We start from the raw sequence: 72,089 nt of genomic DNA, 5'->3' as shown, positions 1-72,089 counted from the left end.
TATTCCTGTCTCTACTAGCAATTGCCTGCCCTTTTGCGGGGTCATAGTCTCAGCTTTTGTGTCAATGTCTTTCTTCAACCTCTTCATCATTTCTGCTTCATTCTCAGGGGTAATTTCTAGCACTGCTTCCCTCAATTTATTACCCTTGAAGTGGTACAGGAATGATTTGAATTCCTTAGACTTAATGAATTGATCATAAGATACAAAAGAAACATGCTCTGCCATTCTTTCCTCTGTTTCTGTATTCAGAGCAACAATAAGTCTATTCTCTACTTTTGAGTCCTTCTCCTTCTCAGGTGTACGGAGCTTGGAAACTACTTCATTTTCCCCTAAATCACTTTGGGCTAGTTCTCCCTCCATTTTTTCTAGTCTCTGCCTTCTTTCCTCTAGCTTCTTCTCTAGGGTCTCCCCATAACTTCTACAATCTCTTCCACCTCCTTATTTTTGCACATGTCTTCAAATTCATCCTCCTAATGTAAGTAATTTCCCAACTCCTATATTTTCTTGGTTGAATGGATGTAACCCTCAGGATCATAGTGTGTTCTAGATGCATGCTGAAACAAGTTGTATTCATCCACCAGCTTCCTTTCAATGGCCTCATATGCCCTGGTTGATACAATTTTAAAATCCTGAAAGTGAAGTGTGCCAGGGAGGAAAGCTTGCTTGTGTGCTCCTTCGAAGTGTTTGGCATTAGACACATTTGACTTCTTTACAATTTCCAAGAAGGCAATCCTGTCTGGTGCAGGATTTGGTAGCACATATGGATAACCCTCAAATCCATAGCATGGAATAAAAGTGAAGTTTTGGAACGAGTACTAATCACCCTAGTTGTGATTGACCTTTGGATTTTGGTGCTTGTGAGGCCTAAGAAACTTCTTGACCTTCTCAGAAAATGATCCTTACCGAGGCTCACCAAAAAGCAAGAAAATCAGTTTGACAAAGAATTCCTCAAATTTGAGGTAATGAGAATTCACAAATATTTAATCCCAAATGGAAACCCATAATTGCACTGGTTGCTCCTTTCCATCCTTCCCAATTGTATTTACATTCAATTCTTCTAGCCATAACCCTGTAAGTTTCCTATAAAATAAAATAATATGCATGAACAGTGGATAGTGCTTGAAATATTTGTTTGGATTATCCTTCAGGTTCAAGAAACCTTCATGCAATCTATCTACAAGGTATGAAGCGAAGTAAAAAATCCTAGGCATGCCTTTGAATTTCTACTGCTAGAACCAGCAGTCCTATGTTTGCCACATCAGGAACTTCAACTCCTCCCACCTAACCACAAGCCATATATGTATATTGCAGATACTTCTTGAAAATAATCATGTCATAAGGAGGACCATCTTCCTCTGTTAGCCTCCCCTTCTCTACTTTGTGGATAGCAAGGTTCCAGCCCTGGTATGTAGTGTCCATCTTCCTGTACTCCTCTTCCAAATCTAAAAAAGATAAAGGCACATCCACCTCCAAATCTACTGAAAAAAATTCCATCGGCACAAACTATCCTCGATGATCTCAATATACCAATCCACATTCTGACTAATACCACCACGTTATCAACATAACTTATCTCGAGGAACTCCTCGCACTTACCATTTTCCTAAATGTCCTATCGAGTTTCAGCATAACATAAAAGTTCTTCTTCTGATGTCCAGATGAATCCTCATTAGATACTTTCTTTATCGGTATAACTCTCGTCGATGCCCCTGCAAGTGCTTCTATCTTCATTGGGGGTCGGAATAGCCTTTTTCTATTCCTCTCAAAGTCTCGATGAGTTCCTGGTGCACTTTTGTGTTTTATGCTCCCGAGTTTGTTTTATCGGTATAGGTAATACCAATTGCTCCACCTTCTGATTCTCCATGTCATCGGGGATCGGTCTAGCTATTTTTACACTACTCCGATATGGTTATTTTTTCCGATGGGCTCGCCTTTGGTTTCCTTTAGTCATTGAGTATAAGGATAAAACTTTCTCATTACTTCTGATCTCCCGATACTATATGATAAACTTTGCCATACCATTAGAAGTTATACCGATGGTTTCATGGGTTATCGATATAACAATTTCTACACTTTGCCGATAAGCCGATACAAGCCGATAGAAAACAACTGCCTACTTCCTCATCGGAACAAGCTATCTCGATAGAATGACCTTTCCAAGAGTGCACACCATGTTGAGTATTTTTTAAGTGCTCCAATGAGTCTGCGCTCTGTTTCATTGGTAAAAGTGATGCCAATAATGCTCCTTTGGCTTGCCAATGCGGTTTTATCGGAACTACTTATGTCGATAAGTGAATATTTGCAATTTAGCACAAATGAGACATCCATCCTGTAAGTTGATGATCCCAACTTTTCCCACAGGATCTGAAACATACTAGAAGACAATCCTTGATCACACCATAATGACTCCTCTGTTGACAAATGCTTCATAATGGATTCCTTGTGCAGTCTATACTCAGTGCATGCCCTCAATGTGCATAAGTGATACCTTGGCATTCTTGAAACAACTGATCCTTAGAGAACTTTACTTGTGCCAATACGGTTCTTGCACATGCAAACCAGTAATAAATGCTCATATGATAAAAGAAAAAGGCCTCTATATAGCATAAAATATTTTGTAAAAATATGTGCTAACAGTGGCTCTTTCTGGGAATGTATGTTCTCTTTAAGGACATAGCAAGATCCTATTTATCTCTGGAAAGTAGACCAACATGAAAATTGAAAACTAGAAAAAAAAAAAAGAAATGTAAACTATTATGATACAAAAATACTCCCTGCTCATCAAGAGAAAAGATACTTAAGATACTGAGCATGAACCAGTAACTCCTGCATTTGACCATTAGTATCCTGCAAGCAATAGGAGTTTTCTCCACCTTTTTCTGAAACGATAAAAGGTCCTATCCAGAGTGCATCGAACTTTCCATGCTTCCCTTTATGCTGATCTTTGGCATTTCATTTTAACACCCATTTCCCATCTTTAAATTATCTGTCACATGCTTTTCTATCATGTAAAGCTTTTACCATTTGTTGTCTTTGTAAGTTTATTTCCTAAGCTTCTCTTCTACATCAATCTATCCCCCATGAAGTTTACTTCTTCCAAATATTCTTCTATAACAAATTTATAAACTGGAAGCAAATTATTCAAGGGAAATCTTGCTTCTTTGCCATATATAAGCTCATATGGGGCAAATCCTGTGGACTTCTTGATTGTCACTCTATCAGCCCATACTGCTAAGACCAATTTTGAGTCCCAAGCCTTTTTATTATCACCCAACATCCTTCTGATAATCTTCAACAAGTTCTTGTTGCTTGATTCTACTTGTCCATTTCCTTGGGGATGGTAAGGTGATGAGTAAGACAGAGTGATACCATAATTTTCACAGAAATCAAAGAACTCCTTGGATCTGAAACACATCCAATTGTCTACTACAATCTTCTGAGGTACTCCAAATCTGGTGAGAATATTTTCTAAGAGAAACTTTGTCACCACTTTTCTTGTAGCATATCTTTTAGGAATAGCCTCAACCCTTTTAGTAAAATAGTTAGTAGCAACCAAAATCCATTTATGCCCACCACTAGATTTATTTGCTATCTCTCCTATGAAGTCAATACCCCACACCTGGAATGGTTCTTCTGTATGCATGGGCCTGAGAGGAATGGCTCCATTATATTTGAGTTTCCCTGAAAACTTTTGACAAGCCTCACATTTTCTGACATAAGTATGACAATCCTTGAAAACTTGAGGTCAGTAATAACCAGAATTAAGAATTTTGTGAGCAGTGGTTTTAGCTGAGAAGTGACCTCCACATACACCTTCATGTAAATCTTTCAAAACAACAGATGCTTGACACTCATCTAGACACAATAGAAGAATACCCTCTCTATTTTTCTAGTATAGATCCCCATTAAGTAATACATGCCTAGATGTTTGAAGCTTTAAATTTCTTCTTTGACTATCATTTAAACTATCCAGACATTTCATGTATTTCAAGAAGTGAACAATATTTGTATACCAAGGGCATCTTTCTATGCTAATTTGTACATCTTTCAGCTCTACCTGGTTTACTTGTGTTGCTTCAAGATTGGATTCTTCCATCAACTTCGCTAAACCTTAAACTCTTACCAATTTTGTGATTTGTAAATCAATATTGAACTCTTGGATCTAGTTTATCCATCTGCATCTTCTCCTAGTAGTCTCTGTTTGTCTAAAAATGTGTTTAACAACAGCATTTGGTACATAGGCAATAACAGTGGCACCAACTAAGTAAGGTCTAAAGGATTTCACAGCTTTCATAAGAGCATAAGCCTGTTTTTCATTCATATCATAATTCAATTCTGATGCTTGTAATGTTTTACTAAAAAAATCCACTTGTTGTTCATGACCCTCATCATTCTTTTGTAACATGACAGCAACAATAGTATGGAATGAGGCAAATGAAAATACTTGAAAATGTTTAGAGAAATCAGGTGATTTTAAAACAAGGGCTTCCTTGATGGCTCTTTTGATATTTACAAAAGCTTCAAGAGCTTCATTAGTCCACTTTATTTCAGCACCCTTTTCTAACATTTTAGCAATAGGCTTTATGATTTCAGAGAAATTTGAAACAAACCTTCTCACAAAGTTAATTTGACCGAAGAAAGATTGGATCGCTTTAACAGTTTTTGGAATTTGGATTTTATCAATAGCAACAATCCTTTCTGGATCAATTCTAACTCCATCTTTTCAGACAATAGGACCTAATAATTTTCCTTCTGTAACCCTAAAGTGACATTTTTTAGGATTCAAAGATATGCCATATTCTAGTGCTCTAATAAAAAAAATTTCCAGATCATTACAATGAGTTTCTACCTTTTTAGAATAAGCAGTCATATCATCCTAATACACTACCAAGATACAATCAATCATGCCCTCAAAAGCCACATCCATAGCTCTCTGGAATGTAGCTCCTGCATTTGTTAGTCCAAAAGGCATCCTAGCATAAATATAAGTACCCCAAGGTGTAGTGAAAGCAATTTTGAACTTCTCTGCTTCCCTAACTTTGACTTGATTATAACCCGAGAAGCCATCCATCATAGATAACAACTCATTCCCTATGACCTTTTGCAACAAAGCTTCCATATTAGGCGAGGCATAATTATCATTCAAAAATGAAACATTTAGATTTCTGAAATCTACACATAACCTAATATCATCATTTTTCTTTCTTACTGGTACTAAATTTGATACCCATGTTGAGTGCCTTATAGGCTCAATAATCCCTGCATTTCGCATTTTCGTTAACTCCTCCTTCATCTTTGGAGCCAAGGTAGGATTTATAGGTCTTTGCTTTTGTTTGAAAGGTTTTGCATTAGGCTTCAAAGGTACCTCATGCTGGAACAAATCTTCCCTGTAAGCTTTAAGGTCATCATATGACCAAGCAAAAACATGCATATACTTCCTCAACAGATTAATCAATTTAGTTCTAATTTTTGGTGTGAGCTTCTTTCCAAGATATACTTCTCTTGGGTTGCTTTCACTTCCCAAGTTTATCTTTTCAACCTCCTCACATCCTCCTGAATTAGGCCTAAAATTCATTACATCTTTATCATCAAACATTCTTTCAAGCTCTATTAATCCTTTTGGGATTTTATTAGTTTTTAGCTGCAATACTTCTTGCCCAAGTATAGTTGCTTTGTCATCTTTTTCCTCCACAAGTCTGTTCCAATCAATCCATTGGTACTCATATTGATCTTCACAAAATAAAAAATTTAGTAAATCCCTGTCATCATCAAAAACTTGCCAGTTTTTTACATTATAAGGCACTGACAGTCTCGTTTTAATCTCCACTTGGGTAATGTCATCCAAAGGGATGTCGTTGTGCTTGATAGCCAAGTTCACCATGAAGTCTGCCCAAATATTGTTGGATCTCTTAGTCCAATTGATGGAGAAAGCATCGAATAATTCAATGTGATCCCAGACTTTGTTCCTGTAGCTTTTTAATTTTTCATTTTTTGTAGCAAATTTGCCCCTAACTTGTGAAATTGCTAATTCTGAATCACCATAAACCATTAGTAACTTGATACCATGCTTATTTGCTAGTTTAAGACCTAACAATAGGGCCTCATATTCAACAATATTATTAGTACATTCAAAAGCCAACAAGAAAGAATATTTAATTTGTAAAGCGGAAAAATCGAACCCTAGCCGTTCTCCCCTCCCCAACTCCAAGGAGAGAGAAGGGAGAGTCACTAGGGTTGATGGTTTTCACTTAGTGGAGACTTTACATTCAAAAGAGGGGTTGAAACCCACAAGATCCAATCCCACGCAATGCAAGATTGGATTCTATATGAGTTTCAAGGGTTAAGACATCAAGGATACCCTCTTTTGTAAAGAAATGTAGATAGAATGATTGAACTAGGAATGCATGTAAAGTGGGAAATATTCGCTTATAAACAGAGATAGGGATATGGGATGAAGCTGCGGACCTGGAATTAGCAGTAAAATGTCGAGACGGTGCTGTTCTGCAAATTTCAGCGAAAGTTGACGGGACGATGGCGCCCGGCGTGCACACGGTCCTCCGAAAAATCCGTGAAACGAAGGGGGATCTGTTCGTCTCTGCACAAGGATTCCAGATCTTCAATTACAGCCGTGTACCTGCAACCTACACATAGAAAAGAGAGGACGATTGGGAGGTTAGGGATGAGGGATTTTCCTTTAGGTCAAACCCCGGTTTTGGAATTAACCAAGAAATGAGAAATGCTGTAAATGTAATGTAAAACAAGTACTAATACCTTGTTGTAAGGATGTTTGTATCCTTATATGCGAAGGTATAGATGTTGTTGTATGTTGTATTTTGTATGTTGTAGTATGTGATCTCCTCTTCAATGGTTGAATCCTTGTCTTGAATGCAACACTTAGCCTTGAATGGAGACTTAGAATGATCAATTGCTTGAAGGAATGCTTGAATGCTTGAATGCTTGAATGTTTGAATATCGTTTCCATGCCTTTTTCCCCCTCTTTCAAAATGGGAGAGGAAATGTAGTTTATATACTTGTCAATTAGGGTTAAAAGACTGATTTTCCCGACCTTAGGCCGACCAGGAAATATTATTTTCCAATTTGCAAACTTAAAGACCCGAAGCCCCATAAGAGACCGGGCCCAAAATAGGGCCAGGGACCAGGGCGCTAGGCGCCATGGTCCTGGGGGACCAGGGCACTGGGCACCCAGTCCTGAAGGACTAGGGCATTGGGCACCCTAGTCCTGAAGGACTAGGGTGCTGGGTGCCATGGTCCCACCTCCAGGGACAACGGGGTGCAAGGAGGATCAGGCTAGGGTGCTGAGAAATGCAGTTTTTGATGTCATGAACAAGTTTCGGGGTCTCCATTCAGGTTCCGTGTTGCATCACCATCGTGAAGACCCAAATGTAGTTGAAATTGCAAGTGTCGCAATTTTAGGATGCTACATAATTTTTTTTTCATTAGGTGCAATAAGTAAAACTTCTGCTCCATTCCCTTCCTTACTACAGGAACCATCAAAGTATAATTTCCAAATTAAGTTTTCATTTTGTTTAACTGTTTGTGTAACTTTACTGATCTCTAAAGGTTTAGAAATACTTACCTGGAAGTTGTCCATATCTGAATGGCAAAAGTAGGTTGCTTCATTGGGATCAACTTCTTCTATTAGATATGAGGATATTGGCTCTCTGTTTATCCTCACTGTTGTCCCTTTGATTGGAATAGTAGCATAAGATAGATCAAGTTGAACATGACCACCCACCAAATTTGATCATTTCCTGGACAACAACATTCCATATTTCACTGGAACTTGTACCACAGTAATGTTTGTTTTATATGTAGTATCCGGGCAAGCTGGAAACCTGAACTCTACATCCTTCATAATACCTACCACGAGTACAGACGTGTTGTCCATGGCATAATACTTACCATAAGGTGTGTCGACATCCATCCCGAGCTCCCTCATGACATCTTCAAGCATGATGTTCACTGTTGCCCCTGAGTCTATCATACAATTCTTGACCATTTTATTGTTAATTAACAATGTCAAATAGAATGGATCAACTTGTGTGAGGCTTTTTGTGACAGATGTTACTAAGTATATTACTGGAGGATCCTCTTTCAACCTAGAAACAACTTTTCTTATATCACCAACATTTGATATAATCTTTAGAGTCTCATCCTTATATTCTAGAAATTTCATCACTTCAAGCAAGGGCATAGAAACTTTTACTTGAGACAACGCTTGGGATATGGAAGTTCCACAGTTTGAAGAAGGTTTAATGATCTGTTTCCTCTGAACTAGTTTGACCAATTTTGGCATTTCAATTTGTTTATTTTTTTCTGGTTTTGGCACTTTCTTGGCACCTGCATCCTTGCCCCTGGCCGTGTTACTATTGGTTCCACCCAATTTTGTGACTTTGGCGAAGATGCCTATTGGTTTGCCCTGCTCATTATTTACATTCCTAGTCCTTAGCTGGTAATTACTTTTTACTTGTTCCACAACTGCAATAGTGAAAGCTTTCTTCTCCTCTTCTATTAGGTTTCTCAAAGAGGGTGCTGCTTCCTCTTGAAACAATTTTCTAAAGGTAGGGATATCTTCATCATCATCAGAAAAAACTTGGTGTATACCATATTGCAAATTTTCTCTTCTTTCATCCACATCAGAATATTCTTCTTCTTCAGATAAATCCTCATTTCTTCCCCAATATGGATCAGATGAGAGGGCATTAACAGTTGGTTCATAATCTTCATTTTTATCATCTTCTTCTATCAAGCCCTAGGCAATCATGCATTGTTATGCAGCATGAGGTAGATTACATACATCACACCATGTATATTCATCTACAAAGTTTTTAGTTTTCTTTAATGGGTCAGGAGTCTCTTTGTTGGTATTTGGTTTTACTGGTTTTCCATCTTTCCAATTTGTGTTATATGGCATGTCATGCAACCTCGGCCTATTGTAACTTATTTTCTTATTGTTCTTGTATGGTGGCCTTTCATTATGACTTTTCTTACCCTTTAAGGGCTTGAGCATGTCCATGATTTGAGTGAGATCATCTTTCCTAGGGACCCTGGAGTTGTACAGCTTTGGATCATCTCTTTTAGCAACTTTCCCAACCATCTTCCTATTATTTTCAATAGTAACAGCTGTTTTGAATGCTTGTTGTAAAGTGCTAGGTCTATGAGACAAAATCTCATAATGAGTTTTGCTGTCAAAAGCACTTAAATAAAAGTTAATAAAAAATGAATCAACTGGTCTGACATCTTTGGGTATTCTATTTAATACCTTATTAAATCTTTTATTTAAATTCATTAACTGATTCATTTTGATTCTTTTTTATGCTTGTTAGTTTATGGGATGCAAATGAAGGATCATTTTGATCTCCAAATTCTTCCAAGAATAGCATCACAAATTCCTGCCTACTGCAAATACATCTGTCAAGAAGGCTTCTATACCATTCCCCTGCATCCTCTATCAAAGACTGAACCAACAACTTCATGAATACATCTTCATGAGGAATCTCAAATTCTTCGATGATATTCTTTACATTAATAACATGCTGCTCTATTGAATCAACTCCATTTCCTGAAAATTTTGGGATTGATAATCTCAAATCATTAGTGATCTGATTTGGATAACCAACAATGCTAGTGAAATCTAATTGTTTGTACCTCTGAATGATTAAGGGTTGTATACCAACATGATGGTTGCTTTGATATTTCATAATCCCATTATTGTTGCCATAGTTTCCATTATTACCATGGTTTCCACCCCCATTATTATTTCCATTATTGTTACCATTGTTCCTACCTCCACCATTGCCACTTCGATAATTGCCATTGTTACCTCTATTTTGTCTATTATTCTAGTTGCTGCCACATCCATTATTTCCTACATGGTTAGCCCTATTTGTGTTAATCTGGTTCCCATAATTTTCCCCATCTCTATTCCTTCTTCTATCCTCTGGCCTTTCTTCATTTTCATCCCTATGCACATCCCTCCATCTTCTATTTTCACTTACCAATGGGTTGTCATAGGTTACAAAAGGCTGGTCATTTCTTCTCATATGAGGAGGACTATATTTTGGAAATAATTGTCTACTTGTTTCACCTCTCTCTTCTCCTACCTTGTCTGTCTTGGGGCTTGAAATGTTATTTCTCTCTATTCCTAATTTCTGTAACACCCAATCTAGTTTCCTTTCAAGTGCTCTCGCATTCTTGGCATCATCAACACTCATATCAGCCATTTTAAGAATAAGAACATCCCACTGTTTTTCTTCATGTTCCTCAGCATTCATGATCTCATCATGGCTATGTCTATTATCCTTTGAACTTATTTTATGAAAAGGATTTTCCTCTCTATTCTCAGATTTGCCAGCAGACAAAGAATATTCCTCCCTACTAGGAAATCTCTTATATCTTTCAAATGCCATATTTGATTTTTTTCCTTTGTTCCTTTTCTTAGGACTCAAATGAACAAGATCTTCCTGTCCTTTGTGCAGAGATCTCCTCCCCTGCATAAATCTTAATGACAAATTTCTAGGAGTTTCTCTTATTTTCTCAACATACCAATCATTACTCATGTATCACATGTAGAGTTGCCACCTCCTAAAAGGAATAATATCTTTTACTAATCTTCTAGGATCTTTCCTCAAACAGAGTGAAATGAAACCACCAAAAATTTTAAGTACTTCCTTTCACAACCTCCACAGCAGAGTCACCAATCTATTGGTGCCCAAAACTACAGATTGGAAAATTTAAGGGTTTGCCAAATCCTCAACTAATCCAACTAGCCTTGGCCAATGAACATGGATGGTCAAAGAGAAAATACCTCTACGCTTAAGGCTCCACTGAACCTAGGTGGGTATACCTCTTCCTCTCAAGCACAAAAGAGACTATTTAAAGTGGATTTAAACTTTTTAGGAAATTACAAAAACTGGCAAACGTTGTTTTGCAATTTATGCTTTATTATGTGCTTTTAAGTAAATGCCTTTGAAAAGAAATGAAAATGATTATAACTGTATATTGGGAATAAGTATGCTTTCAGGACTTAAAAGAAATATGTAAAGATCAGTTCATATAAAATTCAGGGAGAATGTTTCTTTATCAAGGACATTGAATGCATGACCAACCAAAACCTTAAAAGATAAATAGTAGACCAGTGCCTCTATCGAAGGGTATCTATGACACTTTGTGGATAGAAAATACAATCAACTCCTAACACAATATTAAATATCAACTATGAAGGTTTCAATATGTGTTACATAACAATGAAGAACCCAATATCACAATTAATGTAACAACATGTGATGGCACTTCATAGCAAATCATATGACATATTTATCAAGAGGACAAAATACTTATCAACACAAAAGTATGCACAATACTTAGGAAAAGAAACAATGAACCTTCATATATTAATCCTTAAGAAATGGTTGTATACATAAGCTTCACTTGAAAATACTCAATTACAGTCTGTTTGCATAAAATACACCTCTCTGTTCTATAGACTTCCCAATACATATAACTTACAGGCCTGCCAGGTAGTATATATTTCTTGATGCTAGATCCTTCTTAGATACAAAATGACTCATTATAAATATATATGCTAAGAGATACGAATGAAAGGAGACACCCTTTCATTATCCTAAACAACTAACTAAACAGTAGCTAAACAGCCTAACTAAATTATCAATTACATTACAAACACAAAACCAAGAAATGACTTAATGCTTTCGATCCAGCTAGTGTCCACACTTCTGAATGTGTCGTAAATAGCCTAGGTCTTTATAAGTTGTTGCATTGAAGATCACATCCCTGGCTGCATTCTTGTTTCTCGATCATGTAAAGATTCTCAAACTGGTCAGCAGTGTCATTCATATCAAGGATATCTGTTTTGGCAATGGCTTGGGCTGCACTAAGTAAAGACTTACACTCAGAAATCCATATGGTCTTATTTTTAATTACTCCTGCATTATCTATCAAACTGGGAACCCCATGTTGAACAATCTGCTCGCACTCGTCAAATTTTGACTTCAATTCCTTTGCAACTTCCTCATGTGTGACAAGAAGACTCTGAACCTTCCTTTTAACCTTTTCTTTAGTCGACGCATCTTGCAACAACAGGTTGAGTCTATCTCAAATTCTGGTGTGTGAAACCATATTGTCCATGTTCCTCTAATATACACCCGAAAACTCATACAATGCCTTCTCCAAAGTCTCATATCCCTTATTCATCAAAACACAAGCGGTGTCAACCCTGATTCTTTTCATCTCCCTCTTCAACTTAGTATGCTCATAAGCCAATTTTTTGAATTTCTTCTTCCATTGACCTCCTGAATCAGTAATTTGAGGGATATAATGCCCACTCCTCTTAAGGGTTTCTTCATATAAGGCCTTGTATTTATTCTTCTCTGTTATCTCATGCTTCATCTGGGCCTTATTGAGCTTTGAAATATTAATACCTATATCGGTCGTGACCATAGGGTCTACTTCTCCAACTTTCAGGGTCATCATGTGACCAAATGCTTTGTCCACATCTATTATTTTTGGCCTTTTATTGGGAGGGTATAAAGCCCACAACAACATTAATTCCTCATTTGAATCGTACCTTGATCCAATAAAAATGTCTTTTACTCCCTGGATATTCAATTTGATATCCTTATTGTCTGAGTTTAGCAAAGAATCAAAGATAAATGAGGCATTGAGGTCCCAACCCGGAAACACAATTATTCCAGCCTCTACTAGTAGTTTTCTCCCCTTTTCTGAGGTCATTGTCTCAACTTCTGTGTCAATATATTCCTTCAATCTCTTCTTCATTTCTCCCTCATTTTCAGGGGTAATATTTGGCACTACTTCCCTTAACTTCTTACCCTTGAAATGGTATAGGAATGATTTGAACTCTTTAGACTTTATAAATTGATCATCTAACAGAAAAGAAACATGTTCTATCATTCTTTCATCTGTTTCTCCCTTCAGTGCAATAATGAGCCTATCCTGTGCTTCTAGATCCTTTTCTTTCTCAGGTGCCTAGAGCTTAGAAACAACCTCATTCTCTCCTGAATCACTTTGGGTTGGTTCTTCCTCCATGTTTTCTAATCTTTGCCTTCTATCCCCTAATTTTTTCTCCAAGGTTTCCATAACATCCGCCGGCTCTTCCACCTCCTTATTTCTACACATGTCTTCAAATTCATCCTCTTGATGAAGATAGTCTCCCAGCTCTTGCCTCTTCCTTCTTGCATGGTGTTGGCATATGGACACTCCAATGAGACATTGTGTGTGATTGAAGGTTTTGTCATTGATGGCAACCTTGCAATCCTATGGCACCGGCAAAGCATTACTCAGGCAACCTTGCATTCCTATGGCACCGGCAAAGTATTACTCAGGCAACCTTGCAATCCTATGGCACCGACAAAGCATTACTCAGGCAACCTTGCAATCCTATGGCACCAGCAAGACATTATACTAGCAAAGCATTACTCAAACAAAACAGTGCTCCGGCATCAACAAAATCAATCTACACCGGCACCGGCACAAAAGATGTACACTGGCACAGAAGAAAAGATGTATACCGGCACAGAGGCCGACAAGATTTTTGATATGTAATATTTTGTTTATTATTGTAAGCCGACTTGGTAAATTGTAAAATGACTCTTGCATATAAAAGAGATCATTGTAGTCATTTGTAGGATATGGATAGAAAGCAATAGATAAATTATAAGGCAGACCTAATGTGCGAATTGTAGGTCAAGGGTATATGTAAAGAACAGAGCAAGAACCGGTACAGAATATGGCATTGAAGATGCTATTGTAAAGCAGTACAGAATATTGGATTTGTGTAAATCCTCATTGTAAGTCAGTGTGACTTCTTATTGAGCAGTGAGCTCTAGGCAGTTGGCCTTCCTGCATGTGCAGGCCCCTATTGTAAGTAATATTCTCTTATTGGCCAGTAAGTGAATATTGTGGGTCACAAATCCCACCGAGGTTTTTCCCACACTGGGTTTCCTCGTTAAACATCTTGTGTTATGGTGTTCTTTTCATGTGGATGCTTTTGATTCTATTATTTGCATTAATTCTTGCATACCGGTATACTGTTACTTTATATTCTGCATATTCAGTTTTAAGAAAATTTCATTACCGGTCAGATACTGATTCACCCCCCCTCTCAGTATCTATGGGAACCCTAACAATTGGTATCAGAGCCTGGTCCTCTATTTTCAAAAGCCTAGCAGCTTGAGGAAGATCTTGACACCGGTAAAGATGGAAAATCTGATGAAGCAACTTGAAGGAGCTCTTACTGACTATGATGCACAAAAGTTGAAAAATATCAAATTAGAAGATGATTTAGAAGCAGCTTAGGACATTATTCAGGCACTTCAAGAAAATCTTACTGTTACAAGAAACAAGAGAAGAGAACTTTGTGAAAAATTGCAAAATGAAAATGATGAAAAGGAATCACTAAATGATATGATAAGCAAATTTAAACAAGAGATCATGACAACAAAAAATGAAATGCAGGATATGACTATGAGATTCTGCAAAGAGATTGAGGACAGAAAGAAGAATGAAGAAGAATTGACCAGAAGACTAAGTGATGCAGCAAATGAGAACACAAGACTTAGCTATGAAAATAAAATGTTGAAGACAGATCTGATGCATATTCAAAATGACTCGAATGAACTAATGAGACAAAAAGATATCTTGGAAAGGGAATTGGAAACTCCAAATCAACACAAAGAAAAATTCAAGAAAAGCTCAGAAGAACTTGGTACCCTATTGAAGAATCAAAAACCCAAAGGTGACACTTCTGGAGTTGGATTTGAAGTTGGAGAAAGCTCCGGTACTGCAAATACCCAGGATCAAAGCAAACCGATAAGACCCTCTAATACTTACAAATTCAATGGAAAATGCTTTAACTGTAATAAATATGGTCATAGGGCAAATTAATGTAGATCTAGGAATTATCAGAACATCAATCCTCGCACCGGTCAATGCACCAAATGCAACAAAATTGGTCATAACTCTGAAAATTGTAGAATGAATGTAAGATGTTATGTTTGTGGAAGATTTGGTCATTTATCAAATAAATGCAGAACACAAACCGGCATAGGTTATGGGAAAGCTATTCAGAAAAATAATGTAACTTGTTATGCATGTAACAAGATTGGTCATATTGCTAAATTCTGTAGAAGTAAATGCAAGCCTAAAAATGCTAGTTCTGATTTTGGACACACAAACATGAAAGCGTGATTATGAAACTTATCGTACTCCTCAATCATCATTTTGAAGCATCAAAATGTGTGTTTGGAGGTACAAGAAACTTGAAAATGCATGTTCTAATTCTGAAGCCACGAGCATGAAAGCGTAGTTGTGAACCTTATCGTACTCCCAAATCATCATTTTGGAGCTTGTGCTTTCTAAATGCAAGTTTTATAGCATAAAAATGGGTGTTAGGAGGCACAACAAGCCTGAAAATGTAAGTTATGATTCTGAAGCCACGATTATGCGATTATGAAACTTATCATACTCCCAAATCATCATTTTGAAGCTTGTCCTTCTTAAATGCAAGTTTTGAAGCATCGAAATGGGTGTTTGGAGACACAACAAGCTTGCAAATGGAAGTTCTTATTCTAAAGCCATGAACATGAAAGCACGATTATAAATCTTATGCTATTCCCAAATCATCATTTTTAAGTTTGTTCTTCCTAAACGCAAGTTTTGAATCATCAAAAAATGTGTTTGGAAGTAACACAAGCTTGAAAATGCAAGTGTTTATTCAGAAGCCATGAATATGAAATCTTGAATATAAAACTTACTCCCAAATCATCATTTTCAAGCTTGTGCTTCCTAAACGTAAGTTTTTAAGCATCAAAATGTGTGTTTGGAGGTAACACTAGCTTGAAAATGCAAGTTCTGATTCAGAAGCAACAAACATTAAAGAGCACTTGCAGGTAACACAAGCTTGAAAATGAAAGTTTCGATTCCAAAGTCATGAAAATGAAAGCGCAATTATGAAACTTGTTGTACTCCCAAATCATTATTTTCAAGCTTGTGCTTTCTAAACGCAATTTTAAAAACATCAAAATGTGTGTTTGGATGCAAGACAAGCTTGAAAATGCAAGTTTTGATTTCGAAGCCACGAACATGAATGACTGATTATGAAACTTATCGTACTCTCAAATCAACATCCTCAAGCTTCTGTTTCCTAAATGCAAGTTTTGAAGCATCAAAATATGTGTTTGGAGGTATCACAAGATTGAAAATGTAAGTTTTTATTCCAAATCCATGAACATTAAAGCGTTATTATGAAACTTATCACACTCCCAGATCATCAGTTTCAATCTTGTGCTTCTTAAACACAATTTTTGAAGATTCAAAATGTGTGTTTGGAGGTAACACAATCTTGAAAATACAAGTTTTGATCATGAAGCCATGAACATTAAACTATGATTATGAAACATATCATACTCCCAAATTATCATTTTCAAGCTTGCGCTTCCTAAACGCAAGTTTTGAAGCATTAAAATGTGTGTTTAGAAGCACAACAAGCTTGAAAATGAAACATCAGATTCTAAAACCACGGACATGAAATCACTACTATGAAACATATCATACTCCCAAATCATAATTTTAAAGCTTGTGCTTCCTAAATTCAAAGCTATGATCATGAAAGCGCGACTATGAAACTTATCGTACTCCCAAATCATCATTTTCAAGCTTGTGCTTCCTATATTCAAGTTTTGAAGCATCAAAATGTGTTGTTGGAGGTAGCACAAGCTTGATAATGCAACTTTTGATTCAGAAGCAACAAACATTAAAGAGTGATTATGAAACTTATCGTACTCCCACATAATCATTTTCAAGCTTGCGCTTCCTAAACGCAAGTTTTGAAGCATCAAAATGTGTGTTTGGAGGCACAACAAGGTTGAAAATGCAAGTTCTGATTCTGAAGCCACAAACATGAAAATGAGATTATGAAACTTATCATACTCCCAAATCATCATTTTCAAGCTCATGCTTCGTAAATACAAGTTTTCAAGCATGAAAATGTGTGTTTGGAGGTAACACAAGATTGAAAATACAAGTTCTGATTCTGAAGCAACGAACATTGAAGTGTGATTATGAAACTTATCGTACTCCCAGATCATCATTTTGAAGCCTTTTCTTCCTAAACACAAGTTTTGACGCATCAAAATGTGTGTTTGCAGGCATGGCAAGATTGAAAATGCAAGTACTGATTCTGAAGCCAAGAGCATGAAAGCATGATTATGAAATTTATTGTACTTTGAATCATCATTTTCAAGATTGTGCTTTTTAAATGCATGTTTTGAAGCACCAAAATGTGTTTTTGTAGGTAACACAAACTTTAAAATGCAAGTTCTGATTCAGAAGCCACGAACATTAAATGATGATTATAGAACTTCTCGTACTACAAAATAATCATTTTCAAGCTTGTGCTTCCTAAACGCAAGTTTTGAAGCATGAAAATGTGTGTTTGGTTGCACAACAAGTGTGAAAATGCAAGATTTTTTTTAGAAAGACATGAACATTGAGGTGCGATTATGAAACTTATCATACTCCAATATCATCATTTTCAAGCTTGTGCTTCCTAAAAGCAGGTATTGAAGCATCAAAATGTGTGTTTGGAGGAAACAAAAGCTTTAAAATGCAAGCTTTAATTCCAAAGCAATGAACATGAAAGTGCGATTATGAAACTCATCATACTCCTAAATCATTATTTTGAAGGCTGTTTGGAGGCACAACAAGTTTGAAAATGCAAGTTATGATTTTGAAGCCACGAGTATGAAAGCACAATTATGAAACTTATCATATTCCCAAATCATCATTTTGAAGCTTTTCCTTTTTAAATGTGAGTTTTGAAGCATCGAAATGGGTGTTTGGAGACACAACAAGCTTATAAAGGGAATTTCTAAAGTTATGGTATTCCCAAATCATCATTTTTAACCTTGTTCTTCCTAAATGAAAGTTTTGAATCATCAAAAAATATGTTTGGAGGTAACACAAGCTTGAAAATGCAAGTTTTTATTCAGAAGCCATGAACATGAAATCTTGATTATAAAACTTATCGTACTGCCAAATCTTCATTCTGAAGCTTGTGCTTCTTAAACGTAACACAAGCCATAAAATGAAAGTTTCGATTGCAAAGTTTGAACATGAAAGCGCGATTATGAAACTTCTCGTACTCCCAAATCATTATTTTCAAGCTTGTGCTTTCTAAATGAAAGTTTTCAAACATCAAAATGTGTGTTTGGACGTAAGGCAAGCTTGAAAATGCAAGTTTTGATTTCAAAGCGAACATGAATGCCTGATTATGAAACTTATCGTACTCCCAAATAAACATCCTCAAGCTTGTGCTTCCTAAACACAAGTTTTTAAGCATGAAGATATGTGTTTGAAGGTATCACAAGATTGAAAATGCAAGTTTTTATTCCAAATCCATGAACATTAAAGCATGATTATGAAACTTATCATACTCCCAGATCATAATTTTCAATCTTGTGCTTCCTAAACACATGTTTTGAAGCATCAAAATGTGTCTTTGGAGGTAACACGAGCTTGAAAATACAATTTTTGATCACAAAGCCATTGACATTTTCAATCTTGTGCTTCCTAAATTCAAGTTTTCAAGCATCAAAGTGTGTGTTTGGAGGTAACCCAATCTTGAAAATGCAAGTTTTGATTTCAAAGCTATGATCATGAAAGCGTGATTATGAAACTTATCGTACTCCCAAATCATCATTTTCAAGCTTGTGCTTCCTATATACAAGTATTAAAGCATCAAACTATATGCTTTGATGTAACATATTGTACTCGCACATCATCATTTTCAATCTTGTGCTTCCTAAATGCAAGTATTGAAGCATCAAACTGTATGCTTTGATGTAACGCAAGCTTGAAAATGCAAGTTCTGATTTCAGACACACAAACATGAAAGGTCGATTATGAAACTTATCGTACTCCTAAATCATCATTTTGACGCTTGTGCTTCCTAAACACAAGTTTTGAAGCATCAAAATGTGTGTTTTGAGGTACAACAAGCTTGAAAATGCATGTTCTGATTCTGAAACCATGAGCATGAAAGCATGGTTGTGAAACTTATCGTACTCCCAAATCATCATTTTGGAGCTTCTGCTTTCTAAACGCAAGTTTTACAGCATCAAAATGGGTGTTTGGACGCACAACAATCTTGAAAATGCAAGTTATTATTCTGAAGCCACGAGTATGAAAGAGTGATTATGAAACTTATCATACTCCCAAATCATCATTTTGAAGCTTGTCCTTCTTAAATACAAGTTTTTAAGCATCGAAATAGGTGTTTGGAGACACAACAAGCTTGTAAATTGAAGTTCTGATTTCGAAGCCAGGAACATGAAAGCGCGATTATAAATCTTATGGTATTCCCAAATCATTATTTTTAAGCTTGTGCTTCCTAATCGCAAGTTTTGAATCATTAAAAAATGTGTTTGGAGGTAACACAAGCTTGAAAATGCAAGTGTTTATTTAAAAGCCATGAACATGAAATCTGTTGGCATATGTCCAGAGCATGATGACATGATGATATTATATGTTGTCATTGATATCAATATGCTGAAGTATGAACCGGTATGTTGTAGTAAGAAAACTGGCAAGAGACCCAGTATGATGAGGTGAACCGGTATTTGTGATAAAGTGAAGCGGTATGTTTGTTCAAGATGAACCGGTAAATGGAAGTTGTGTATCGGGGTTTCATTTGGCATGACTACCAGTTGGTAGTCTCAGCTTCAGGGTTTCCAGTTGATGCGTTCCAAGATTGTGCGATTGAACCGATGACATCTTGTGATGAGTTAGAATTGTAATGAAGACCAGATAAGTGTTGCCACTTCAGCCTTGTGCCCATGAAGGATTTTCTTGAGGATCTTGCATGGAGATTGATCCTATCTACCTCGGGAATGTGCAAAGTCTTTGTAAACGGTGGAGAGCATGTGATGACTTATCATCTTCCTAAAACGGCAAAGAGTGAACGTTGGAGAACATCTTGAGATCTGTTCAAGACTGTTATATTCAATGTAGTGTGATTAACAGTCAGGATTGAACAGACTGGATTGTAGAAACCTAAATGTTTAGGGTTTAGGGTTTATGCTACCGACCTATCTGTTTCCTATAAGGTCGATGATGTTTTTCATTTTGAAGTTGTTGGCAAATATTATGTGTGTACCCCAGTGAGTGATACTTGATTCTTGCCAGACCGGAGAAGTGTATTGATACCTACAGAGTGTAATTGCAGAAGAAAAGGAGCTAAAGTGGATCTACCTTGGCATTGAGTGTTGTTATCAAATTAGTGTATTACCTGTTGACTTCTAACCATTTCAGCAGTTGGAAAATCCCTTAACTGCGTAGCTTTAACAGGCTTTTATGTAAATCCTTTAACAGGGTGACTCAACTCAATGAGTTCTTCAAATCCTCTTGCGAGGTAACCTTTAACAGGGTTCTAACCTTTAACTGAGTATTTAGCCATCCCTTAACCAGGTGATCCCTAGCAAGATCGGTTCCTAGCATAACCTATTGTAATAGTCTCTAACCGAACTAGGCTCCTAACAGAGCAGACTTCAAGAGAGTTCAAAGAGCAGCTTGTGGGTATTCATCCCCACCGTGGTTTTTCCCAGTTGGGTTTCCATGTGAAAAATCAGTGTGTCATGTGTGATGCCTTTCATGTGATGGTTTAGTGTCTTATGTCAAACTAGTAACATATGTTGATGTAGCAATCATTATATTTTTTGATGATAGATTACCTGTTTATGCATAAGGGTGAAGTGGAAATGAGGTATTAGATTGTATGGAAAGCTATGGGTTACTGATTTATGTCTTTCACATTCTCACTGTGGTTTACCGGTAGTAATCTGGTTTAGACTGGTGTTATTGCTTGCCAATCAAAGTTAAGTGTGTGCAGTCAAACCGGTTCAGGAAAAGTGTTTTTGCCTGTACTGATTCACCCCCCCTCTCAGTACCGGTTTGGTACTAACTTTTCATCATTTATTCATCAAAATCTTGATTATATAACTTATCGTACTCCCAAATCATCATTTTCAAGCTTGTACTTCCTAAATGTAAGTTTTAAAGCATCAAATTATGTGTTTGGAGGTAACACTAGCTTGAAAATGCAAGTTCAGATTCAGAAGCAACAAACATTAAGGAGTGTTTGCAGGTAACACAAGCTTGAAAATGAAAGTTTAGATTCCAAAGTCGTGAACATGAAAGCACGATTCGGAAACTTGTTGTAGTCCCAAATCATTATTTTCAAGCTTGTGCTTTCTAAACGCAAGTTTTCAAACATCAAAATGTGTGTTTGGAGGTAAGGCAAGCTTGAAAATGCAAATTCTGATTTCGAAGCCACGAACATGAATGGCCAATTATGAAACTTACCGTACTCCCAAATCAACATCCTCAAGTTTGTGCTTCCTAAATGCAAGTTTTGAAGCATCAAAATATGTGTTTGGATGTATCACAAGACTAAAAATGCAAGTTTTTATTCCAAAGCCATGAACATTAAAGCTTGATTATGAAACTTATAATGCTCCGAGATCATCATTTTCAATCTTGTTCTTCCTCAAGGCAAGTTTTGAAGCATCAAAATGTGTGTTTGGAGGTAACACAAGCTTGAAAATACAATTTCTGATCACGAAGCCATGAACATGAAAGTGTGATTATGAAACATATCATACTCCCAAATTATCATTTTCAAGCTTGTGCTTCCTAAACGCAAGTTTTGAAGCATCAAAATGTGTGTTTAGAGGCACAACGGGCTTGGATATGCAAGTTCTGATTCCAAAGACATGAACATGAACGAGCTATTATGAAAATGATTGTACTCCAAAATCATCATTTTCAAGCTTGTGTTTCCTAAACACATGTTTTCAAGCATCAAAATGTGTGTTTAGAGGTACAAGCTTGAAAATGAAACATTTCATTCTAAAAGTGCTATTATGAAACATATCATACTCCCAAATCATAATTTTAAAGCTTGTGCTTCCTAAATTCAAGTTCTGATTCTCAAGTGATGAACATTAAAGTGTAATTACAAAACTTATCATACTCCTAGATCATCATTTTCAAGCCTTTTCTTCCTAAATGCAAGTTTTGATGCATCAAAATGCGTGTTTGCAGGCATGGCAAGCTTGAAAATGCAAGTTCTAATTCCGAAGCCAAGAGCATGATTATGAAACTTATTGTACTCGGAATCATCATTTTCAAGATTGTGCTTTTTAAATGATTGTTTTGAAGCATCAAAATGTGTTTTTGTAGGTAACAAAAACTTTAAAATGCAAGTTCTGATTCAGAAGCCATGAACATTAAAGCATGATTATGGAACTTACCGTACTACCAAATACTTGTTTACAAGCTTGTACTTCCTAAATCCAAGGTTTGAAGCACAAAAATGTGTGTTTGGTGGTACAACAAGTATGAAAATGCAAGGTTTTTTGTAGAAAGCCATGAATATTTGAGGTACGATTACAAAACTTATCATACTCGAATATCATCATTTTCAAGCTTGTTCTTCCTAAAAGCAAGTATTGAAGCATCAAAATGTGTTTGGAGGAATAAAAAGCTTGAAAATGTAAGTTCTAATTCCAAAGCCATGAACATGAAAGCGCGATTATGAAACTTATCATACTCCTAAATCATCATTTTCAAGCTTGTGCATCTTGAATGCAAATTTTGAAGCACCAAATTGTGTGTTTGGAGGTAACACGGGCTTGAAAATGCACGTTCTAATTCTGAAAACACGAACATGAAAGCGCGATTATCAAACATATCATACTCCCACATGATCATTTTCAAGCTTATGCTTCCTAAATGCAAGTATTAAAGCATCAAGTTATATGCTTTGATGTAACGCAAGCTTGAAAATGCAAGTTCTGACTTTGGACACACAAACATGAAAGCGCGATTATGAAACTTATCGTACTCCTAAATCATCATTTTGAAGCTTGTGCTTCCTAAACGCAAGTTTTGAAGCATCAAAATGTGTGTTTCAAGGTACAACAAGCTTGAAAATGCATGTTCTGATTCCGAAGCCACGACCATGAAAGCACGATTGTGAAACTTATCATACTCCCAAATCATAATTTTGGAGCTTGTTCTTTCTAAACGCAAGTTTTACAACATCAAAATAAGTGTTTGGAGGCACAACAATCTTGAAAATGCAAGTTATGATTCTGAAGCCACGAGTATGAAAGCGAGATTATGAAACTTATCATACTCCCAAATCATCATTTTGAAGCTTTTCCTTCTTAAATGCACGTTTTGAAGCATCAAAATGGGTTTTTGGAGACACAAGAAGCTTGTAAATGGAAGTTTTGATTACGAAGCCACAAACATGAAAGCGTGATTATTAATCTTATGGTATTTCCAGATCATCATTTTTAAGCTTGTGCTTCCTAAACGCAAGTTTTGAATCATCAAAAAATGAATAGGTAAGGGAAGCTTGAAAATGCAAGTGTTTATTCAAAATCCATGAACATGAAATCTTGAATATAAAACTTATCGTACTCCCAAATCATCATTTTCAAGCTTGTGCTTCCTAAACCTAAGTTTTGAAGCATCAAAATGTGTGTTTGGAGGTAACACTAGCTTGAACATGCAAGTTCTGATTCAGAAGCATTAAACATTAAGGAGCGTTTGCAGGTAACACAAGCTTGAAAATGAAAGTTCTGATCCCAAAGTCTGAACATGAAAGCGCGATTACGAAAATGGTCGTACTCCCAAATCATGATTTTCAAGCTTGTTCTTTCTAAATGCAAGTTTTCAAACATCAAAATGTGTGTTTGGAGGTAAGGCAAGCTTGAAAATGCAAGTTTTGATTTCGAAGCCACGAACATGAATGCCCGATTATGAAACTTATCGTACTCCCAAATCAACACCCTTAAGCTTGTGCTTCCTAAATGCAAGTTTTGAATCATCAAAATATGTGTTTGCAGGTATCACAAGATTGAAAATGCAAGTTTTTATTCCAAATCCACGAATATTAAAGCATGATTATGAAACTTATCATACTCCTAGATCATCATTTTCAATCTTGTGCTTCATAAATGCAAGTTTTGAAGCATCAAAATGTGTGTTTGGAGGTAGCACAAGCTTGAAAATACAAGTTTTGATCATGAAGCCATGAATATTTTCAGTCTTGTCCTTCCTAAATTTAATTTTTCAAGCATCAAAGTGTGTGTTTGGAGGTAACCCAAGCTTGAAAATGCGAGTTTTGATTTCGAACCTATGATAATGAAAGCGTGATTATGAAATTTATCGTACTCCCAAATCATCATTTTCAAGCTTGTGATTCCTAATTGCATGTTTTGAAGCATCAAAATGTGTGTTTCGAGGTAGTACAAGATTGAAAATATAACTTCTGATTCAGAAGAAACAAACATTAAAGAGCAAGTATGAACTTATCATACTCCCAAATAATCATTTTCAAGCTTGCGCTTCCTAAACGCAAGTTTTGAAGCATCAAAATGTGTGTTTCGAGGCACAACAAACTTGAAAATGCAAGTTACGATTCCGAAGCATGAAAATGTGTGTTTGGAGGTAATTAAAGCTTGAAAATGCAAGTTTTGATTCTCAAGTGATGAAAATTGAAGTATGATTATGAAACTTATTGTACTCGTAGATAATCTTTTTCAAGCCTTTTCTTCCTAAACGCAAGTTTTGATGCATCAAAATGTGTGTTTGTAGGCATGCCAAGCTTGAAAATGCAAGTTCTAATTCTGAAGCCAAGAGCTTGAAAGCATGTATGAAACTTATCGTACTCTCAATCATCATTTTCAAGATTGTGCTTTTTAAATACATGTTTCGAAACATCAAAATGTGTTTTTGTAGGTAACACAAACTTTAAAATGCAAGTTTTTATTCAGAAGCCACGAACATTAAAGCACGATTATGGAACTTACCGTACTACCAAATACTCATTTTCAAGCTTGTGCTTCCTAAACACGAGTTTTGAAGCACAAAAATGTGTGTTTGGTGGCACAACAAGTGTGAAAATGGAAGGTTTTTTGGAAACACAAAAATGAAAGCGCGATTATGAAACTTATCATACTCGTAAATCATCATTTTGAAGCTTGTGCTTCCTAAATGCAAGTTTTGAAGCATCGAGATGTGTGTTTCGAGGTACAACAAGCTTGAAAATGCATGTTCTGATTTTGAAGCCACGAGCATGAAAGCATAGTTGTGAAACTTATTGTACTCCCAAATCATCATTTTGGAGCTTGTACTTTCTAAATGCAAGTTTTACAACATCAAAATGGGTGTTTAGAGGTACAACAAGCTTGAAAATGCAAGTTATCATTCTAAAGCCACGAGTATGAAAGCGCGGTTATGAAACTTATCATACTCCCAAATCATCATTTTGAAGCTTGTCCTTCTTAAATGCAAGTTTTGAAGCATCGAAATGGGTGTTTCGAGACACAACAAGCTTGTAAATGTAAGTTATAAAGTTATGGTTTTCACAAATCATAATTTTTAAGTTTTTCCTTCCTAAACGCAAGTTTTGAATCATTAAAAAATGTGTTTGGAGGTAACAAGCTTGAAAATGCAACTGTTTATTTAGAAGCCATGAACATGAAATCTTGATTATAAAACTTATCGTACTCACAAATCATTATTTTCAAGCTTGTGCTTTCTAAACGTAATTTTTATAGCATCAAAATGTGTGTTTGGAGGTAACACTAGCTTCAAAATGCAAGTTTTGATTCAGAAGCATCAAACATTAAGGAGCCTTTGCAGGTAACACATGCTTGAAAATGAAAGTTTTGATTCCAAAGTCTCAACATGAAAGCGCGATTATGAAATTTGTCATACTCCCAAATCATTATTTTCAAGCTTGTGCTTTTTAAACACAAGTTTTCAAACATAAAAATGTGTGTTTGGAGGTAAGGCAAGCTTGAAAATGCAAGTTCTGATTTTGAAGCCACGAACATGAATGCCCGATAATGAAACATACCGTACTCCCAAATCAATATCCTCAACCTTGTGCTTCCTAAAGGCAAGTTTTGAAGCATCAAAATATGTGTTTGGAGGTATCGCAAGATTGAAAATGTAAGTTTTTATTCTGAAGCCACGAACATTAAAGCATGATTATGAAACTTATCATACTCCCAGATCATTATTTTCAATCTTGTGCTTCCCAAATGCAAGTTTTGAAGAATCAAAATGTGTGTTTAGAGGCACGACAGGCTTTGATATGCAAGTTTTGATTTCAAAGACATTAACATGAACGCGCTATTATGAAAATTATTGTACTCCAAAATCATCATTTTCAAGCTTGTGCTTCCTAAACACAAGTTTTCAAGCATCAAACTGTGTGTTTTGAGGCACAAGCTTGAAAATAAAACATCTGATTCTAAAACCATGGACATGAAAGCACTATTATGAAACATATCCTACTCCCAAATTATAATTTTAAAGCTTGTGCTTCCTAAATTCAAGTTTTGAAGCATCAAAGTGTTTGTTTGGAGGTAACCCATGCTTGAAAATGCGAGTTATGATTTCAAAGCTATGATCATGAAAGTGCGATTATGAAACTTATTGTACTCCCAAATCATAATTTTTAAGCTTGTGCTTCCTATATGAAAGTTTCAAAGCATCAAAATGTGTGTTTGGAGGTAGCACAAGCTTGAAAATGCAACTTTTGATTAAAGCAATAAACATTAAAGAGTGATTATGAACTTATCGTACTCCCAAATAATCATTTTCAAGCTTATGCTTCCTAAACGCAAATTTTGAAGCATCAAAATGTGTGTTTGGAGGCACAACAAGCTTGAAAATGCAAGTTCTAATTTCAAAGCCACAAACATGAAAGTGAGAAACTTATTGTACTCCCAAATCATCATTTTCAAGCTCGTGCTTCGTAAATGCAAGTTTCAAAGCATGAAAATATGTGGTTTGAGGTAACACAAGATTGAAAATGCAAGTTTTGATTTTGAAGCGATGAACATTAAAGTGTGAATATGAAACTTATCGTACTCTAATATCATCATTTTCAAGCCTTTTCTTCCTAAACTCAAGTTTTGACGCATCAAAATGTGTGTTTGCAGGCATGGCAAACTTGAAAATCCAAGTTCTGATTCTGAAGCCAAGAGCATGAAAGCATGATTATGAAACTTATTATACTCCAAATCATCATTTTCAAGATTGTGCTTTTTAAATGCATGTTTTGAAGCATCAAAATGTGTTTTTGTAGGTAACACAAACTTTAAAATGCAAGTTCTAATTCAGAAGCCACAAAGATTAAAGCACGATTATGGAACTTATTGTACTACCAAATACTCGTTTTCAAGCTTGTGCTTCCTAAATGCGAGTTTTGAAGCATGAAAATGTGTGTTTGGTGGAACAACAAGTGTGAAAATGCAATTTTTTTTTGAGAAAGCCATGAACATTGAGGTACGATAATGAAACTTATCATACTCTAATATCATCATTCTCAAGCTTGTGCTTTCTAAAAGCAAGTATTGAAGCATCAAAATGTGTGGTTGGAGGTAACACAAGCTTGAAAATACAAGTTCTGATCACGAACGAAAGAACATGAAAGCGTGATTATGAAATGTAACATACTCCCAAATTATCATTTTCAAGCTTGTGCTTCCTAAACGCAAGCATTGATGCATCAAAATGTGTGTTTAGAGGCACAACAGGCTTGGATATGCAAGTTGTGATTCCAAAGACATGAACATGAATGCTCTATTATGAAAATTATTGTACTCCAAAGTCATTATTTTCAAGCTTGTGCTTCCTAAACACAAGTTTTCAATCATCAAAATGTGTGTTTAGAGGCATAAGCTTGAAAATGAAACATCTGATTCTGAAACCACATACATGAAAGCGCTATGATGAAACATATCATACTCCCAAATCATAATTTTAAAGCTTATGCTTCCTAAATTCAAGTTTTGAAGCATCAAAATGTGTGTTTGAAGGTAACCCAAGCTTGAAAATGCGAGTTTTGATTTCGAAGCTATGATCATGAAAGCGTGATTATGAAACTTATCGTACTCCCAAATGATCATTTTCAAGCTTTTGCTTCCTATATGCAAGTTTTGAAGCATCAAAATGTGTGTTTGGAGGTAGCACAAGCTTGAAAATGCAACTTTTGATTTCAAAGCAATAAACATTAAAGAGCGATTATGAAACTTATCGTACTCCCAAATAATCATTTTCAAGCTTGTGCTTCCTAAACACAAGTTTTGAAGCATCAAAATGTGTGTTTGGAGGCACAACAAGCTTGAAAATGCAGGTTTTGATTCCGAAGCCACAAACATGAAAGTGAGATTATGAAACTTATCGTACTCTGAAATCATCATTTTCAAGCTTGTGCTTCGTTAATGCAATTTTGAAGCATGAAAATGTTTGTTTGGAGGTAACACAAGCTTGAAAATGCAAGTTGTGATTCTGAAGCAATGAACATTGAAGTGTTCATGTCTTTGAAATCAACTTGCATAATTATGCTTTAATGTTCATGGCTTTGGAATAAAAACTTGCACTTTCAGTCTTGTGATACCTTCAAACACATATTTTGATTCTTCAAAACTTGCGTTTAGGAAGCACAATCTTGAGGATGTTGATTTGGGAGTACAATAAGTTTCATAATCGTGCATTTATGTTCTTGTCTTTGAAATCAGAACTTGCATTTTCAAGCTTGCCTTACCTCCAAACACACATTTTGATGTTTGAAAACTTGCATTTAGAAAGCACAAGCTTGAAAATAATGATTTGGGAGTACGACAAGTTTTATAATCATGCTTTCATGTTCACGACTTTGGAATCAGAACTTTCATTTTCAAGCTTGTGTTACCTACAAACACTCTTTAATGTTTGTTGCTTCTGAATTAGAACTTGCATTTTCAAGCTAGTATTACCTCCAAACACACATTTTGTTGATTCAAAACTTATGTTTAGGAAGAACAAGCTTGAAAATGTTAATTTGGGAGTACGATAAGTTTTATAATCAATATTTCATTTTCATGGCTTCTGAATAAATACTTGCATTTTCAAGCTTGTGTTACCTCCAAACATATTTTTTGATGATTCAAAACTTGCGTTTAGGAAGCACAAGCTTCAAAATGATGATTTGTGAATACCATAAGATTTATAATTGTGCTTTCATCTTCGTGGCTTCAGAATCAGAACTTCCATTTACAAGCTTGCTGTGTCACCAAACATCCATTTCGATGCTTCAAAACTTGTATTTAAGAAGGACAAGCTTCAAAATGATGATTTGGGAGTATGATAAGTTTCATAATCGTGCTTTCATACTCTCGTGGCTTCAAAATCATAACTTGAATTTTCAAGTTTGTTGTTCCTCCAAACACCCATTTTGATGTTGTAAGACTTGTGTTTAGAAAGCACAAGCTCCAAAATTATGATTTGCTAGTACGATAAGTTTCACAACCATGCTTTCATGCTCGTGGCTTTGCAATCAGAACATGCATTTTCAAGCTTGTTGTACCTCGAAACACAAATTTTGATGCTTCAAAACTTGTGTTTGGGAAGCACAAGCTTCAAAATGATGATTTAGGAGTACGATAAGTTTCATAATCACACTTTTATGTTTGTGTGTCCGAAATCAGAACTTGCATTTTCAAGCTTGCATTACATCAAAGCATACAGTTTGATGCTTCAATACTTGCATTTAGAAAGCACAAGCTTGAAAATGATGATGTGCGAGTACGATATGTTTCATAATCGCGCTTTCATGTTCATGTTTTCAGAATCAGAACATGCATTTTCAAGCTCGTGTTACATCCAAACACACATTTTGGTGCTTCAAAATTTGCATTCAGGACACACAATCTTGAAAATGATGAGTTACGAGTATGATAAGTTTCATAATCGCACTTTCATGTTCATGGCTTTGGAATCAGAACTTGCATTTTCAAGCTTTTGTTTACTCTAAACACACATTTTGATGCTTCAATACTTGCTTTTAGAAAGCACAAGCTTGAAAATTATGATATTGGAGTATGATATGTTTCATAATCGCACCTCAAATGTTCATAGCTTTCAAAAAAAAAATGCATTTTCACACTTGTTGTGCCACCAAACACACATTTTCCGTGCTTGAAAACTCGCGTTTACGAAGAACAAGCTTGAAAATGAGTATTTGGTAGTATGGTAAGTTCCATAATCGTGCTTTAATGTTCGTAGCTTCTGAATCAGAACTTGAATTTTAAAGTTTGTGTTACCTACAATAACACATTTTGATGCTTCAAAACATGCATTTTAAAAGAACAATCTTGAAAATGATGATTCAGAGTATGATAAGTTTCATAGTCATGCTCTTGGCTTCGAAATCAGAACTTGCATTTTCAAGCTTTCCATGCCTGCAAACACACATTTTGATGCGTCAAAACTTGTGTTTAGGAAGAAAAGGCTTGAAAATGATGATCTGGGAGTACGATAAGTTTCATAATCACACTTCAATGTTTGTCGCTTTAGAATCAGAACTTGCATTTTCAAGCTTGTGTTACCTCCAAACACACATTTTCATGCCTCAAACCTTGCATTTACGAAGCACGAGCTTGCAAATGATGATTTGGGAGTAAGATAAGTTTCATAATCTCACTTTCATATTTGTGGTTTCAGATTCAGAACTTGCATTTTCAATCTTGTTGTGCCTCCAAACACACATTTTGATGCTTCAAAACTTGAATTTAAGAAGCGCAAGCTTGAAAATGATTATTTGGGAGTACGATAAGTTTCGTAGTCACTCTTTAATGTTTGTTGTTTCTGAATCAAAAGTTGCTTTTTCAAGCTTGTGCTACCTCCAAACACACATTTTGATACTGCAGAACTTGCATATAGGAAGCACAAGCTTGAAAATGATGATTTGGGAGTACGATAAGTTTCATACTCGCACTTTCATGATCATAGCTTTAAAATCAAAAATCGCATTTTCAAGTTTGGGTTACCTCCAAACACACACTTTGATGCTTTAAAACTTGAATTTAGGAAGCACAAGCTTTAAAATTATAGTTTGGGAGTATGATATGTTTCATAATAGCGCTTTCATGTTCGTTGTTTTAGAATCAGATGATTCATTTTCAAGCTTGTGCCTCTAAACACACATTGTCATGCCTGAAAACTTGTGTTTAGGAAGCACAAGCTTGAAAACGATGATTTTCGAGTACAATAATTTTCATAATAGCGCGTTCATGTTCATGTCTTTGGAATCAGAACTTGCATATCCAAGCTTGTCGTGCCTCTAAACACACATTTTGATGCTTCAAAACTTGCATTTAGGAAGCACAAGTTTGAAAATGATAATTTGGGAGTATGACATGTTTCATAATCATGCTTTTATGATCATGTCTTCACAATTAGAACTTGTATTTTTAAGCTTGTGTTACCTCCAAACACACATTTTGATGCTTCAAAACTTGCGTTTAGGAAGCACAAGATTCAAAATGATGTTCTGGGAGTATGATAGGTTTCATAATCACGCTTTAATGTTCATGGCTTTGGAATAAAAACTTGCATTTTCCATCTTGTGATACCTCCAAACACATATTATTATGGTTCAAATCTTGCGTTTAGGAAGCACAAGCTTGAGGTTGTTGATTTGGGAGTACGATAAGTTTCATAATCGAGCATTCATATTCGTGGTTTCGAAATCAGAACTTGCATTTTCAATCTTGCCTTACCTTCAAACACACATTTTGATGTTTGAAAACTTGCTTTTAGAAATCACAAGCTTGAAAATAATGATTTGAGAGTACAACAAGTTTCATAATCATGCTTTCATGTTCATGACTTTGGAATCGAAACTTTCACTTTCCAGCTTGTGTTATCTACAAACGCTCCTTAATGTTTTTTGCTCCTAAATCAGAACTTGCATTTTCAAGCTAGTGTTACCTCCAAACACACATTTTGATGCTTCAAAACTTATGTCTAGGAAGAACAAGCTTGAAAATGATGATTTAGGAGTATGATAAGTTTCATAATCACGATTTTATGTTCATGGCTTCTGAATAAGCAGTTTCATTTTCAAGCTTGTGTTACCACCAAACACATTTTTTGATAATTCAAAACTTGCGTTTAGGAAGCACAAGCTTAAAAATGCTGATTTGGGAATACCGTAAGATTTATAATCGCGCTTTCATGTTCGTGGCTTCAGAACAAGAACTTCCATTTACAAGCTTGTTGTGTCCCCAAACACCCATTTCGATGCTTCAAAACTTGCATTTAAGAAGGACAAGCTTCAAAATGATGATTTGGGAGTATGATAAGTTTTGTAATCACGCTTTCATACTCATGGCTTCAGAATCATAACTTGCATTTTCAAGCTTGTTGTGCCTCCAAACACCCTTTTTGATGCTATAAAATTTGCATTTAGAAAGCACAAGCTCCAAAATGATGATTTGGGAGTATGATAAGTTTCACAACCGCACTTTCATGCTCATGGCTTCGGAATCAGAACATGCATTTTCAAGCTTGTTGTACCTCGAAACACACAGTTTGATGCTTCAATACTTGCATTTAGGAAGAACAAGCTTGAAAATGATGATGTGCGAGTACGATATGTTTCCATAATCGCAGTTTTATGTTCATGTTTTCAAAATTAAAACATACATTTTCAAGCCTATCTTACCTCCAAACACACATTTTGGTGCTTCAAAATTTGCATTCAGGATGCACAAGCTTCAAAACGATGATTTAGGAGTATGATAAGTTTCATAATCGTGCTCTCATGTTCATGGCTTCGGAATTAGAACTTGCATTTTCAAGCTTTTGTTTCCTCTAAACACATATTTTGATGCTACAATACTCTCTTTTAGGAAGCACAAGCTTGAAAATGATTATATTGGAGTAGGATAAGTTTCATAATCACACCTCAATGTTCATGCCTTTCTAAAAAAAACCTTGCATTTTCATACTTGTTCTGCCACCAAACACACATTTTCGTGCTTCAAAACTCGCGTTTAGGAAACACAAGATTGAAAATGAGTATTTGGTAGTATGGTAAGTTCCATAAGTGTGATTTAATGTTCATGGCTTCTAAATCAAAAATTGCATTTTAAAGTTTGTCTTACCTACAAAAACACATTTTGATGCTTCAAAACATGCATTTAAAAAGCACAATCTTGAAAATGATGATTTGGAGTATGATAAGTTTCATAATCATGCTTTCATTCTCTTGGCTTTAGAATCAGAACTTGCATTTTCAAGCTTGCCATGCCTGCAAACACATATTTTGATGCGTCAAAACTTGCATTTAGGAAGAAAAGGCTTGAAAATGATGATCTGTGAGTACGATAAGTTTCATAATCACAGTTCAATGATTGTCGCTTTAGAATCAGAACTTGCATTTTCAAGCTTGTGCTACCTCCAAATGCATATTTTCATGCATCAAAACTTGCATTTACGAAGCATGAGCTTGAAAATAATGATTTGGGAGTACAATAAGTTTCATAATCTCACTTTCATGTTTGTGGCTTTGGAATCAAAGCTTGCATTTTCAAGCTTGTTGTGCCTCCAAACAAACATTTTGATGCTTCAAAACTTGCTTTTAGGAAGCACAAGCTTAAAAATGATGATTTGGGAATACCATAAGTTTTATAATCATGCTTTCATGTTCGTGGCTTCGGTATCAGAACTTCCATTTACAAGCTTGTTGTGTCTCCAAACACCCATGTCAATGCTTCAAAACTTGCATTTAAGAAGGACAAGCTTTAAAATAATGATTTAGGAGTATGATAAGTTTCATAATTGCGCTTTCATACTCGTGGCATTAAAATCATAACTTGCATTTTCAAGCTTGTTGTTCCTCCAAACACCCATTTTGATGCTATAAAACTTGCATTTAGAAAGTAAAAGCTCCCAAATGATAATTTGGGAGTACGATAAGTTTCACAACTGCGCTTTCATGATCATGGCTTTGGAATCAGAACATGCATTTTCAAGCTTGTTGTATCTCAAAACACACATTTTGATGCGTCAAAACTTGCGTTTAGAAAGCACAAGCTTTCATGTTTGTGTGTCTGAAATCAAAACTTGCATTTCCAAGCTTCTGTTACATCAAAGCATACAGTTTGATGCTTCAATACTTGAATTTAGGAAGTACAAGCTTGAAAATGATGATGTGTGAGTATGATATGTTTCATAATAGCGCTTTCATGTTCATGTTTTCAGAATCAAAACATGCATTTTCAAGCCCGTGTTACTTCCAAACACACATTTTGGTGCTCCAAAATTTGCATTCAAGATGCACAAGCTTGAAAATGATGATTTAGGAGTACGATAAGTTTCATAATCACGCTTTCATGTTCATGGCTACGGAATCAAAAATTGCATTTTCAAGCTTTTGTTTCCTCCAAACACACATTTTGATGCTTCAATACTTGCTTGTAGGAAGCACAAGCTTGAAATTGATGATATTGGATTATGATAAGTTTCATAATCGCACCTCAAATTTTCATGGCTTTCTAAAAAAAAACCTTGCATTTTCACACTTGTTGTGCCACCAAACACACATTTTTGTGCTTCAAAACTCGCATTTAGGAAGCACAAGCTTGAAAATGAGTATTTGGTAGTACGGTAAGTTCCATAATCATGCTTTAATGTTTGTGGCTTCTGAATCAGAACTTGCATTTTAAAGTTTGTGTTACCTACAAAAACACATTTTGATGCTTCAAAACATGCATTTTAAAAGCACAAACTTGAAAATGATGATTCAGAGTATGATAAGTTTCATAATCATGCTTTCATGCTCTTGACTTCGGAATCAAAACTTGCATTTTCAAGCTTGCCATGCCTGTAAACACACATTTTGATGCGTCAAAACATGTGTTTAGGAAGAAAAGGCTTGAAAATGATGATCTGGGAGTACAATAAGTTTTGTAATCACACTTCAATGTTCTTTGCTTCAGAATCGGAACCTGCATTTTCAAGCTTGTGTTACCTCCAAACACAAATTTTGAAGCTTCAAAACTTGCGTTTAGGAAGCGCAAACTTGAAAATGATGATTTGGGAGTACGATAAGTTTCATAGTCGCGCTTTCATTATCATATCTTCGAAATCAAAACTCACATTTTCAAGTTTGGGTTACCTCCAAACACACAATTTGATGCTTCAAAACTTGAATTTAGGAAGCAAAATATTTAAAATTATGATTTGGGAGTATGATATGTTTCATAATAGCGCTTTGATGTCCGTCATTTTAGAATCAGATGTTTCATTTTCAAGCTTGTGCCTAAACAAACATTTTGATGCTTGATAACTTGTGTTTAGGAAGAAAAAGCTTGAAAATGATGATTTTGGAGTACAATAATTTTCATAATAGCGCGTTCATGTTCATGTCTTTGGAATTAGAACTTGCATATCCAAGCCTGTTGTGCCTCTAAACACACATTTTGATGCTTCAGAACTTGCGTTTAGGAAGTAGAAGCTTGAAAATGATAGTTTGGGAGTATGATATGTTTCATAATCACACTTTCATGTTCATGGCTTCGTGATGAGAACTTGTATTTTCAATCTTGTGTTACCTCCAAACACACATTTTGATACTTCAAAACTTGCGTTTAGGAAGCACAAGATTGAAAATGATGATCTGGGAGTACAATAAGTTTCATATTCATGCTTTAATGTTTGTGGCTTTGGAATAAAAACTTGTATTTTCAATCTTGTGATACCTCCAAATACATATTTTGATGCTTCAAAACTTGCGTTTAGCAAGCACAAGCTTGAGGATGTTGATTTGAGAGTATGATAAGTTTTATAATTAGGCATACATGTTCATGGCTTCGATATCAAAACTTGCATTTTCAAGCTTGCCTTACCTCCAAACATACATTTTGATGTTTGAAAACTTGCGTTTAGAAAGCACAAGCTTGAAAATAATGATTTGGGAGGACGACAAGTTTCATAATCACCCTTTCATGTTCAGACTTTGGAATCGGAACTTTCATTTGTTAGAGTAATTGGGTATTTACTTGATTAATTAAACAATATTTGTTTAATTCTTTAAGTTCCCTATTATCTTTTTACACTTAACCTAACATTAGGTGCATAATAATTAATTCTTTTATTAATTATTATGTGCAAGCCTAGGTTTCCCTTTTAGGGTTTCTTGATCTATTAGAGGTTATTTTTCTTTTCTTTGTATCATTATGACATTACACATTTTGGTGAATATTGAGCTCTCATCTTTTGAGCATATTTTTTCTATGTTTTTGTCTTTCAGATTATTTGCTTTCTTGCTTCTCCTTGTAACAGATTATTCATCTTGCAGAAGATCTTCAGGCTCCTGTGGTGTTGTATTTCCTCAACTCCAACATGGTATCAGAGCTCAGATCTGCAGCTATCTATTCTTGTTTCTGAGAAATTTTGCATTGGAAGCAGATCTGGGGTTTCGGGCAGTTTTTTGTGTGCTTAGGGATAGGCCTCTTTTTTCGAGCACTTTGGGCCTAAATGGACCTCACCATTATGCTCAGAAGGCCCCAAAACCTTATAGTCATATAATTTTTGTCTATTTTTGACTCCTGAGCATCTGGGGATATTTTTTCCTCCAAAACTAGGCCGTACGGCTCTAGCACGCAAATCGATAAAAATTCAAATTTTTTTTGCCTTTTTACGACATGCAGGCCAGTTTTTTGATTCTTTTTTTTTTTTTAAAAAACAATCAAAAATTAAAAAAAGGTTAAAAAAAAACAACCAAGCAAAGTTTTTTAAAATTTTTTTTTTTGGGTTGTGTTTGTAGCAGGGTACTGCAGAGTTGACAGTTTGGCCATCGTACAGTGACCGGACCTATCCGTCCAGCCCCCCTGCTGGCCTGGCCCCTGGTGCCTGCTGACACCACCCTCCAGCCCCCGCCAGCATCGCCCTGTGGCCCCTGCCACCGGCACCGCCCTGCGGCCTCCACTGCTCCTCCCACCTCTCGGTCGCAGTACCGCTCCCTGCTCTGCTTCGTCCGGCCGCAGCATTGCTCCCTGCTCCACTTAGCCTGCCCTCCTCCTCCACCGCCCGCCGCTCTACTGCCCCTCCTCAGAGCGGCACTGGAGCACCGCTGAAGCCCCACTGGAGTGCCACCTCCTCCTGGTTCCTCCACCAGACCACCACCCTCTAGCCTTTTTGAGGGGGGGTTCGTTTTTCGATCATATCTTGGGCATTCGGAGTCATTTTTTGGAAAACGAATAGGAGTCAAAAATCTGGTTCTGAGTCGGACGTCATGGTGTTGGAGTTTTTTTCTAGATCTGGTCTTTGACTATACTTTTTTCCAGTCAAAGTTGGGCCTCTTTTCTGCACTTTCGGGGCCATAGAATGGGCATACAGACTCCGTTTTTCAAAAATGAATAGGTGTTGGAAATATTTCAGCATGCTCTATTTAGATTTGTGATATTTTTTCTCATAATTTTCATCAGGTACATGAGCTATCAGTTTTAAGTTTTTTTGCTTATGCACTACTTCCTTCTCATCAGTATGTACTAGGGTTTGGGTTTATCTATTGTGGGGGGGTGGTTTTTTCTCGCTTTATGTCATTTATATCAGAAATCCAGAACATAAAAACTCTCAAAACAAACAAACCCTTATGCATCTTTTGTCTATTCTGAAAGATCACATAATAAAAAAAACCACCAAGCAGGTGCAGGTGCAGAGTTTTGTTCTCATGGCAGATTCTTCAGTTGAGTTGTTAACTTCACACAACTATCACACTTGGAAGCCCTACATCATGAGGCTTCTTAGGGCACGAGGTTTGTGGTCTTGTTTGGATGAGGTTCAGCCTGTATTGTAACATCCTTGTGAGCTTCTTCAGCATAGGAACAAGATGGATGAGGCCATGGGTTTTCTCTCCTTGCATGTCTTTGACAGTCTTTTGTTTCACCTTGATGAGTTTCTCACTCCTCATGCTATGTGATTGAAGTTTGAGTCTCTCTTCGGGAGGGTCAATGAGATTCAAGAATTACAAATTGAGGCAGAGTTGGTTTCTTTGTCCCCTGATTCCTTTCCCACCATTGAGGATTTTTTGAACAAGTTCAAGACTACCATATCTGTTCTTCAGGGATGTGGCAAGATCAAGATAGACACAGAGTGCATTCACTTGATTCTTTCAAAGCGTCGGGGTCATTTTTCAGTTTTTTGCCTCTTCTTTCTACTCCACCATGGATGGCTTGGGTGCTCGTTTCAACATGCCTACCTTTGATGTCTTTTGTGAGAATTTGTCTCATGAGCAGTCTCATCTTTCTCAGCTAGATATGCTTTTGGGATCCAAGAACAAAGCCTTGGTTGCTCAGTCCTCTAAAGAGAAACAAAAGTAGAAATTGAAGCCAAAGAAGCCTTCTGTAGGTAGTGAGAATCCCTCCAAGCCTTCTCCTAAGTATGAGTCTAAACCACCATTTCCTCCCAAGCATGGAAAATCTTCACAGTCCAGTGAGTCTTCCTCCAAGACTAAGAAGAAATCAGGAGATACTAGAAGTTTTTGTGGCAAGGAAGGACATCCAGTTTCTAGGTGTTGGAAACATTTAGAGGCTTTAGAGGAAGCCATGCAGCAGCATCACATCTCCTCACCTTAGGCATCTTCTCCTTCCATAGGGAAAGGTCATGCTTTCATTGCTCGAGCTTCGACCTATGGGTCCACATGGATACTTGATTCTGGTGCTTCTCACCATATGAATCACACTCAACAGTTGGTTACTTCTCTTGCCTCTTGTGGTACTTCACAGATTGCAGTGGGTGACTCAGTTCAACTTTCAGTCTTGGGTTCAGGTTTTGTCTCTTTGGATGGGGGTACTCTATAGGATGTTCTGGTTGTCCCTAACATTCAATGAACCTCCTATCCATTTATCAGATTTGCCACTCTGGCTCTGGTAAGACAGTTGAGTTCTCATCACATGATGTGGTTATTCAGGACCTCCATGACTTTGATTTGGTTGTGGCTACTGGGAGTGTGGATACTGCATCTCGTCTGTACAGATTTGATGGATTTGATCCCTTTATGGGTGCTGGTTTGTCTCCTATAGAACACATAGATTTAGTGAGTAAGCTTTGGCATGAGTTCTTGGGCCATGTCAATTACAGATATCTTTGGCAGATGAGTACACAGGCACTTGTTCTTGGGCTCCCACAGATTTCCTGCATTGATGGTGTTTGTCATGGTTGTGTGCTTGGCAAACATCACAGAGATCCCTTTCCAAAGGGAGGAGCCCCTCGTGCTTTGGCACCCTTGGAGTTGATTCACAGTGATCTCATGTCATTTCCCACTCCTTTTTCTAGGGTCAAGTATGTGCTCACCTTTATTGATGACTTCTCCAGATGCACATGGGTGTACTTTCTTAAGTAAAAGTCTGATGTCTTTGATTCATTTTGAAACTTCAAGACATTTGTTGAGAAGTAATCAGGTTGTTCTATTCGGTGGATACATACAGATAATGGGGGGGAGTATGTGAATCAAGCTTTCAGAGATTTTTGCACAGAGCATGGTTTGCAGCATCAGTTTATTGTTCCCTACACCCCTTAGAAGAATGGTGTCACTGAGCGCAAGAACAGAACTTTACGAGAGATGGCGAATTGTATGATTCAGTCCAGGTCCATGGATTCATCCTTTTGGCCTGAGGCAGTCAATTGTGCCAACTATATTTAGAATTAGAAGGCTCACAAGGCTATTCGACATATGACTCCTAAGGAGGCTTGGTCTCACAACAAACCTGATGTTTCTTTTTTCCGAGTATTTAGCAGTGAGGCATGGGATTTTATTCCTAATGCACAGAGGAAAGCCATGGAGCAGAAGAGGTGACCTCTCATTTTTGTTGGCTACTATGAGGATGTTAAGGCATACAGGTTGTTTGATCTTGATTCCAGAGAGGTCCTGTTTTGATGGGATGTTCAGTTTGATGAGCGCCTTCCCACAGTGGATACCCCGACTCCAGTGCCTACTCCTCTGCCTAATCCTTCCACTTCATCTCTTCAAGATCTTTTTGAGGATGATTTTGATGATGGTGTTAATGATCTACCATCCCCACCTCCACCTGCTCCACCTCAAATGCCCAAGTGGGCTCGCCTTACTATTGAGGCGGCAGGTCCTATGGCCGGTGATCCTTCAGATACTTGTTGCACCCGTTCTCATACTATGGGTTCTAGTCTTTTGAGTCATGCTATTTTAGATGATCCTTAGAAGTTTTCAGAGGCTATAGGTCACCCTGAGTGGGATTGTCCTATGGAGGAGGAGTATTCTTCTTTGATGAGGAATCATACTTGGGATCTCTGTCCTCTTCCTAAGGATAGAAAGATGGTTAGGTGCCGCTGGTTGTATCACACTAAGTATGATGCTAATGGTTCCATTGATAAGTACAAAGCACATCTTGTTGTGAAGGATTTCTCACAAGTTGAGGGTATTGATTACTCTGAGACCTTTGCCCCTGTCGCCAAGTTGAACTCCATTCGCTTTGCATTATCTCTTGCAGCTTCTCGGGGATGGCCTATTTTTCAAATGGATGTGAAGAGTGCCTTCTTGCATGGGGATCTACAGGAGGAAATCTACATGGAGCAACCTCAGGGATTTGTGCAAGACAATTCTTTGGTTTGTAGACTTCAACGTTCATTGTATGGTCTCAAACAGGCCCCTCGGGCTTGGTATGAGAAGATGGATTCTTTCTTGCTCTCCACTGGGTTCACCTGCAGTCACTCTGATCACACCGTGTACATTCAGCTTCTTGAGGGTGAGATCTTGATTCTTGTGCTATATGTTGATGATCTCCTCATCACCGGTAGCTCATCCTCTATGATTCAACATACTCAGCAAGCCTTGATGGATCAGTTTGAGATGACAGATCTTGGTCTTCTACACTATTTCCTTGGTCTTCGGGTGATTCAGTCTTCTAATGAGATCTACATTTACCAGCAAAAGTATGCTCTTGACATGCTTCAGCGCTTCGACATGCTTTATTGCAAGCTTGCTCCCACTCCATTTTAGTCAGGGGTTGTTTTGATCACCACTTGCCCCACTCCTTCAGTATATTCTACACTTTACAGGTAGTTGGTTGGCAGTTTGTTGTACCTGACTCACACCCATCCTGATATTTCCTTTATGGTTGGCCGTGTCTCTCGATTCTCCCATGATCCTCATGAGAGTCATTGGCAAGCAGCCAAACATATTTTGCGGTACATTCAGGGCTCCAGTTCTCATGGCATTCACTATATATCAAAGGACCCTCACATTGTTGGCTACACTGACTCAGATTGGGCTGGTGATGTCACTGATCAGAAGTCTACTTCTGGCTTTTTTTTCTGTCTTGGCTCTAGTCCTATCACATGGTTTTATAATCTTGATTATAAAACTTATCGTACTCCCAAATCATCATTTTCAAGCTTGTGCTCCCTAAACATATGTTTTGAAGCATCATTTTAGAGTACCATAATTTTCATAATAGAGAATTCATGTTCATGTCTTTGGAATCAGAACTTTCATAATCACGCTTTAATGTTCATGGCTTTGGAATAAAAACTTGCATTTTCGGTCTTGTGATACCTCTAAACACATATTTTGATTCTTGAAAACTTGCGTTTCGAAAGAAAAAGCTTGAGGATGTTGATTTGGGAGTACGATAAGTTTCATAATCGAGCATTCATGTTCGTGGCTTTTGAAATCAGAACTTGCATTTACAAGCTTGCCTTACCTCCAAACACATATTTTGATGTTTGAAAACTTCCATTTATAAAGTACAAGACTGAAAATAATGATTTGGGAATATGACAAGTTTCATAATCACAGATTTGTTTTCACGACTTTGGAATCAAAACTTTCATTTTCAAGCTTGTGTTACCTACAAACGCTCTTTAATATTTGTTGCTTCTGAATCAAAACTTGCATTTTCAAGATAGTGTTACCTCCAAACACACATTTTGATGCTTCAAAACTTACGTTTAGGAAGCACAAGCTTCAAAATAATGATTTGGGAGTACTATAAGTTTTATAATCAAGATTTCATGTTCATGGTTTCTAAATAAACACTTGCATTTTCAAGCTTGTGTTACCTCCAAAAACATTTTTTGATGATTCAAAACTCGCGTTTAGGAAGCACAAGCTTGAAAATGAGTATTTGTTAGTATGATATGTTCCATAATCATGCTTTAATGTTTGTGGCTTCTGAATCAGAATTTGCATTTTAAAGTTTGTGTTACCTACAAAAACACATTTTGATGCTTCAAAACATGCATTTAAAAAACACAATCTTGAAAATGATGATTCAGAGTACGATAAGTTTCATAATCATTCTTTCATGGTCTTGGCTTTGGAATCAGAACTTGCATTTTCAAGCTTGCCATGCCTGCAAACACACATTTTGATGCATCAAAACTTGCGTTTAGGAAGAAAAGGCTTGAAAATGATGATCTGGGAATACGATAAGTTTCATAATCACACTTCAATGTTCATTGCTTCAGAATCAGAACTTACATTTTAAAGCTTGTGCTACCTCCAAACAAACATTTTCATGCTTCAAAGCTTGCATTTACGAAGAATGAGCTTGAAAATGATTATTTGGGAGTATGGTAAGTTTCATAATCTAACTTTCATGTTTGTGGCTTCGAAATCAGAACTTGCATTTTTGAGCTTGTTGTGCCTCCAAACACACATTTTGATTCTTCAAGACTTGCATTTAGGAAGCGCAAGCTTGAAAATGATTATTTGGGATTACGATAAGTTTCATAATCACTCTTTAATGTTTGTTGCTTCTGAATCAAAAGTTGCATTTTTAAGCTTGTGCTACCTCCAAACACACATTTTGATGCTTCAAAACTTGCATATAGGAAGCACAAGCTGGAAAATGATGATTTGGGAGTACGATAAGTATCATAATCATGCTTTCATGATCATATCTTCAAAATTAGAACTCATTTTTCAAGCTTGGTTTACCTCCAAACACACACTTTGATGCCTCAAAATTTGAATTTAGGAAGCACAAGCTTTAAAATTATGATTCGGGAGTACGATACGTTTCACAATAGCTCTTTCATGTCCATGGTTTTAGAATTAGATGTTTAATTTTCAAGCTTGTACCTCTAAACACACATTTTGATGCTTGAAATCTTGTGTTTAGGAAGCACAACCTTGAAAATGATGATTTTGGAGTAGAATAATTTTCATAATAGCACATTCATGTTCATGGCTTTGGAATTAGAACTTTCATAATCACGCTTTAATGTTCGTGTCTTTGGAATAAGAACTTGCATTTTCAATCTTGTGATACCTCCAAACACATATTTTGATGCTTCAAAACTTGCGTTTAGGAAGAAAAAGCTTGAGGATGTTGATTTGGGAGTACAATAAGTTTCATAATCCGGCATTCATGCTCGTGGCTTCAAAATTAGAACTTGCATTTACAAGCTTGCCTTACTTCCAAACACATATTTTGATATTTGAAAACATGTGTTTCGAAAGCACAAGCTTGAAAATAATGATTTGGGAGTACGACAAGTTTCATAATCGTGCTTTCATGTTCATGACTTTGGAATCGAAACTTTAATTTTCAAGCTTGTGTTACCTGCAAATGCTCTTTAATGTTTGTTGCTTTTCAATTAGAACTTGCATTTTCTAGCTAGTGTTAACTTCAAACACACATTTTGATGCTTCAAAACTTACGTTTAGGAAGCACAAGCTTCAAAATGATGATTTGGCAGTAGCATAAGTTTTATAATCATCCTTTCGTGTTCGTGGCTTTGAAATTAGAACTTCCATTTACAAGCTTTTTGTGTCTCCAAACACCCATTTCGATGCTTCAAAACTTGCATTTAAGAAGGACAAGCTTCAAAATGATAATTTGGGAGTATGATAAGTTTCATAATCGCGGCTTCAGAATCATAACTTACATTTTCAATCTTGTTGTGCCTCCAAACACCCATTTTCATGCTTTAAAACTCGCATTTAGAAAGCATAAGTTCCAAAATGATCATTTCGGAGTACGATAAGTTTCACAATCGTGCTTTCATGCTTGTGGCTTCAGAATCAAAACATGCATTTTCAAGCTTATTGTACCTCAAAACACACATTTTAATGCTTCAAAACTTGCATTTAGGAAGCACAAGCTTCAAAATGATGATTTAGGAGTACGATAAGTTTCATAATCGCTCTTTCATGTTTGTGTGTCTGAAATCAGGACTTGCATTTTCAAGCTTGCGGTACATCAAAGCATACAGTTTGATGCTTCAATACTTGCATTTAGGAAGCACAAGCTTGAAAATGACGATGAGCGAGTACGATATGTTTCATAATCGCACTTTCATGTTCGTGTTTTCAGAATCAAAACATGCATTTTCAAGGCCGAGTTAACTCCAAACACACATTTTGGTGCTTCAAAATTTGCGTTCAGTATGGACAAGCTTGAAAATGATGATTTAGGAGTAGGATAAGTTTCATAATTGTGCTTTCACATCTATGGCTTCAAAATCAGAACTTGCATTTCCAAGCCCGTGTTAATCCAAACACACATTTTGATGCTTCAATACTTGCTTTTAGGAAGCACAAGCTTGAAAATGATGATATTGGAGTATGATAAGTTTCATAATCGCACCTCAATGTTCATGGCTTTCTAAAAAAAACTTGCATTTGCAAACCTATTGTGCCACCAAACACACATTTTTTTGTGCTTGAAAACGAGTATTTGGTAGTACGGAAAGTTCCATAATCCTGCTTTAATGTCCGTGGCTTCTAAATGAGAACTTGCATTTTAAAGTTTTTGTTACCTATAAAAACACATTTTGATGCTTCAAAACATGCATTTAAAAAGCAAAATCTTGAAAATGATGATTCAGAGTATGATAAGTTTCATAATCATGCTTTCGTGCTCTTAGCTTCGAAATCAAAACTTGCATTTTCAAGCTTGCCATGCTTGCGAACACACATTTTGATGCGTCAAAAGTTGCATCTAGGAAGAAAAGGCTTAAAAATGATGATCTGGGAGTACGATAAGTTTCATAATCACACTTCAATGTTCATTGCTTCAGAATTGGAACTTCCATTTTCAAGCTTGTGTTACTGTTGTCACTGAGGATTGCACCCGTGATGCTATATTTGAAAACAAGCAATCTTGTGAAACATGGAAACACCTTCGAGCCTGTGGGTTGCTCAAAGTGAAGGTGAATCTTTGGAGATCAAGTCGGCTTCCTGTTTGGTGAATCTCTTGTAAATACTTGATAATAAAAGGGATAGAAAGGGATAAAAGGCTTGTGCCTAATAAAAATCTATTCTAATGAAGGTGATGCACCAAATATCTTATCTGAGATCTTCAACATGCTTAACTCAAAAAAATTCCAGCAAATAAATCTGAATCTCACAACTGAATTGAACATGTAGATGCATAAATATTTTCTAGAAAGGTATGAATTTAATGCTTGTGTGAAGGAAAACAACATGTTTTCACAACTTCAAGCAATTAAAATCAACTAACACAAACTAGAACCTACAACTAAGATGTATTTTCTTGCACCACAAATTGAATGAATAAGACAACTTAGAGGATAAAAATCACAGGAAATCATCAAATCATTCATTCAACACTAGACAAGAAATACCAAGAAGGTGATCTGTTGCTATATTACTGAAAATAAAGGAGTCTGCTATTACAAAACTCAAATACTGCTGAGCTACAATGCTTTTTGCAAAAATGTTTATGATAAAAGAAAGAACCAAAGGGAAAAAGAAGGAGAGAAAGAATATATAGATATCTTGATAATCTCCTCAAAAACCCTAAAATGACTACATGAGAAAAGCCTTGGGCGAACCTGCCCAAAAATGGTATAAAAACTCATGCATAACATTGTAAAATAATAATCTTTATTGCTCCAAAGGACAGCCACTGATCCTGCATGAAGAGAAAATCTCTCAAACTGCAATATGGAATTGCCAGTCTCACCTTGAATAGCTCCATTGGAAAAGAAGAAACCACTGTTTGAAAATCCACATGTCTAAGTGCAAAAATGGCTATTCCCATGTGAAAGATGCATGACGAACTGAGTTGTGACTATATTAAAACAAATCCCATTAAAAATATTGAATGTATTCACTGGAAACTGGTCTTCATGCTGAAACTTCTGGTAAAAATGGTTGAAAAATATAATCTCTTTGTCTCGTGAGCTTTCTAATGGTATGCAACACTTGCATTTTGGACAATCAATCAATGTCTAAATTAATTTTTTCATGTAGGAATTTAACTCTTCACTTGGTTGGCTTTTCACTGTGCAGACAACCAGTTCTCCCGACCTCTAAAATCAAATCCATCGGGTCAATGACAAGTTAGTCAAGAATCTATACTGATCGTCTGATCCTCTTTGATCTCTATCTGCACTCTTTCGCGTGGCACTTTTTGATTGACTCTGGGGTCTTTGCTCATTTATCTCAATAGGGCCTCACTAAAAACCCTGAATGAAATCTTATTGCTTGTCGCTAACTCCAGATAGATATCCATCAAGCAACTTCAAGTTATGGTATAGTTACCACCATCGGATCCATTAGGAACTACTTGCTTTTTACCTTTTTTAGTCACTTAACCATCTTCCCTAACCACCCGGATTACCCTTCATATTTTCTCTTTAACTGCCAGAACTGGTAGCGGCTTGTCACCATGTTGTGGTGATTAATGCTCGGGCACTTTTCTATTGCAATATAGCGACATGCATTGGATCTTTTTAGACTTGCTCGGCCTTTAAAACCCCGCCTAAGTTGCTCTTTGAAAAAAATGGGCCCACTTAGTCATTTGAGCCTTGCCACATGCTACATTCATATTTGTCTGTGGATCTACTTGGGCTTCACTTAAAATTTTTAACACTCTGGAGTGGGCCCATCTCTTTCTGAGCTTGCCTTGTCATCCTAGGCCCACGGGAATGGCCGATGATAATGAACTTTTAACCATTTGAACCATTGAACCACTTGAACCGCTTGAAAGTTTAAGTTCAAAGTTAACTTTAAAAAAAAATAGACATCCGCTCGTTTGTAGACCTTTGCCACGTGTCGGCCTCTGATTTGCTTATGGCTCCACTTGGGTATCACTCAAAAATATTAACACTCTGGAATGGGCCCACCTCTTTCTTATCTATCTTTGGCAAGTCTTTCAGTGAAATCTTCTCTTTGACAAACAGTCTGCAAGACTCATCGAAATCCAAGTTTCACCGAAACCGCATCTCACTAGGTGCCAACGCTTAGTCACCAAGTCATGGCCATAATCATCATTCATCTCTGCATCGCGACATAGCAACAACGTTCAGATCATCTTTGGTCATCATTGATCTTTCTGACTTGCTTTCTATTTAATCTCTCTGAGTGGGTCTCTCTTATGCCACGTTGTTGCCACGCGTCAACCACTGGTTCGCTCACGGGTCCACCTTGTCCCACCACTTGGACCTGCCACTGGACTTGGTCTGCCTTGGTTCTTCATCTACTCTCTATGACATGGTGCATCCTCATTCATTATTAGCCCACCTAGATGGCCACCTTAGCTGCCATGTATCAGACACGTGTCTTATACCCTCTACTCCACCAAGTCGTAGTCATTACCTAGCTTGCAACTTCCTCTTGCAGTATACCGACATGCATTGATCTTCCTCCAAAGTGCTCAAGCTTTAACTTTGGCTGATCCTCTCTCTTGTGTCGCGCATGAACATATGTCACCTCCTGATTGGCTTTGGAGATCCGCCTGGACACCACTTGTCTGCCACCTATCAGCCACGCATCTTGCTCTGTCAAATATCCTTCTTTCGGCCAAATTACTCCCTCGGCAAGTTGCTTATCAGTCTTATCAAATCGGCAGTTTCATCGATATCCTCATTTCGGCCAAACTGCTTCTGATTTCTTTGATATGCCCTATGTTGATGAAACTGACCCTTCGGTGAAACATTTTTGGGACTTAGCATAGCCAAGGTCTACTCGATGTCATCCATCTATGCCATGTCACCAGCCACTCGACCGCTAGCTATCTGCAACATCATCAGTCACCAAGTCGCGGCCGTAATCCGATGAGCATGTAACCATTGTGACATAGAGACAGTCGTTCAATTACTGCGATATGCGTTTGATCTTTGTTTAATTTCTCACTCTTTAGTCGCTTCCTACCAATCAGTCACAAAATTAGAATGCCTTGAGATGCATGCGTATGTGGGGTCCACTAGGCAACGAGCCTCTTCTTGTCAAAAGCCCGTAAGGTTTGACACTATAGTTACATGTGATCTTGGTTTTAAATATAAAAAACTCCCTCTATACTGCCAATGTGGGATAAACAATTTTCACAGCCTGGTGACTGAAATTGCTTTGGAAAGTCTCTAGCCTCTCTTTGTCACCATTTGATCACACGGCAAGGAGAATTTTGACATTCTTACATTAGCATGTTGAGCTCAACCTCTTTAGGAGCCCATTTTAACCCACATGTTGCATTGCTTCTCGTGTATCTGCACATGAAGCAAACAAGTTAGACAAAAAAAATGCATTTATGGTTAGTTGCTCATGATTTGGACCTTTTCAATATGAATGAATGCAAGGATTCATTAGGGTACCAAATTTGGCATGTGCAAAATTTTGGTAACATTTTTGGTGACCTCTCAAGGGTGTTTGCCTGCTAAACAATAGAGTCTAGTAGCCTAGCATATCCATTGGGCATCGAGTCAATTCTGGCTTTTCCAAAAATTTGGATTAGCAAGCTGGACAACATCATTATATTTGCATTCTGTGATAACATAAGGACCATCCCACATTGCATAAAACTTGGTATGTCTACCAGGTCTATTCTTTAATTCATCCCATTTGAAAACAAGATCACCCTGATTAAATATGTGTGGTGCAGCTTTTCTATCAAAGGTTTTCTTCATCTGAGCATGGTGAATTCCTAATTTTTTGTATGATTCTCTGCAAGTTTCTTCTAACTCCATAAGCTTAGCAAGCCTAATCTGCATTGGCTACTCTTCAAGAAACTCTGGCTCTTTTATATAATTCAAAGTTGGCAATTCAACTGAAATAGGTAACCTGGCTTCTTTGCCATAAGTTAGAGCATAAGGAGAGTTACCTGTTGATCTCTTTGGTGTAATTCTGTTAGCCCAAAGAGCTAACTTGAGCTTTTCATGTCAAGTTCTCTGATTCTCAACAATGGTCTTCTTAATTATATTGATCAAGTTCTTATCAGTTGATTCATCTTATCCATTTCCCTAAGGGTAATAATTGGACAAAGTATTCAAATATATATTATGCTTAACTGACCAATCTGAAACTCTAAGATCAATATAAGCTAAAGCATTATCAGAAGTGATTTATTTTGGGGCTCCAAACCTAGACACTAAGTCTTGATAGAAATTCAGGACAGATTTTTCATTAGCTTCTTTCAATGGAACTGCTTTTGTCCAATTTGTGAAATAATCAGTTGTTGTAAGAATCCATTTGTGACCTACACTAGAAGGTGGATTAATAGGTCCTATAAAATCAAGTCCCCACTTTGCAAAGGGCTGCTCAACTTCAATTGGCTACAAAGGCAAGACAGCCTCTGTTTGCCTGCAAACAATAAGCATTTCTCACATTTTCTTACCCATGAGTGAGCATCTTTAAACATTTCAAGCCAATAATAACCAACTCTCATAATTTTTAGAGTTGTTGTTCTTGCTGTAAAGGGACCTCTTGCAGGTCCTTCATGAAATTTTCTTAGAACTTTTTCAATCAGTTATGTCTATATGCATCTTAGAAGAACATTATTACAATCTCTTCTGAACAAAATACCATCTATTAAAGCATAAGGAATGGCTTGTAGCCTGAAATGCCTTCATTTTGATTTGTCTAATCATTCTGGACAGTCACCAAATTGTAAATAATGTACAATTTGTTGATTCCAAGTGACTGGTAAAGTTGGGGCAGTAGGTTGTTCCTCATTATTAAGCATTGTTTCAACTTGTTGCTCCTCTTCTTTACTATTTTCTGTACTTCCAGCAAGTTATTTGCATAAACCCTTGCCTCTAACTAGCTTAGTTACCTTGGTAGAAATGTCATATTCCATTGCCTTAGTGATCCAACTTGCCCTTTTGTCATTTATGTCTTTGCTGAGCAAAAACTCTTTCACTGTAGGATGAGAAACCATAAGCTGAATTTTATTGTTAGAGAGCATGTGCCTAAATTTCTTAAGGCTTCATATTACTGTTAACACATGCTTTTCTACAAATGAATATCTAGTCTCATAATCATGCAAAATTTGACTAAAGAAATCAATTGGTTGTTCTAAACCTTCATCATTTTGCTGACACAACATTAAAAAAATAGTATCCTCACTCCCAAAAGCATATAGAATAAAATCTTTCAAAAAATCAGGATTAATGAGAGTAGGGGTTGCTACAATTGCTTCTTTAATTTCTTCAAAACTGCTTTTACCTTCCTTAGTCCACTGAAAAGGAATATTTTTCTTAAGCATAGCTATAAGTGGCTGCATCAATGCTGCAATATTAGGAATAAACCTTCTGATAAAGTTAATCCTACCTATGAAACTCTGGAGTCCCTTTTTATGTACTGGTAATGGCAATGCAAGTATGGCTGTGATCCTCTCAGGATCTACTGAAATTCCATGTTTTAAAATAATATATCCCAACAACTTGCCTTCATGAACAACAAATATGCTCTTCTTGGGATTTAATGAGACTCCAAATTCCCTACATCTTTCAAATACCTATCTGAGATGGTCAAGATGTTTATTAGCCTTTTTAGCAAAAATAGTTACATCATCTAAGTAAACCAAAACAAACTTGTTGATGAGGCCTTGAAATGCCATATCCATTGCACGTTGAAATGTTGCCCCTACATTGGTCAGTCCAAATGGCATTTTATTATAAGCCATTGTACCCTACTTGGTGGTAAATGTTATTTTGTATTGGTCTTCTTCTTTGACCAGAATTTGGTTATATCCTAAATAACCATCAAGTAATGAGAATCTCTCTGAACCTAAGACAACTTGCAAAATTTGCTCCATTGAGGGTAGTGGGTAATGATCTTTCAGGGATGCTCTATTTAAGTCTCTAAAATCAACACATAGTCTAAGTTCACCATTCTTCTTCCTAACGGGAACTAGATTAGACACCCAAGATGTGTGCTTGATTGGAAACACAATATTTCCTTCAATCAGCTTATTTAACTCAGTCCTCATTAGATGTCCTAATTTTGGATTAAGAGGCCTTTGTTTCTGCCTTACTAGTTCTACATTATCTACCAATTCTATAGTATGCTGAGCTAAATGAGGATCAAATCCTTTCAAATCTTCATACCTCCATGCAAATATGTCATTAAATTCTTGACAAAGTTTTACAAAAGCGTGTTTTTCTTCAAGGGTACATACCTTGCCAATTTTAAGTAACTTGTCCTTGAATATTTCAACACGTTCATAATATTCTTCCTTCACAAACATGTGTGTATCCTTTCTTACTTGATCATCTATATTAAAAATAAATTCAAGGGTTACCAAACCCTTGGGCAGCTTGTTAGTTTTCAATTGGAGAAACTGATTTTCATATTGCTCATTGAACTTATGCTGATTTTCGATAGAAAACTCAGCTTCTTCAATTAGAAAATTAGTAATCTGCTCATATGAGTCAAAAACCTGCCAATTAACAATGTTATCTGGAATTGAGGGCCTTACTGTAACTTTGACATACTGTTGTCTATCAATATTTTCTAGTTCTTTTGGAATGTTGAACTAAGCTCCTAATGCAGCAAGCCTATCTGCTTCTTTATTTTGACTTCTAGGAATGGACAACAGATTAAATGCATCAAAATTTTCAATTAAATCCCAAATTATATGCTTGTACATTTTCAAAATGTCATTTTTGGTGATATGGATATTCCTTACTTGGTTTACAACAAGTTCACTATCACCAAAAACTTGTAAACATTTAACTTTTCTTTGCCTAGCCCATTCTAGGCCATGTGCAAGTGATTCATACTCTGCTGTATTGTTTGTACAGCTAAATGAAAATCTGAAAGCAGTGTAGTATCTGATACCTTCGGGTGAAACTAGCATAACACCACCTCCGGAACCATTCTTACCTCTTGAACCATCAAAATAAAGCTGCCAAATCTGATTTTGTTGTTGTTCTGACTGCTGGTCAGGTGGAATTTCCTCTTTTTTAAGCTTAGGAATAACATAATCCTCCTCATGAATCATATAAACACCAAGATCGATTTCATCCATGCTAATGAAAGGATCTTCTACCGTATTCTAGGCTGCCCAGTCATCCAAATTCACATCAGGTATGCATTGAATAGGTGTATCTGGATCCTGGATAAGTGGTTACTCCTCATGGTCTCTGATGACAAGATCTGCATTTATAGGATTGGGGGTATATGGTTCTAAGTTGTAAGTGGCTTGAGGTTCTGACTTATTGTAACCTTAGTACCATACCGGGTTCTAAAAAACAAGTGTGACCAATCAGCAGAAAGGTATCCTCCTAATTTTGTTGTGAAATCTCTAGATAGGCAAATAGAAAAATGTGGAGGCAAGTCAGCTATGTACATGTCTTGAGGTATTACAAAATTAGGACAAGCATGCAAGGTCAATCCAAGATCTTTGACCAATCTAACTGACTTAACTATTGTTCCATCTAACTGTACAACTCCTCTAGAAATAGGCTCATAATTTAGACCAAGTTTATTTGCAAGGTCTTTGTGCATAATTGAACTACTGGCTCCTGAGTTTATCAAGTAATTATGGGCTAGATGGTTGCTAATTATCAATGTTACAAAAAATGGAAGAGGCTTTGGTGTTTGATTTGGCTGATTGTTTTTAACTAGGATATCATTAGCTAATGCAACTCTGGGCAGATCTTTTTGAGGCTCATTAGTTAAGGAAAGACTATCCAATTTGTCTCTTAGCAATTCTTTTTGTATGAGAATTTGCAATGCATCTATCATTATCATGGAAACAGTGTTTCTTTTCCATAGATTCAACAATATTAAATGGAACACCACTAACCTTATGTTGTACTTTTGGAATAGCAGGCTCTTGATGAGTTGGATTTGACTGAAATTGAACCTTTTGTTGTTCTTTAGGTGATGCGGGCTGTCCTCTTGGTAAAATCTGCACATTTTGGACAGGTGGAGGTGTACTAACAACTTGCTGACTTGTAGAAGCTTGTTGTTACCCTTTATCTAGTTGTTGTTTGGACTTATTTTGTTGTTGTCCATTACTTACACCTTGTTGTTGATGATTTGCAGCTTGTTGTCCAATGTCAATAGCACGCTTTTTTGACCTTGTATTAGTAGCAACAGGTGAAAAAGGTATATTTTGTGCCTGCGAATGATTAACTCCACAAAATTCCTCACCATTCCAATTCATCATAGCTACCTCAGGACCTTCTGGTTCCTCATTTGTACCTAAATCTTGATAAGACATGTTATTTTGTACCATCAAGGCTTGCGATTGAGCATTCATTGCATTTTGACATGATGCTTGACTATGAGGTTGTTGGAAAGGAAAACACCAGTCTTGTGCCATATTGTTCTGAGAAGGAACAATTTCTTTATAATTGCTAGTAGCATTCTAATTGTACTACTGGTTTTGCCTATTATTGTAGTTCCTCCTTTGATTTTGAGCATCAACTTGGTAGTTAGGCCTATTGGATTGATAAGGAGCTTTATATGGGGCTTGATACTTTTGATTTTGGTTCTGATTTTTCTTGAGGTTCACCAATTCATTGCCAAAATTTTGCATAGTCTGATGGATTTGTTGTGTTGCTTCAACATTCTTTATAAACATTTCTTGTAGCCTCTGTAGTTGCTTTGATGGGTTTGCTACAACACTATTTTGAGCATAATTTTGAAAACCTAGTGCTAGTTCAACAGGCATTACAGCTAAAGGGGGTACTTGTAAAGGCATTGATGGTTGTATATCAGGAAAAATAGGCATAGGAGGCCTAGGGGCAATTTTACCAGCTTGTATAAGGCTATTTTTTGCTCTAATAGATATATCTTAAGCTGTTGGTAATGTAACCCCACCCATAGATTGAATCATAACAGTAATATCGCTATTTACAACTCTTAAATAATACAAAAATGCATGCTCAGGAGAAGGTTTTACCATTGTAGGAATTCTATTCCAAGTTTGCTCAAAATGGTAATTGAAATCAGTCATCTGCTCTTGCGGTGCCCTCTTGATAGTGGTCATTTACTCAACCAATGATAGGTGATCAGATTTATCTGCAAATTGTGTTGTTAGCTTATCACCCAAATCATCCCAATCAACAACTGACTTAATTTGCAAACCTCTAAACCATTGAAGGGTTTTGCATTTGAATGATGCTGCCAGTAGCCTGAGTGCTAGATTCTCTTGGGTTATATGGTGAACCGCACATAGAGATGCTATATCTCTTATATGCTCAATGGGTGTGACATGGTCTTCACTAGTGAAATTAGGAAGACTTTTCAGGGCTGCTCTTGGTATAGGATCATGTTGGGTCAGATTTAAAGGGTTGCCTCCATTGAAGGGTACAAAACCATGTGCTCTTGGTATGGCCATTGGAAATACTGGAGGATTTAATGGCGGGATCCTGGGTAATATATGATTGAATTGGAGTAGTTTCAAAAAGAGGATTTATGGGGGTGACAAAATTAGGCTGAGGATTAGGTAGAGGAGAAGAATGAGACAGAAGATTAGAATCTGGCTTTTTTAGAAAAACTTCAACTGATGAGCATTCTGGAAGCTCAACTGCTGAATTTGTTTCTTTCTCTGTCTCTTTCGTTGTCCTTGACATTCTCTGTGATGGTGGTAGCTCAATATGCTAAATCGGATCCTCACTCTGTCTGGTTTGATACTTTCTCATATGCTGTTAAGACCTGTTCTACACATAGAACCAGAAAAATAGAGTCGCCAGGTACTTAGAAAAAATAACCTCAATAGGCTGAAATACTGCTATCAATACCAAAACAACAACAAAAATGGATTTCCTTTGAGTTGTGATAGCTCAAACGAGTCCCACCGGGCGTGCCAAAAAACTGTTGTCACTGAGGATTGTACCCGTGATACTATGTTTGAAAACAAGCAATCCTGTGAAACATGGAAACACCTTCGAGCCTGTGGGTTGCTCAAAAGGAAGGTGAATCTCTGGAGATCAAGTCGGCTTCCTGTTTGGTGAATCTCTTGTAAATACTTGATAAGAAAAGGGATAGAAAGGGATAGAAGGCTTGTGTGTAATAAAAATCTATTCTAATGAAGGTGATGCACCAAATATCTTATCTAAGATCTTCAACCTGCTTAACTCACAAAAATCTTCCAGCAAATAACTCTGAATCTCACAACTCAATTGGACATGTAGATGCATAAATATTTTCTAGAAATGTATGAATTTAATGCATGTGTGAAGGAAAACAATAGGTTTTCACAACTTCAAGCAATTCAAATCAACTAACACAAACTAGAACCTGCAACTAAGATGTATTTTCTTGCACCATAAATTGACTGAATGAGACAAATTAGAGGATAAAAATCACAGGAAATCATCAAATCATTCATTCAACACTAGACAAGAAATACCAAGAACGTGATCTACTGCTATATTACTGAAAATAAAGGAGTCTGTTGTTACAAAACTCAAATACTGCTGAGCTACAATGCTTTTTGCTAAAATGTTTATGCCAAAAGAAAGAACCAGAGGGAAAAAGAAGGAGAGAAAGAATATATATATCTTGATGAATCTCCTCAAAAACCTTAAAATGACTGCATTGGAAAATCCTTGGGCGAATCTACCCAAAAATGGCATAAAAACTCATGCATAACATTGTAAAATAATAATCTTTATTGCTCCAAAGGACTGCCACTGATCCTGCATGAAGAGAGAATCTCTCAAACTGCAACATGGAATTGCCAGTCTCACCCTTAATAGCTCCATTGGAAAAGAAGAAAGCACTGTTTAAAAATCCACATGTCTAAGTGCAAAAAATAGCTATCCCCATGTGAAAGATGCATGATGAACTAAGTTGTGACTGTATTAAAAGAAATCCCATTCAAAATATCGAATATATTCATTGGCAACTACTCTTCATGCTGAAACTTCTGGTAAAAATGGTTAAAAAATATGATCTCTTTGTCTCGTGAGATTTCCAATGGTATGCAACATTTGCATTTTGGACAATCGATCAGTGTTTGAATTAATTTTTTCATGCAGGAATTTAACTCTTCGCTTGGTGGGCTATTCACCATGCAGACGATCAGTTCTCCCGACCTCTAAAATCAAATCCATCAGGTCAACCGCAAGTTAGTCAAGCAGCTATCCTGATCGTATGATCCTCTTTGATCTCTATCTACACTTTGTCATGTGGCACTTTCTAATTCACTCCAGGGTCTTTGCTCCTTTATCTCAACACGGCCTCACTAACCGCTCTGAATGAAAACTTATTGCTTGTCACCAACTCCAGACAGATATCCATCGAGCAACTTCAAGCCACGGTATAGCGACCACCATCGGATCCGTCAAGAACTGCTTACTTTTAACCTTTTTTAATCACTTAACCATCTGCCCTAACCGCCTAGATTAACCATCAGATTTTCTCTTTAACTGCCAGAACAGCTAGCGGCTTGTCACCATATCGCGGTGATTAATGCTCGGGCACTTTTCTATTGTGGTATAGCGACATGTGTTGGATCTTATTAAACTTTCTTGGCCTTTAAATCCCCGCCTGAGTTGCTCTGAGAAAAAAATGGTCCCACTTAGTCATTTGACCCTTGCCACGTGCTACACTCAAATTTGTCCGCGGATCCACCTGGCTTCACTTAAAATTTTCAACACTCTGGAGTGGGCCCACCTCTTTCTGAGTTCGCCTTGTCATCCTGGGCCCACAGGGATGAGCGATGATAATGAACTTTGAACCATTTGAACCATTGAACCACTTGAACCATCGATCCACTTGAACAGGTTGAAAGTTCAAGTTCAAAGTTGACTTTTAAAAAAAATATACATATGCTAGTTTGTAGACCTTTTCCATGTGTCAGCCTCTAATTTGCTTACGGCTCCACCTGGGCATCACTCAAAAATCTTAACACTCTAGAATGGGCCCACCTCTTTCTTATCTTTGTTCGGAAAGTCTTTCGGTGAAATCGTCTCTTCGGCAAATAGTCTACAAGACTCATCGAAAGCCAAGTTTCACCAAAACCGCATCTCACCAGGTCCCAATGCTTAGTCGCCAATTCACAGCCGTAATCATCATGCATCTTTGCATCGTGACATAGCGACAACGGTCGGATAATCTTTGGTCATTGTTGATCATTCTGACTTGCTTGCTAGTTAATCTCTCTGAGTGAGTCTCTCTTATGCCACGGTGTCACCATGCGTCAACCACTGGTTCGCTCACGGATCCCCCTTGTCTCGCCACTTGGACCTATCACTGGACTTGGTCTGCCTTGGTTCTTCATCTACTCTCTATGACATGGCACATCCTCATTCATTATTATCCCACTTGGATGACCACCTTAACTGCCACGTAGCAGCCACACATCATATACCCTCTTCTCCACCACATCATCAGTCGCCAAGTCACAGTCATTACCTATCTTGAAAATTCGTCTTGTGGTATAGCGACATGCATTGATCTTCATCCAAAGTGCTCGATCTTTAACTCTGGCTGATCCTCTCTCTTGTGCCACGCATCAACATATGTCACCTCTTGATTGGCTTGAGAGATCCGCCTGGACACCACCTATCTGCCATGTATTAGCCACGTTTCTTGCTCTATCAGATATCCTTCTTTTGGCCAAACTACTCCCTCGACGAGTTTCTTATCAGTCTTATCGAACCTACAGTTTTATTTTGGCCAAACTGCTTCTGATTTCTTTGATATGCCCTATGTCGATGAAAGTGACCCTTCGGTGAAACATTTTTAGGACTTATCATAGCCAAGGTCTACTCGATGTCGTCCATTCGTGCCATGTCACTAGCCACTGGACCACCACCTATCTGCCATGTCATCAGTCGCCAAGTCACGACCGTAATCTATTGAGCATCTACCCATCGCGACATAACAACAACCATTGGATTACTGCTATCTGCATCCGATCTCTGCTTACTTGCTCACTCTTTAGTCACATCCTGCCTGTTGGTCACAAAATTAGAATGCCTTAAGATGCGCGCGTATGTGGGGTCCACTAGGCGATGAGCCTCTTCTTGTCAAAATCCTGTAAGCTTTGACACTATAGTTACATGTGATCTTGTTTTTTAATACAAGAAACTCCCTCTATACTGCAAATGTTGGATAAACCATTTTGACGGCCTGGCGACCGAAATTGCTTTGGAAAGCCTCTGGCCTCTCTTTGTTGCCATTTGATCATGCGGTAGGGAGAATTTTATCATTCTTACATTAGCATGCTGAGCTCAACCTCTTCGGTAGCCCATTTTAACCCACATGCTACATTGCTTCTCCTGTACCTGCAAATGAAGCAAACAAGTTAGACAAAAAAAAATGCATTTATGGTTAGTTGCTCATTATTTGGACCTTTTCAATATGAATGAATGCAAGGATTCATTAGGGCACCAAATTTGGTATGTTCAAAATTTTGGTAACAGTGACCTCCAAACACACATTTTCATGCATCAAAACTTGCATTTACAAAGCACGAGCTTGAAAATGATGATTTGGGAGTATGATAAGTTTCATAATTGCTCTTTAATGTTTCTTGCTTCTGAATAAAAATTTGCAATTTCAAGCTTGTGCTACCTCCAAACACACATTTTGATGCTTCAAAACTTGCATATAGAAAGCACAAGCTTGAAAATGATGATTTGGGAGTACGATAAGTTTCATAATCGCACTTTCATGATCATAGTTTCGAAATCAGAACTCACATTTTCAAGCTTGGGTTACCTCCAAACACACACTTTGATGCTTCAAAATTTGAATTTAGGAAGCACAAGTTTTAAAATTATGATTTGGGAGAATGATATGTTTCATCATAGTGCTTCCATGTCTATGGTTTTAGAATCAGATGTTTCATTTTCAAGCTTGTGCCTCTAAACACACATTTTGATGCTTGAAAACTTGTGTTTAGGAAGCACAAGCTTGAAAATGATGATTTTGGAGTACAATAATTTTCATTATAGCGCGTTCATGTTCATGTCTTTGCAATCAAAACTTGCATATCCAAGCCTGTTGTGCCTCTAAACACACATTTTGATGCTTCAAAACTAGCGTTTAGGAAGCACAAGCATGAAAATGATAATTTGGGAGTATGATATCTTTCATAATCACGCTTCCATGTTCATGTCTTCATGATCAGAACTTTTATTTTCAAGCTTGTGTTACCTTCAAACACACATTTTGATGCTTTAAAACTTGCGTTTAGGAAGCACAAGATTGAAAACAATGATCTGAGAGTATGATAAGTTTCATAATGACACTTTAATGTTTGTGGCTTTGGACTAAAAACTTGCATTTTCAATCTTGTGATACCTCCAAACACATATTTTGATGCTTCAAAACTTGCATTTAGGAAGCACAAGCTTGAGGATGTTAATTTGGGAGTATGATAAGTTTCATAATCGGGCATTCATGTTCGTGGCTTCGAAATTAGAACTTGCATTTTCAAGCTTGCCTTATCTCCAAACACACATTTTGATGTTTGAAAACTTGCATTTAGAAAGGACAAGCTTGAAAATAATGATTTGGGAGTACAACAACTTTCATAATTGCGCTTTCATGTTCATGACTTTGGAATCAAAACATTCATTTTCAAGCTTGTGTTAACTGGAAACGCTCTTTAATGTTTGTTGCTTCCGAATTAGAAATTGCATTTTCAAGCTACTGTTGCCTCCAAACACACATTTTGATGCTTCAAAACTTACGTTTAGGAAGCACAAGCTTGAAAATAATGATTTGGGAGTACGATAAGTTTTATAATCAAGATTTCATGTTCATGGCTTCTAAATAAACACTTGCATTTTCAAGTTGTGTTACTTCTGAACACATTTTTTGATGATTCAAAACTTGCGTTTAGGAAGCAGAAGCTTAAAAATGATGATTTGGGAATACCATAAGCTTTATAATCATGCTTTCATTTCATGGCTTCAGAATCAGAACTACCATTTACAAGCTTGTTGCATCTCCTAACACCCATTTCGATGTTTCAAAACTTGCATTTCATAAGGACAACCTTCAAAATGATGATTTGGGAGTATGATAAGTTTCATAATTGCGCTTTCATACTTGTGGCTTCAGAATCATAACTTGCATTTTCAAGCTTGTTGTGCCTCCAAACACCCATTTTGATGTTGTAAAACTTGCATTTAGAAAGCACAAGCTACAAAATGATTATTTGGGAGTACGATAAATTTCACAATCGTGCTTTCATGCTCATGGCTTCAAAATCAAAACATGCATTTTCAAGCTTGTTGTACCCCGAAACACATATTTTGATGCTTCAAAACTTGCGTTTAGGAAGCACAAGCTTCAAAATGATGATTTAGGAGTACGATAAGTTTCATAATCATGCTTTCATGTTTGTGTGTCCGAAATCAGAACTTGTAGTTTTAAGCTTGCATTACATCAAAGAATACAGTTTGATGCTTCAATACTTGCATTTAGGAAGCACAAGCTTGAAAATGATGATGTGCGAGTATGATATGTTTCATAATCGTGCTTTCATGTTCATGTTATCAGAATTAGAACATGCATTTTCAAGCCTGTGTTACCTCCAAACACACATTTTGGTGCTTCAAAATTTGCGTTCAGGATGCAGAAGCTTGAAAATGATGATTTAAGAGAATGATAAGTTTCATAATCGCGCTTTCATGTTTATGGATTTAGGAAGTACGAGCTTGAAAATGATGATAATGGAGGATGATAAGTTTCATAATCGCACCTCAATGTTCATAACTTTCTAAAAAAAACTTGCATTTTCACACTTGTTGAAATAACAAACACACATTTTTGTGCTTCAAAACTCGCGTTTAGTAAGCACAAGCTTGAAAACGAGTATTTGGTAGTACGGTAAGTTCCATAATTGTGCTTTAATGTTCGTGGCTTCTGAATCAGAACTTGCATTTTAAAGTTTGTGTTGCCTACAAAAACACATTTTGATGCTTCAAAACATGCATTTAAAAAGCACAATCTTGAAAATGATGATTCGGAGTAGATAAATTTCATAGTCATGCTTTCATGCTCTTGGCTTCGCAATCAAAACTTGCATTTTTTAGCTTAAAATGCTTGTAAACACATATTTTGATATGTCAAAACTTGATTTTAGGAAGAAAAGGCTTGAAAATGATGATCTGGGAGTACGATAAGTTTCATAATCACACTTCAATGTTCATCGCTTCAGAATCAAAACTTGCATTTTCAAGCTTGTGTTACCTCCAAACACACATTTGCATGCTTCAAAACTTGCATTTACAAAGCACGAGCTTGAAAATGATGATTTAGGAATACGATAAGTTTCATAATCTCACTTTCATGTTTGTGGCTTCAGAATTGGAACTTACATTTTCAAGCTTGTTGTGCCTCCAAACATGCATTTTGATGCTTCAAAACTTGCATTTAGGAAGCATAAGCTTGAAAATGATTATTTGGGAGTACGATAAGTTTCATAATCACTCTTTAATGTTTGTTGATTCTGAATCAAAAGTTGCATTTTCAAGCATTTTCTACCTCCAAACACACATTTTGATGCTTCAAAACATGCATATAGGAAGCACAAGGTTGAAAATGATGATTTGGGAGTACGATAAGTTCCATAATCATGCTTTCATACTCGTGGTTTCAGAATCATAACTTGTATTTTCAAGCTTGTTGTGCCTCCAAACAACCATTTTGATGCTGTAAAACTTGCGTTTAGAAAGCACAAGCTCCGAAATGATTATTTTGGAGTACGATAAGTTTCACAACCGCACTTTCATGCTCGTCGTTTTGGAATCAGATCATGCATTTTCAAGCTTGTTGTACCCCGAAACACACATTTTGATGCTTCGAAACTTACATTTAGGAAGCACAAGCCTCAAAATGATGATTTAGGTGTATGATAATTTTCATAATCGTGCTTTCATGTTTGTGTGTCAGAAATCAGAACATGCATTTTCAAGCTTGCGCTACATCAAAGCATACAGTTCGATGCTTCAATACTTGCATTTAGGAAGCACAAGCTTGAAAATGATGATGTGCGAGTACGATTTGTTTTATAATCACGCTTTCATGTTCATGTTTTCAGAATTAGAACATGCATTTTCAAGCCCGTGTTACCTCCAAACACACATTTTGGTGCCTTAAAATTTGCATTCAGGACTCACAAACTTGAAAATGATGATTTAGGAGTATGATAAGTTTCATAATCACGCTTTCATGTTCATGGCTTCGGAATCAGAACTTGCATTTTCAATCTTTTGTTTCCTTCAAACACATATTTTGATGCTTCAATACTTGATTTTAGGAAGGACAAGCTTGAAAATGATGATATTGGAGTATGATATGTTTCATAATCACACTTTCATGTTCATGGTTTCATGATCAGAACATGTATTTTCAAGCTTGTGTTACCTCCAAACACACATTTTGGAGCTTCAAAACTTGTGTTTGAGAGCACAAGATTGAAAATGATGATCTGGGAGTATGATAATTTTCATAATCACGCTTTAATGTTCGTGGCTTTGGAATAAAAACTTGCATTTTTAATCTTGTGATACCTCCAAACACATATTTTGATGCTTAAAAACTTGCATTTAGGAAGCACAAGCTTGAGGATGTTGATTTGGGAGTACGAAAAGTTTCATAATCGGGCATTCATGTTCGTGGCTTCAAAATCAAAACTTGTATTTTCAAGTTTGCCAAACACACATTTTGATGTTTGAAAACTTGCGTTTAGAAAACACAAGCTTGGAAATAATGATTTGGGAGTATGACAAATAATCGCGCTTTCATGTTCATGACTTTGGAATCAGAACTTTAATTTTCAAGCTTGTGTTGCCTGCAAACGCTCTTTAATGTTTGTTGCTTTTGAATGAGAACTTGCATTTTCAAGCTAGTGTTACCTCTAAACACACATTTTGATGCTTCAAAACTTATGTTTAGGAAGCAAAAGCTTGAAAATGATGATTTGGGAATATGATAAGTTTTATAATCAAGATTTCATGTTCATGGCTTCTAAATAAACACTTGCATTTTCAAGCTTGTGTTACCTCCAAACAAATTTTTTGATTCTTCAAAACTTGCGTTTAGGAAGCACAAGCTTAAAAATGATGATTTGGGAATACCATAAGTTTTATAATCACACTTTAATGTTCATGGCATCGAAATCAAAACTTCCATTTACAAGGTGTTGTGTCTCCAAACACCCATTTTGATACTTCAAAACTTGCATTTAAGAAGGACAATCTTCAAAATGATGATTTGGGAGTATGACAAGTTTCATAATCGTGCTTTCATACTCGTGGCTTCAGAATCATAACTTGCATTTTCAAGCTTGTTGTACCTCCAAACACCCATTTTGATGTTGTAAAAGTTGCGTTTAGGAAGCACAAGCTCCAAAATGATGATTTGGGAGTACGGTAAGTTTCACAATCGTGCTTTCATGCTTGTGGCTTCGTAATTAAACCATGCATTTTCAAGCTTGTTTTACCTCAAAACACACATTTTCATGCTTCAAAATGATGATTTAGGAGTACGATAAGTTTCATAATCGTGCTTTCATGTTTGTGTGTCCGAAATCAGAACTTGCATTTTCAAGCTTGCGTTACATCAAAGCATATAGTTTGATGCTTCAATACTTGCATTTAGGAAGCACAAGCTTGAAAATGATGATCTGTGAGTACGATATGTTTCATAATCGCGCTTTCATGTTCGTGTTTTCAGAATCAGAACATGCATTTTCAAGACCGTCTACCTCCAAACACACATTTTGGTGCTTCAAAATTTGCATTCAGGATGCACAAGCTCGAAAATAATGATTTAGGAGTACGATAAGTTTCATAATCGCGCTTTTATGTTCATGGCTTCAGAATCAGAACTTGCATTTTCAAGCATTTGTTTCCTCGAAACACACATTTTTATGCTTCAATACTTTCTTTTAGGAAGCACAAGCTTGAAAATGATTATTTGGGAGTATGATAAGTTTCATAATCTCACTTTCATGTTTTTCACTTCGGAATCAGAAATTGCATTTTCAAGCTTGTTGTGCCTCCAAATACACATTTTTATGCTTCAACAGTTGCGTCTAGGAAGGGCAAGCTTAAAAATGATTATTTGGAAGTACGATAAGTTTCATAATCGCTCTTTATTGTTTGTTGTTTCTCAATCAAAAGTTGCATTTTCAAGTTTCTGTTACCTCCAAACACACATTTTGATGCTTCAAAACTTGCATATAGGAAGCACAAGCTTGAAAATGATGATTTGGGAGTATAATAATTTTCATAATCGAGCTTTCATGATCATAAATTCAAAATCAGAACTCGCATTTTCTGTTAGAGTTATCTTGTATTAGCTAATAATTATTTATTTAATTATTAGCCTATTAAACTCTATGCTTAAGCTAAACTTAGGCATTTAATAAATATTGTAGGTATTCTAATTATTAAATACACATTATCCCTTTAGGGTTTCTTTAGGGTTGCACACCTTTAGGGTTGCTATTATCCTTTTATAAGGATTATATCATACTTTTTCAAAAACTGATTCCCTTTCTGAATGATAATTTTCTTCTTCAGAGCATTTATGCTTTTTTGCTTTATGTGCCTCCATTCTTCTCTTGTGACAGGTATTTGCATGCAGGTGTTCTTGGGATCTCTGAAGTTGTATTTCCTCAACTTCTTCATGGTATCAGAGCCTACATATGCTGCTGCTTGTTCCTGATTTTCAGAAGATTTTTTGGAGGGTTTCAAGTTTATTCAAAGTTTTTTATTGGATTTGGGGCAGCTGTTTTATTTTTGATCATTTTGGCCTCAAACGAACCTCATCGTTGAGCTTAGAATGACCCAAAACACCCATTTCCATATAAAATTTGTCAAATTTTGACAAATTTGGGTTCTGAAATTTTTTGTTTGGTTTTACTTTTTTTTGGCACTAATTTCGAGAAAAATCGTCAAAAAAATCTAGAGCAGTTTGGGCCAAAAAAGACCTCACTGTTGGCTTATGAAGGGCATTTCCAATCAATTTGATATATAATTTGACCTATTTTCGTGACAAGGGCATCTGGGCCATGATTTTTTCATTGGCACACTTTACGAGGCACAAAATTCCGTACAACTGTACCTACAAATGCGTCAAAAAATTTTCGTTAAAAAAAAAAAATTAATGTTTTTTTTACCCTTTTTATGCTCTAAAAGAGGGTTTTTTTTCTTTTGGCCATAACTTGGTCATACGGAGTTGTTTTATCAAAAACGAATAGGCATCGGAAAGCTGGTTCCGAGCTCAACCTCGTGGTGTTAGAATTGTTTTCCAATATTGTTGTTTGATTATGTCTTTTTCCAGTCAAAGTGGGGTCTCTTTTTTGCACTCCGGAAGCTGTAGAATGAGCATCCGAACTCCGTTTTTTGAAAAAATTATATTGCTGGAAAGCTTGTTCTGTGTACTTTCCAGTCATATGGGTTTTATTTCCAAATTCTGCTCTAGGAATATTTTATTCAGTTTTTTGTTTTTCAGCACTCTAGTGGATATCTTGGTTGTTTCAAGTCTTGAGATCTCTTTTCTGAGTAGGATGTCTCTGTTTTGGTTATTCTTTATGTTTCTAGTATTCTTATCATTGTAGCTTCTTTTTATGCAAACACACTGAGATAAAAGTGCCATCATGCATTGTTTACTTGGGATCTTGCACATCTTGTGCCTTATTGTACATGCACTACATTATAAAGTGTCATGGGGGGGTTGATGTTTGCCTTGTTTGCCATCTATCGTTGTCTAGTGAGTGTTCCTTCCATGACATTAGCCTCATGATGTGTGTCAAGTGAGTGTTCCTTCCACGACACTATGTACTTTCTCTGCACCTTCGATGTTCCTGGTTCTTCATCATGCAATTCTTGTTGGTCATTATTTTCAGTGTACCTGTCCCTCTCCCTTTTCAACATTATGGGGAGGTTTGTCCTGTTGGTTCTAATGCTTCCGTGGTTTGATTGATCAGCTCTTCAGGCTTTGGTGTCTCATGCCATCTGTATCTTCGAGTTCAGTTGTTTGTCTTTGTTTGCCATTTAATTCAACTAGTGTCATTTGAGGGCACTCATGCAGATTACAGTCTTCTCTACCTAGTCATGTTCTATTTTAGTGGAGGTTCTTCAGATCAGCAGTTACTCTTCGATAGTGTTTGCAGCTATTTCCTGCTTTAGTGGTGTTCTTCTTGCTTTTCCACCTCTTTTTGGAGTAGAGTTTTTTCCCACGTGGTTTTCTCTATTTCTCCTATTCATAGAGATTTGGTTGTATTTGGGTACCTCATCAGGCCTTGTTGCCGAGACCCAAATTTGCCTTCATCATGTAGTTGCATTTTTTGCTTCATGCATTTAGTTTTTTAGCTACTCTCTAAGTTCATCTTAAGGGGGGTGTTAGAGTTATCTTGTATTAGCTAATAATTATTTATTTAATTATTAGTCTATTAAACACTACGCTTAAGCTAAACTTAGACATTTAATAAATATTGTAGGTATTTAATAATTATTCTAATTATTAAATACACATTATCCCTTTAGGGTTTCTTTAGGGTTGCACACCTTTAGGGTTGCTATTATCCTTTTATAAGGATTGTATTGTACTTTTTCAAAAAATTATTCCCTCTCTAAATGATAATCTTCTTCTTCAGAGCATTTATGCTTTTTTGTTTTATGTGCCTCCATTCTTCTCTTGTGACAGGTATTTGCATGCAGGTGTTCTTGGGAACTCTGAAGTTATATTTTCTCAACTTCTTCATTTTCAAGCTTGGGTTACCTCCAAACACACACTTTCATGATTCAAAACTTGAATTTAGGAAGCACAAGATTTAAAATTATGATTTGGGAGTACGATATGTTTCATAATAGCGCTTTCATGTCCGTGGTTTTGGAATTAGATGTTTCATTTTCAAGCTTCTTCCTCTAAACACACATTTTGATGCTTGAAAACTTGTGTTTAACAAGCACAAGCTTGAAAATGATGATTTTAGAGTACAATAATTTTCATAATAGTGCATTCATGTTCATGTCTTTGGAATTAGAACTTGCATATCCAAGCATGTTGTGCCTCTAAACACACATTTTGATGCTTCAAAACTTGTGTTTAGGAAGCATAAGCCTAAAAATGATAATTTGGGAGTTTGATATGTTTCATAATCACGTTTTCATGTTCATGGCTTCGTGATCAGAAGTTGTATTTTCAAGCCTGTGTTACCTCCAAACACACATTTTGATGCTTCAAAATTTGTGTTTAGGAAGCACAAGATTGAAAATGATGATCTGGGAGTATGATAAGTTTCATAATCACGCAGTATCAGAAAAATCCTATTGTGACCTGTTTTCAAAATTGGACAAGTACCGGCATGCTAAGGGTTGGTACTGAATAGGGACTACATGAGGAAGTTTCATCATGACAGTATTGGGATCCTTATAGAGACAATCTTTGGGCCTATGTGATGGACTTTGTCATTTATTAGCACATATGAAGTTTCCATGAAAGGTTGCAAGTGCAAATGATATATGAAGAGGAGCTTGATTAGCGTAATTATCAAATATGAGCTATGGCGTAAGTTACCCTGACAAGACTAACTAGCATAAAAAATGAAAGAACCTATCGGCATGACCTAGACTGACCACTCCTAAGGAAGACCAAAAGAAGGTTCAAAAGGAGGGTTGCACAATGTGCATCAAAGTCAAATTTAAGTGCTACGGGCTCTAAAATCGGGACTTGTGTCTTGAAACCGTGTTGTGCCTCAAAAGACCAATTTTGATGCTCTGAAACTGGGGCTTTCGGGGCACAAGCCCCAAAATGAGCTTCTAAGAGAATGATGTGCATCGAAATTGAATTTTCATGCTACCGGCTCCAGAATCGAGACTTGCATCACGCTCGTGGCTTTGGAATCGAACTTGCATTTTCAAGCATGTTTCTAAACACACATTTTGAGTCTTGAAACCTTGCATTTAGTAACCAAAAGCTTCAAAATGATGCTTTGGGGGTATAATAAGTTTCATAATCGTGTTTCCATGCTCGTGGCTTTGAAATTAGAACTTGCATTTTCAAGCTTGTTGTTCCTCCAAACACACATGTAAATGATTAAACATTTGCATTTAGGAGGCGCAAGCTTCAAAATGATGATTTTGAATTCCGATAAGTTTCATAACTAAGCTTTCACGCTTGTGGCTTTGGAATTAGAACTTGCATTTTTAAGCTCGTTGTGCTTCCAAATACACATTTTGATGTTTCAAAACTTATGAAGCACAAGCTTCAAACTGATGATTTGGGAGTAGGATAAGTTCCACAATCGTGCTTTAATGCGAAGCTGTAAAATCATCAAAATGTGTGTTTGGAGATACAACAAGCTTGAAAATGCAAGTTTATATTCTGAAGCCACAAGCATGAAAGCGTCGTTGTGAAACTTATCGCACTCCCAAACCATCATTTCGAAACATGTGCTTCCTAAACACAAATTTTTAAGTATCAAATTGGGTGTTTGGAGGCACACCAAGCTTGAAAATGTAAGTTCTAATTGAGGGGCAACGAGCATGAAATTTTATAGTACTCCCAAATCATCATTTTGAAGCTTCTGCTTCCTAAATGCAATTTTTTGAAGTAGAAAATGCAAGTTATGATTTTGAAGCCATGAGCATGAAATTGCGATTGGGAAACTTATCGTACTCTCTAGGTAGTGTTCCTGAATGCATGTGCATTCCCCATTATAATATTTTCACATACGGGTATCATTTTATTGTTGGTAGGTTCCCACCGTGGTTTTTCCCTTAACTAGGTTTTCCACGTCAAACTCTTGGTGTTATTTGTGTTGTTGTTATTTATTTTATCTTTGTTCTTATTGCAATTGATCAGATATGAAGTTGTGATTAAATTTTTATATCCAGTGAAAACTGATTCACTCCCCTCTCATTTTTCCTTCATTATTTTTGCCGACTCGATTTTGATGCTCTAAAACTAGGGTTTTTGAGGCACAAGCTCCAAAATGAGGTTCTAAGAAAATAATGATCATCAAAATCACAAGCTCTGAAATGAGGTTCTAATAGGGCGATGTACATCAAAATTGCATTTTGATGCAACCAACTCTGGAATCGGGACTCGTGTCTTGAAACCTTGTTGTACCTCCAAACACTTTTATGCTCCATAATGAGGCTTTTGAGGCACAACCTCCGAAATGAGGTTCTAAGAACACCATGTTTATCAAAATCATGTTTTGATGCTATTAGCTTGAGAATCAGGACTTGTGTCTTGAAACCTTATTGTGCCTTTAAACATTGATTTTGATGTTTTGAAACTGGAGCTTTCGAGCCACATGCTCCGAAACGAGGTTCTAACAGCATGATGTGCATCAAAATCACGTTTTGACACTACAGACTCTGCAAGAGGGACTTGCATCTTGAAAGCTTGTTGTGCCTCAAAACAACAATTTTGATGCTTGGAAACCAAAGATTTTGAAGCATAACCTCCAAAACAACGTTCTAAGAGCACGATGTGCGTCCAAATCAAATTTTGACGCTACCGGCTCCAGAATTAGGACTTATCAGAGTGAAACCTTGCTGTGCCTCCAAACATAAATTTTGATGCTATGAAAGTGCCTATTTTCAGGCACAAGCTCCGAAATGAGGTTCTAAGAGCATGATGTGTGTCAAAATTGCATTTTGACGCTATCGGCTCCAGAATCAGCACTTGCATCTTGAAAGCTTGTTGTGCCTCTAAAAATCAATTTTGATGCTCCAAAATTGAGGCTTTTGCTGCAAAAGCTCTGAAACCTTATTCTACCTCCAAACACTGATTTTTATTCTCTAAAATAGGGGCTTTCAAGGCACAAGCTCCAAAATGAGGTTCTAAGAGCACGATGTGCGTTAAAATCGCATTTTGATGTTACCGGCTCAGGAATCGAGACTTGTGTCTTGAAACTTTCTTGTGCCTCCAAACATTGATTTTGATGCTATGAATTCAAGGCTTTCAAGGTACAAGCTCGTAGATGAGGTTCTCAAAGCACAATGTTTTAACGCTACCGACTCTGGATTCTAGACTTGCGTCTTGAAACTGTGTTGTGCCTTCAAACAATGATTTTGATGCTCTGAAATCGGAGCTTTCAAGGCATAAGCTCCAAAGTGAGGTTATAAGAGAATGATGTGCATAAAAAGATAATTTTGATGCTAGCGGCTCCAAAATTGAGACTTGCATCTTGAAACCTTGTTGTGCCTCCAAACATTGATTTTGATTCTTCAAAACCGAGGCTTTCGAGACACAATTTCAAAAACGATGTTCTAAAACCACGATGTGCAACAAAATAGCGTTTTGACGCTACCAACTTTGAAATCGGGACTCGCATCTTGAAACCTTGTTATGCCACCAAACATTGATTTTGATACTTTGAAATGGGGGCTTTCGAGGCACAAGCTCCCAAAAAGGGTTCTAAGAGAGCAATGTGCATAGAAGTTGAATTTTAATGCTACGGGCTCTAAAAATGGAACTTGCGTCTTGAAGCCTTGTTGTGCCTCATACGACAAATTTTGATGCTCTTAAACTGGGGCTTTTGATGCACAAGCTTTGAAATGAAGTTCTAAGAGCATGATGTGCGCCAAAATTGCGTTTTGACGTTATCGGCTCTAGAATCAATATTTGCGACTTGAAACCTTGTTGTGCCTCCAAACACTGATTTTGATTCTCTGAAACTAAGGCTTTCGGGGCACAAACCCCAAAATGAGCTTCTAGGAAAATGATGTGTGTCAAAATTGAATTTTGATGATACCGGCTCTAGAATCAAGACTTGCATCATGCTCATGGCTTTGGAATCGGAACTTGCATTTTCAAGCTTGTTGTAAACACACATTTTGAGTCTTCAAACCTTGCATTTAGTAACAAAAAGTTTCAAAATGATGATTTGGGGTGACAATAAGTTTCATAACCGTGTTTCCATGCTCGTGGATTTGAAATTAGAACTTGCATTTTTAAGCTTGTTGTACCTCCAAACACATGACAATGATTAAAAACTTGTGTTTAGGAAGCACAAGATTCAAAATGATGATTTTGGATTCCGATATGTTTAATAACTGAGCTTTCATGTGAGGGTTCGGAATTAGAACATGCATTTTTAAGCTCATTGTGCTTCCAAACATACATTTTGATGTTTCAAAACTTATGTCTAGGAAGCGCAAGCTTCAAACTGATGATTTGGGAGTACGATAAGTTTCATAATCGTGCTTTTATGAGAAGCTTGTGAATCCTAAAGGCAATTTGTAAAACCATCAAAATGTGTGTTTGGAGATACAACAAGCTTGAAAATGCAAGTTTCTATTCCGAAGCCATGAACGAGCATGAAAGCGCGATTATGAAAGTTATCGTACTCCTAGATCATCTTTTTGAAGTTTGTGCTTCCTAAAACACATGTTTTGAAGAATCAAAAAGGGTGTTTGGAGGCACAAGAAGCTTGAAAATTAAATTTCTGGTTCCGAAGCCACAAGCATGAAAGTATCATTGTGAAACTTATCGCACTCCCAAATCATTGTTTTGAAGTATCAAAATGGGTGTTTGGAGGCACACCAATCTTGAAAATGTAAATTATAATTGAGGGGCAACAAGCATGAAAGCGTGATTATGAAACTTATCGTACTCCCAAATCATCATTTTGAAGCTTGTGCTTCCTAAACACAATTTTTTGAAGTATGAAAATGTGTGTTTGGAGGTACAATAAGCTTGAAAATGCAAGTTATGATTTCAAAGACATGAGCATGAAAGTGCGATTGGGAAACTTATCGTACTCCCTAGGCAGTGTTCCTGAATGCATGTGCATTCCCCATTATAATATTTTCACATACTAATGTAGGGTATCATTTTATTGTGGGTAGGTTCCCACCATGGTTTTTCCCTTAACTAGGTTTTCCATGTCAAACATGTGTGTTGTTGTTATTTAATTTATCTTTGTTCTTATTTCAATTGATCAAATATGAAGTTGTGATTAAATTTTTATATCCAGTGAAAATTGATTCACCCCCTTCTAAGTTTT

This window comes from Cryptomeria japonica, chromosome 2 (genome assembly GCF_030272615.1).
Source record: "Cryptomeria japonica chromosome 2, Sugi_1.0, whole genome shotgun sequence".
In the NCBI taxonomy this organism is placed as follows: domain Eukaryota; kingdom Viridiplantae; phylum Streptophyta; class Pinopsida; order Cupressales; family Cupressaceae; genus Cryptomeria; species Cryptomeria japonica.
Note: the sequence above shows the minus strand (reverse complement) of the source record.